The sequence below is a fragment of the Rattus norvegicus genome, chromosome 3 (assembly GCF_036323735.1).
Source record: "Rattus norvegicus strain BN/NHsdMcwi chromosome 3, GRCr8, whole genome shotgun sequence".
Taxonomy (NCBI): Eukaryota; Metazoa; Chordata; class Mammalia; order Rodentia; family Muridae; genus Rattus; species Rattus norvegicus.
The window spans coordinates 181876883-181948694 of NC_086021.1; the positions used below are offsets into that span (position 1 = coordinate 181876883).

Sequence of the window (71812 nt, forward strand, 5' to 3'; positions counted from 1 at the left end):
CCAGGGCTACACAGAGAAATCCTATTCCCAAAACAAAAAAACCAACCTACCAGACAAACAAAAGTAAATCTTTTTTTTTAAAAAGAAGAATGAGTCTGCAGGGTGGGGTGGCATATGCCTCCAAACCCAACACTCGGGGAAGATGTTCACAAGTTCTTGGCTAGCCTAACAGCATAGCAAGACTCTGTCTCCAAGTATGGGCGAGGTCAGAGGAGAGCAGTGGTCACTCGGGATTTCCGCCCCAGTGGATGTTCTCAGAGACGCTGTGCTGTGTACTCTCTAAACCTCAAGTGTAAAACGTAGGCTTGGCTACTTGGGAGTGGGCTGTGTTGCCTATAACAGAGGCAGAATGTTAACGACTGGGACCTGAGGTGGGAGCAAGCTCAGGAGAGAAAGCACTCGTCACAGGACTGTGAGGACCTGAGTTCAGATCCCAAGAACACATGTAAAAAGCCAGGCCTGGTGGTGCACACTTCTAATCTCAGGGCAGGGGAGGCAGAGACAGGAGGATTGCTGTGACTCACTAGCCAGCCAGGTTAGCAGACTCTGTGAGCTCCACATTCAGTGAGACGCACTGTCTCAAAAACTAACATGGAGAGTGATTGAGGAAGACAGCTGGTATCGACCTCTGACCTCTGTGTATCTGTATGTGTGCGTGAGCACTCACACACAGACACACACAGACACACATATACACATGAACACAGACACACACAGACACACATATACACATGCACACAGACACACACAGATACACACAGACACACATATACACATGCACACAGACACACACATATACACACAGACACACATATACACACAGACACACATATACACATGCACACAGACACACACAGAGACATATATACACCTACACACAGACATACACAGAGACATACACATACACTCACATACACATACACAGACACACACAGACACACACAAAGACACACACACAGACATACACATACACATATATACACATACACACAGACGTACACACATAGACACACACAGAGACACACACATACACTCACATACACAGACACACACATACACACAGACATACACACATAGCACACACAGAGACACTCACATACACAGACACACACAAAGACATACACATAACACACACACACACACACACACACACACACACACACACACACACCTTTTCTTTTCATGTCCTAGACCACCCAGGCCTGGATAAAATAGGAAGTAGACTCTGCCCACTTTTCTCCAGAAACTTAAAACTTCTAGAAAAATGAAATTCATTAGTGAAAAAGTCTTGTCCATCCTAAGCTCAAAGCTCTGACCCTGGAACAAACCCCAAACTTCACCTCATCCTTGAGAAAGCTGCTGTGAACCCTGACACTTTGTGTCCCCTTGTTCTGAGGGTTCCTCTCTGTAGGCATCCTCTATGTGTCCTCTAACAGGCCCAGCTCTTTGCCACCACAGGACCTTTGTACACGCTCTACCAGGTGCCTCTTCCCGTCGCTTTCATGGTTTTGCCAAAACAACTCCCTTATAACCACAACATGCGTGGTGTTTAGAAAGAGTATAAATCCTACCACCACCACCTCCTCCCTGCCCCCAGACCACGAGAAGCTCTTCTGTCGGTTTTGTCTTGCAATGCTTTGCTGATCTTCGCCTGCTGTGACTTCCTTGAGAAACCATACCAGGGAGCTTCTCGTGGTTTCCTGGCTGCTTGTTGCTGCTTCCATGGACCTGTGCTGACTCAGCAGAACCTCCCCGTTTCTTTTCTGGATCTAGCCACTGCTACCACTTGTGCTTTGTGCTTGCCGGTTGGGCTGGACTGCCACTACCAGTTCCCCTTTGGTGTTTTGGACTGGATGGCTGATATCCTGACAACAAAGATTGGCATTAGCCCAAAGAACTGCTTCTAAAGAGGTCCACATCCCCCTTGTCCTATTAAAGTAGGTTTTGAAAAATCTAAGCCTACTCCTTTGCGTATGTGAGTGTGCATGTATGTGTGAGTATGTGTGCATGTGTGCATGTGTGTGAGTATGTGCACGTGTGTCTGCGCGTTCCTGTGTGTGCATGTGTGCGCACATGTGCGTGAGTGTTGATGTGTGTACATGTGTGTTCATTTGTATGTGCACATGTGTATGCATGTGTGCATGTGTGTTCATGTGTTTGTGTGCACCCGTGTGTGCATTCCTGTGTGTGTATGTGTGTACATGTGTGAATGAGTGTGCATGTGTGTTCATTTGTGTGCACACATATGTGAGTGTATGTGTATGCCTGTGTGCGTATGCATGTGTGCATGTGCTCACACCTTCCAAGACAGAGGCCAGAGGCCAGGGGAGGACATCAGATATCTTCTACCTTATTTCCTTGTGACAGGATCTCTCATTGGACCTGGAGCTTACAGTGTTTGGGGATCAGTGAGCATCTAGAATCCGCCTGCCTCCACCTCCCCAGTGCTGCAGGTATGGGCACATTTGGCCACTCCCAGCTCTTTTACACGAGGACTGGGGATGTGAACTTGGGTCCTCCTGCATGTGCAGCAAGCGCTCTTACCCACTGAACCATCTCTGCACTCCTCTCCTGGAAGCTTTTGTTTTTTCCTCATTTTTTTTTTTTTTGGTTCTTTTTTTCAGAGCTGGGGACCGAACCCAGGGCCTTGCGCTTCCTAGGTAAGCGCTCTACCACTGAGCTAAATCCCCAGCCCCTTTTTTCCTCATTTTTAAACCAAGGTTCATTGTTGACTTGCTTAATTACTTTGTGTATCAGCACTTGCAGAGGTTTTCGCACAACTCCCATTAATCAATTCTTCCCTGCCGTAGGATCCCAGGATCCCAGTCCGTCAGCTCTGCACACAAGCACCTGACCTCTCGCCACTGAGACACCTCTCTGGCCCCACGGAGCCTCTGCTGCTTCCTGCACACTAGCTCTGGAACTCCGTTACTGTCTCCTTCCCACACTGTCCTGTTGTTGCTCTGTGCTGTCTCGAGTTACCCCCTGCCCCCATTTAAATGTGAACCTCAGGAGGGCAAGAGGTTCTAGCCTGTTCTGTGACACATCCCAGGTCCGGAATTGTGCCTGCCTCCCAGTAGACGCAAACGGGGGACCAACTGTAAAAATAAAAGCCATCAGCCTTTTAGGCTGAAGTGCTAGGGGCTGTGAGCTTTAGCGTAGGCCAGCGAACCAGCTGCCACAGCCCGGGTCTAAATGCTCCCCAGGGCCCACGTGCTGAGCAGAGGCAAGCAAAGCCCACTTGGGAGGTGGTGGGGCCAGCAGGGAGGAAGGAAGTTCACTGGGAGAAGCCCTCTGTAGATATTTCAGGACCTCAGCCTGCTCTGCTCTCCCTGTCTCCTCTCTGCCCCTCTCCCACCTCTCACCCCACTCTCACCCCCACCCCTGTCACCATGAGTCCTCTTCTGTCCTATGCCACACCCCATAGGCCCAGATCAGCGGCCCAGGCTCCCGTGGAGGGACAGCTCTGAACCAGGAGCAAAAACAACCCCTCCCTTTTAGTTTAGACTTTAGTTGCTCTCCAAAGGCCTGTTGTCACAGAGACGACAGCTGAGCGACCAGCCAACCATTGGTGCTTCCAGGACGAAGGCCGGGGTTAGAGGTCAGAGGTCAGAGGTCAGACTTGAAAACTGGCTTGCTGTTTGACCAAGCTTAGACTCTTTTTAGCCAATAAGGGAGGCTCATGGTGGGGCTGACCCAGCAGGCCCTTGGGGGGGGGGGGTTGTGGTGTGGGAGGTTTGGTTTTAAGAGACCAACATCCCAAGTGCTTAGGCAAATAGATGGCCAAGGGCGGTGCCAAGCTCATGCACAACCAGTGGCTGTCAGGCCCCTGAGGGCCACTGGCAACACCCATTAGCGAATCTCAGAGAGGAGAGCCTACCCTCTGGGGCCTCCACCCCTGCCTCAGTCAGGTCGACTGCCATGGGAGGAGAGGGCAGCCAGTTGACAATCCTCACAGCAAGGACCCAGGGGCTACGTTCAAGGCCAGTCTATGGGTATCTGCCTGTCATGGGGATTGAGCAGCCTTCTCCCTGCTTGGACCAGATTTATCAAGCTGCCCAGTGACAGCACACTGGCTATGTTCCCAGCTGGGCTCCTCCCCTGTAGCATCTAAGGCTTTTGGTCTTGCTCATCTCTCAGTCATTAGCCTCTGCTGGCAGGGTCTTTCCATTTGTTTTTGTTTTTTGTTTTGTTTTTTTTTTGAGACAGGATCTCATGTAGCCCAGGCTAGCCTCAGATTCACTATGTAGCTAAGGCTGCCCCAGAATTCTCCTGCCTCAATGTTCACCCTGTGTCTGAGTTACACCAAGAGAGCAGTCGTGGCGGCAGCGTGTGGGAAGATACTAGCAAAATTTAATTATCGATTGAGCAGGAGATTGATCGGTCTAACAAAAGGCTGGATAGTGGCTCCGTTGCCAGAGTCTGCCCTGAGAAAACAGATGGAAGCAATAGAGAAGTCTAATGAGGGCCGAGGGGAATGGGGATGCCAACTTGTTGCTATTTAAATGATGTTTTCAAAGAATTATTATTAGTGTTCTGTTTTTATTGTGGCCTCTCAGAATGCAAAACACAGGATAGAGCGTGAGCCTACTGCCAGCCCTCTGTGTGTGTGTGTGTGTGTGTGAGAGTGTGTGTGTATGTGTGTGCGTGCATGTGTGCATGTGTGTGCATGTGTGTGCATGTGTGTGTAGTATGTGTGTGCATGTATGTGTGCGTGTGTGTAGTGTGTGTGCATGTATGTGTGCGTGTGTGTAGTATGTGTGTATAGTATGTGAGTGCGCATGTGTGTATGCGTGTGCGTGTGTGTGCATGTGTGTGTGCATGTATGTGTGTGTGTGTGTGTGTGTATGTGTTTACATGGTTGGAACCAAGGTGTGCCTCTCTGAGGACGTTTAGGAATGTCCCAGTGTTTTCTCACTGTAAGATCCCAATCCATATCAGCCCCCAGAGTCCCCGGACCAGATGTGTCTGTGTGACATGGCTCTCTGGTGAGATTGCTTGGGACTCCCTCTGCGCTATTTCAGTACTGTACTGGAACACATCAGAGTAGGTGTAGGTGTGTGGGTGTGTGTGTGCGTGCGCGCATGTGTGTGTGTGTGTGTGTGTGTGTGTACATGCATCGATGTGATGCATGCCAGTTTACGCGTGAGTCTGTCTGTATATGTTGTATGTGTGTGCGGGCTCACCTGTGTTTCTGCATGTGTGTGGATGTGTCCATCTGTCTGTGAGTGTGTCTATGTCTCTCTGTGTATATTATAATGAGTATTATAACTTTTGGGCTGATCAGTAGCATTCTTCAGTGTCAGCCATAGAGACCACAGAGAGTTCATATATAGGTACAGGAAGGGCTGCCTAGTGGTCAGCTCTGGCTCAAGATGTTTTAGACACATTGACCTCTGATTCGATGGGTCCTACGCGAAGCTCTGTGGACTTTCTGAAGATTAGCAAACCTCATGCAGAACTTTCATACATAGCAGGTGATCTGGTCAGCATGTCCTTGCTCTAAGACAAGTGACCTCTCTGTCAATGAATGGGGGGGCGTGTTACAGCGACAGTATGAAATAGCAGGCAGGCAAAAGACAAAATGGCCGCAGCTACTCTGAGGGGCGGGGCATATCAGACAGTAACCGAACTGATTGATCTTTGCCAGCTTCCCATGCAACAGACACTGTCATTTCCCCAGCTCGCAGACAAGGGCACTGAGGTCCACAGTGGGGACATCAGCAGCAGTGAACCAGGGGAGTCCGTTATGAGGCAGATCGGCTGGGGATAGGAAGCCTGTCCTTCCGGGGTCTCCAGAGGCACAGCTACTGTGGCCTCTCATAAGTGCTTTTCTCTGCCGTGATAAAACACCCCAACGAAAGCAACGTAAGCGAGAGTGGGCTTTCCTCAGCTTAGAGTTCCGGAGGGCACTGTACCTCAGGACAGGAAACTGAGGCAGCAGCTGGGCAGGCAGGCAAGAGCAGGAGACTTCATTGCTCACATCGGATCCACATTCAGGAAGTAGAGCTGCGGATCCCACGCCCGGCTCTGGCTCTCTTGCCCCGTTGCAGCTTAGGGAATGGAGTCACCCACAGTGGGTGGGTCTTTCCCCTTCATCCCCACAGGCATCTTAGAGTCCCCGCTCCCAGAGGATTCTAGATTCTGTCAAGTGGAGAAATCAACATTGTCACAATATCTAAACTGAACTCAAGAAGTAAGGCTGTGAGATAGCCCAGTGCTTAAGAACACTTGCTACTCTTGCAGAGGACCTGAGTTCAGTTCCCCGCACCCACACTGGGTGGCTCACAACTGTCTGTAACTCCAGCTCCAGGGCACCTCTGCCTCCAGAGCTCCAAGATTAAAGGTGCTCACTGCCACATCCAGCCCTCATTTTAAAGCTGTTTTAAAAAGGTGTCAGCCTTAGGGAGATAGAGAGGGATGGATCTCTGTGAGTTCAAGGCCAACTGAGAGTTCCAGACTACCCAGGGCTACACACTGAGACACCTCGGTGAAGATGTAGGGTGTGGTGAGGTTAGCATCTCTGCAGAACTTGGCAATGTCTTCTGTCCCCATTGGTCTCTATGGGTGTCTCATGAGAACTTCCTTCCCATCCGACCAAGACACTTTTCGGAGAGCGCCTTTTAGACATCCTTAGACACAGCTGCTCACTGCCGCGTGACTTAGCAGCAAGCCGTGTATGGAACCAAACCGATCACACAGACGGGCTTCAGCGAGGTCACGTAAACCAGGGGACATCTGCTCAGCACAAGTCGCAAGGGCCAGGGCATTCTGTGACCTGGTGCAGAGTCTGCTGGGAGATCAGGTGCACGTGATGCCTGCAGGAGGCAGTGTGCGGCACACCGTCCTCCGTGCTCCGAAAATACAGAACGTAAGCACGGGGATGCCAGGATGTGCAGGGTACCTTTAGCCAAGTGTCCCAGAACTCAGCCTGCAGTAGAGGCCATGTCTTTGTGGTAACGCCGAGCTGGGACTGCGGGGTGTGGTATAGGAATGGGGGTTGGGCTTCTGTTTCCTTGTAGGACTTAGGAAAGAAGTGTGAGGGGTCTGTCTGTCTGTCATAGCAGGGGTACTGCAGACCCAGCCAGCTGTGATGACAGAAGCCTGAGTCTGTTTACTCACATCTGGGCGGATGCTGGCGGTTTACACGTGTATATTTTTAAAAAGCCCTCTCTCCCTCCGTTCCTCCTTCTCTCTCCCCTGGCTGGCCTGGAACTTACAGAAATGCTCCTGCCTCTGCCTCCTGAGCTCTAGGATTAGAAGTGGGCACTACCACGCCCAGCCACCTTTCCTGTTTCTTTGTGCTTTTGATGTTGTGATAAAGGAGACAGAGAGACTCCCCCAAGACTTGGGGTAATTGTTTTTGAAGCCAGCATAGGCACTGGGTTTTCAGTGCTCCATTTCCTCGGGGAGATAAACTCCATTCTGTCACTCAGGAGGGTGATTTTCTGAAGTTCCCTCTACAGGCTATGACTCCACAACACACGTACCTAAAGGCAGACACCCCAGGCGAGCTCCTGCCATCCTGAGGACTGGGGAGGGTCAGCTGTCACTTCAGTTAGGGTCCCATCCATGTGAGGCCTCAGCACCTCAGCTACTACAGCCTTCACAGCTGACGGTAGTCCGTCCAGAGGCTTCGCTGAACATGGCGTCTTAGTTGCCACAAAGACTTGCCTGCCCAGGCTGGCTAGAGCTGTCCTTCAGCGGCTGTCCTCCCTCCCTTCTGCACACTGCCCTCCAAGGAGGCACAGGCCCAGATAAATACAGGTGCTCAAGTCCAGTGCCTTTCCTGTGGTCCTTGATAGAACCAAGACCCCACATCATTAGGTCAAGTGGATCTGCCTGCCATCGTGAACACTCAGCCCTGTGTGGTACCTGGGTGAGAAGTAAAGGTGTCTGTCTGTGTCCGAGCTGTCATCCAACTGTCAGGCTCTGCTTGTCATAGCAGGTTGGTCTGCCCTGACCAGGCAATGTAGAAGAGGAAGCCTTCTGAGCTGGACGTGTCAGGGGGACACAGGCTGGCTGTCCTGGCTGGCTTTATGTCAACTTGACTCAAGCTACAGTCATTTTAGGAAGAGGGGAACTTAGTGGAGGAAATTCCTCCAAGAGAATGGCCTGAAGGCATTTTATTGCTTAATAATTAATGTGACTGGGCCCAGCCCACTGTTGTCAGGACCAGTCCCAGTCAGGTGGTCCTGGGTGCTGTAGGAAAGCTGGCTGTGCAATCGTGGGGAGCAAACCTGTGAGAAGCACCCTTCATGCCTCTGTGTCAGCTCCTGCCTCCAGGTTCCTGCCCTGATTCCTGCTCTGACTTCTTCTGATGAACTGTGATGTGGGAACCTAAGCAAAACACCCCTACACACACACACACACACACACACACACACACACACACACACACACACCATACACACACACACACCATACACACACATGTACACACACCCTGCATACACACACATACCCTACACACACACCCTACACACACACACCATACACACACACCCTACATACACACACCCCCTATACACATACACCCCATATAGACAGACACACACCACACCACATACACACATATCACACACATAAACACACCACACATACACACACACACCCATCTACCATGCACACACTATACACATACCACACACTTACTACACAGACAGACACATACACCATACCACATACACACATATCACACACCACACACACACACACACACACTATACACATATCATACACACACACCCCATATAGACAGACACATATCACACACACACACCCATCTACCATGCACATACTATACACATACCACACACACACTACACACAGACAGACACATACACCATACCACATACACACATATCACACACACACACTACACACATACACACACATATCACACACACACACACACACACACACACAGACACAGGCCTGCTGGGAAGAGAAACCCCTCAAGCAGGATCAGGGTACACTTAGAGGGAAGGGCCAATTGCAGAGCGAGGTGCAGCGAGGAGGGGGCCACAGTTCAGAGGAGGATGAGCCAGGGTGAGCCCTTGGTTGACTCTACACCACCATTGGCACCCACTTGCCCCGCAGCCTACAGGGACTCTGCCTCCGTGCTGACCCCAGCAAGACCCTTTCCAGAGGTCAGAGTGACAGTAAGGATGAGTGGCTCTGGAGTTCTGTGGAAAAGGAGCAAAGGAGCATGGGATAGGAGGACCTTAAGAAGGCGATGTGCTCAGTCCTGTTTCCCTCCATCCCAGAAAGCACCAGGGGAACTAGAGGGAGGGTGCAAGGGACAGACTCGTAAGGTTGTCCACGTTTGACACTTTGTGCAGATTTCTGACCTTGGTCTCCTGAGAGTTGCCACACCTAGGAGTTGCAGACAGGGTGAGGCCAGCAGGCCAGCAACCTGCTCCCCCTGCCTCGCATGTGAGCTGCCACACCCCTGCAGGCTGTGAAGTCACCACTCTGACTCAAGGCTGCCCAGCCTACTGCTATGCTGACTGGGCACCCACAGCAATCCTGGGCCACTGCATTGCTCACAGGGTGCCCGGCTCTCCTGGGAGTGGCAGAGACAGGATGTTGCATCTAGGTGAGAAAATTTCAGTGAGGCTCTGCCTCCACCCCCAACCCCCACCCACCCCAAACATCTAAATGCTGACACAGCTTCTGGAGACCTAGGTCAGAGAGTCTCAAACTGGAGTCCAGTGCCTGGGCTCCACTCCCAGACTCAGCCCTTTCCAGGTGTGTGGCCCGGAGCAAACTGATTAACCTCTCTGAGCCTGTGAACAATCCTAGACTTTTTCCCATGAGCTCTCAAAGGGGTTCGCTGAGACAAATGCCCGAGAATATCCTAAGAGTTTTATAATCCAGATTTCCAAAGTTGGTGCTGACCCTGTGTTTAGTTTAACATTGTTTATAGGAGGCATTGCCCTAAGGGATCCCCATTCTGCTAAGGATGCGGGTCTTTGAGGAGCCCTTCCTCCTCCCAGCATTCTCAAGCTGGGACTCCATTGCTGTCTGGGTCCTACGGAGACTCAGCAGTGCATCCCTAGAGTGGGGCAGGCACCCAAAGTGTAGCAAATGGTTTCCCCCCTTTGTCTTACGGTCTTTTATCTTAAATGAAAACAACTGCTTTATGTGTATGAGTGTTTTGCCTGCATGTATGTCTGGGTACCATGTTTGTGCCTGGTGTCTGTGAAGGGCAGAAGAGAGGTGTCAGGTCCCTAGAACTGGAGTTACAGACACTTGTGAGCCACCATGCACTGCATGTTCTGGGAATCCAACTCAGGTCCTGTAGAAGAGCAGCCAGTGCTCTTAAACCCTGAGCCTCTCTCCGGGCCCCTTGTTTTTGGTAACTGTATGGCCAGGAATTATTTATTTTCTTCCATTCGTTCTTTCGAGACAGCCTACTCTCCAGCCCAAGCTGGCCTAGAACTCTTGTCAATCACCCCACTTCAGCCTGCCCAGCACTGGTATCAGAGGCACGAGCTGATGTGCCTTTTCTTTTAATCTTTCTTGGGATGCACTAGTCTTCAGCCATTTTGTTTTAAGAACTGGGTCTACGATCTTTCTGTATCATTTATTAATTAAGCTTTCTGCCCTTATTCTCTTTTCCCTCCTTTTGGAACCAGAATGGTGTGGGTGTTACACACATCACTGTTGGCTTCTGCATTCCTGAGGCCATACCTCAGCTTTAAAAACTCTCTCTTTCTTTCGGAGGTTGGTGGTGGGGTGGGGTGGGGTGGAGGAGGGGTGATTTCTGCAGCATCAGTGACCGTTCCTGCCATTTCAAGTCTTGCTAAACTCTGCCCTTGGATGCTGAAAATTTCAAGCCTTGTTTAGCTTCTGGAATCCCCATTTGCTCCTCTTCTGTGGCATTTCTGTTCTTGTTCATTCATTACAGTCATGTTTTCATTTACAACCTTAAAGCACATGGCTGGCTTCCCTAGAACCTTGTCTTATCATTTCAACTCCAGGCCATCTTGTGCCCCAACCCGACTCACACCCTTCTATTTGAGGCAGAGCCTTTGGTAGTTCTGTTGACCTTGGATTTATGTGATCTTCCTGCCTCCATCTTCCAAGTGCTGGGATGACAGGCACATCACTGGGTTCTCGTGGTGCTGGGTTTCACACTTGCGAGGCAAGCACTCTACCTATCAATCATCTTGGGAGTTTAATCAGTTGCTTTTTAAACACAGGTCATGTTTTCCTCTTTCTTTGAAGACCGAAGTCACTTTTTTTTTCCATTTTGCTGTACTCAGTGGGTGGTCTAAGTAGAGTTCTGGGTTCTGTCATATTCTGCATGTCTTTATTTATTTTTTATTATCCAGAGACTATTAGTTTCTGTAATCAAACCCCACATAGATAAGACCTTACATATTTTACACAATGTGTGACCCTTAAACAAGTGGGGAAAAATTAAGTTATTGTTTCTAGCCCAAGATGTCTGTTAAATTCTATACTATAACAATACAGCCCCAACCAATTGGGATACTTCTCACCCCAAAAGTTGACATAGACTAATGTTTTAAAAATTTTAATATATAGTTAATCATGGTGGTACACTCTTTTAATCCCAGCACTTGGGAGGCAGAAGCAGGGGGATCTCTGTAAGTTCGAGGTCAGTCTGGTCTACGTAGAGAATTCTGGGACAGCCAGAACTACAAATCTCAAAGGTCTAAATCTCCCCTCCCCCACCCCTAATGCATGCGCTCGCCACACACACACACACACACACACACACACACACACACACACACACACACACTTGGATTAAAAGTCCTGTCCCACCACTGTCTGCCATGAGCAGCACTTGGGAAGCAGCCCTGCTTTTCACCTGGGTAACACAGTGGAGCTGACTCTGTTGGTGAAACTCTGGTGAGCCAGTCCCGAGGTGTGAGAGCTGGCTGCCACACTTGGGAGGGTGAGCCATGAGCCGTGGCTGGGCATCAGAATGGAGCAGACTGTGGAGGCCTGGGTTCGGAAGAGCTGGCCCTGAGGGTGAGGGCACGGGAGCAGGAGCTGACCTGGTCTTCTGCTGGCAGCATTGGGTGGCCTGGCAGAGCGGTGCTGGAGAGCTGCCCCCGGGGTGCAGATGAGGAAGAGCTAGCTACCACCCAGGCCCAGATCTAGGACTCTGAGTTGGCCCACCCTAAAATCTATATCATCTGCAAATGACTGGGACACATGAAAGGGTCGGTCCTGCAGATCCGAAGCTGCATGATCTCCATGACACAGGGCAACAGCAGGAAAACCAGGAGTCCCAGTGAGGATTTAATACTGGCAGTGTCACAGAAACCAGACATCTTGAACAAAAAAAGAAGAAGAAGAAATAATATGTCTTTTGAAGTTTTAGGAAAAAAATTTTAGAAGTCCTGTCATGGTATCCTGCCTGACTAGTTCTCCAGGCTTCTTGGGATCTGTGCTGGGCCTGGTTTTATGGGCCAGCTAGAGACAGGACAATATTTTTTTTTTTTTTTAGTACAAACCAGGGTTCCCTGGAACTCAAGCAACTATGATTGTCCCGAACTTTAACCCCTGGCCCTTGGACCCAGTGGAACGAAATGTTCCTTCCTATCTCAGACCACAGACCAGAGGCGGAACAAAATAGGAAGGTCCCTCCCTCTGTGATGTTCTAAACATCGGCCTCCCTTGTTTCTGCGTCCATCCTGTCTTCCCCCCTTGCCTCTGGTCACTGTCCAACGCTCTCAGATAACTGTCACGTAGGTTTCCTCCAGCACCTGCGGCTGTCACCAGAAACCAGACACCCATAGTACCATCTCCATTCCCTACTCTCAATGCTCAGAGAGGGGAAGCCAAGCTCCCAGCACTTCCTGCAAAACGTTTCATCATGTGTCACTGTGTCCTTCAAGACACTGTGTCTCTTGCCCGTGAGTCCTTCCTGCCTGGCTCTGAGCTGGGTCTGGTACCAGAGCAGTGAGCCCTGGTGGCTGCTGTCTCTGCCCTCAGGGTTCTACTGAGCAGAGTCAGGTGAGCCAGGGAAACAGCCCAGCCAGCAGGGTGACTGCTTATACCCCGAGCCCTATAGGGTAACTACAGGTGGTGCTAAGTGCACACGGGTTGTTGACAACTTGGGATGGGCTGCCCTGGCTGCCCTAGTGTGATGCCAGTCAGGGATATGATGAGAAAGTGAAACTAGGATTTTTTGGTTTTTTGGTTTTTTTTTTTTAAGAAAAAAGTTCTCAGATAGAGCAGCCAGGACAGTGGCGTGGAGAGGGGACAGGGTTGGCTTGATTCTCAGAACAAGGAAGAGACCAGTGTGGTCTGAGTCCACAAAGAGGCAGGACCCAGAGCTCGGAGCACAGGCTGCTACCTCCTTCCCTTGAAGATCTGATTGCTTACCTTGAACATGTACCCTCGTCCTTCATAACGCCAAGGATGCCTTAGCAGCCTGAGTGAACACTCAGGGAACTTTTCGAGAATGTAAAGTATGTATGTATGTGCATATATGTATATGCATGTGTATGTATGTGCATGTGTGTGTGCATGTATGTTATGTGTGTGCATGTATGTGCATGTATATGTATATGTGTATGTGCATTTATGTGTATGCATGTGTATGTGGGTGTATATGTATATGTGTGTGCGCTCTTGTGTGTATATATGTGTATACATGTAAATATACTGTGTATGCCTGCACATGCATATGTATATACATGTATATACATGTGAATTGTACATACATGTGAATTGTGTGTATTTGTGTCTGTGTGTGCATGCATGTGTATGTTATGTGTATATATGTGTGCATGCATGTGTACGTATGTGTATATGCATGGGTTGACATGTTTGTGTGTATGCATAAATGTGTGTGTGTGTGTGTGTGTGTGTGTGTGTGTGTGTGTGTGTGTACTTGTGCCAGGCTGTGACTGATGCTCAGAACAGTCATCTTAAATCTCTTAGAAGATCCTGACAGTGGTATCGAATATGTTTAATCCTAGCCCTCTGGAGGCAGAGGCAGGCAGATCTCTGTGAGTTCTAGGCCAGCCTGGTCTACAGAGTGAGTTCAAGAACAGCCAGGGATACACAGAGAAACCCTATCTCAAAACAAAACAAAACAAAGCAAAACAAAGCAAAATAAACCCAAAAACCAAAAGCCAAAGGCCAGGGGAAAAAAACTCCCAGGAGAACAGGGACTGGGAGGGCCTGTTTGCATCAGATCTTACTCCCCTGTGTTTTCTAAGTCTCATGGCTCCCCCCTTCTGCCTCCTGGATTACCACCACCAAACCTGGCATGCTGTTTCCTCAGGCTTGTCACCTATCAAAGGACATTTTATCTTCCGAATCACCAACTGGGCTCGGAACATAAAAGAGAAAGGCACTGAAGCCAGAGAAGATGAGATGGACCAAAGGCTCAGACAGTTAGGCCTCAAGGCATGACCTGTCACAGTTACTCAGGAGGATGAGACAGGAGGATCTCAAGATCAAAGAATGTCTGGGATCCTGAGAGATTCCAAGGCTATCCCGAGGAACTTTGAAAAATCAAAAGAGGGGATGTGGCTCAGCGGTTAGCATGCTCAGGCCCTAGCTCCACCTCCAGAAAGCCTGACTGGCATTCCTGTTACCTGCATTTCCAGCTATGTGACCCCAGATAAGCTGCTCAGCTTCCCTGTGACCCTGGGTAAGTGAGCCAGCTTCTCCAGGGTTGCAGATACAGAGGGTTTTGAGGAGCCTGAGTATCCACACTGCTGGGGTGACCAGACCTGAGTTCTGTGCACTTGGCTGTGGGACAAGGGAGGAAAGCCTGAAGGATTCTGGGTATCAGATGCTGCAGGCTCTGAAATGTTCATCTACTTGCTAGAGTGAATCTGAACACCGCACCCGACACAGATCATGTTTTAACTGCTCGTTCCCCACCAGTGGTGGTGTTTTGAAGGTTGTGGTACCTTTAGGAGGTAGACCCTGGCCAATAGACGTGGGTATGAGGATGAGCCTTTGAACATTACACCAATTTCCAGCGTCTGGCTTCCCCTCCACTTCCTGTCCCATCCTGAATCAGGCTCTTCCCGCTATGCACTGAGCTACCCAGCCATCCCTTCCCCGCCATGGTGGATTGAGACTTTCTGAGACCAAGAACCAAAATAAATCTCTAGACTTCCTCCCGTCAAGTGCTCTGGTCCCGAGATGAACACACAACTGTTCTAGCAGTTAAAGGATGCTAATATCGTGGCCTTTCATAGCTGTCTCCTGTCAGCCTTTCCTGCACCCATCAGGCGGGTCAGCTCCAAGCTCCATCAAAGCAGCTTTTCCTCCTCCAGCTTGGCTGCTCTGAGGATTTCAGCCTCACCCTCTTGCGGCCATATTCCCTTTAGGATCTTCCCCCACACTGCCTAGTTTATTTGGTATCACGGCAAGTTTTTCTGCCTAGAACCATCCACATCTCACTGAAGTTCGAAACTCTCTCCCCTCATTTATAATCATTTAGCAAATTTCATTTAACAAAAGAAAATCCATTTGCTGAAATATTTCTGTTTAAATGCTAGCGCATTAGATCTGCGGAAATGTACCCATCTTGAATATATTTAAGCAAAAATCAATAAAGGTTAATAGCATATTGCAAGGATACCGACGATGACGGAAAGCCAAATAATTCCTTTTGTAATTGAATAGTGTCTTCGGAGCGTGGGGGGACGTCAACGGTGACATTTCCACCGTGTCTTCTCTAATGGTGTGTGAAATTCAACCAGTGGGCTGTGATGGCCACATATGATTCAAATGTAACTAATTAGGGGAATTGTATGTGTTCTATTTTTTAATAGGAAGGGGGATGGATGGCGAGACAATTTGGAGAGGGCCGGACTGAGAGCTGTGGGGGGGGGGCATGCAAGGAGGGCAAAGTCCTTAACAACGATGTAATTTATAAAAAGACATTTAATTGGAAGCTATTAGGAGACAAGCCAGCTGCTTTGAAGGACAAGATTAAAAATATTTCATTAACACCCACAGGACGATGGGAATTTGTCGGTGTCCTGAGTCACATATGACCCAGTCCTTTCTTCTAAGAGCAGATGTCAGGGAGATTCAGTGGGTGCTTGGTTCGGGTCGCTGCGTGGATTCTCCTTGGGGACAGTAGGTGGACACTCGTATGCCCTCCAGTGACTTGGGCATCCTTGAGGAGACCACACTTCTCTGTTGTGGGTCTCAACACTTGCCCCAGCTGGGCCCCCGTTGCTTGTCACCTGTCAGCACATTCAGCCTTGAACGTGCCAGCTGGTCTGGTGAAGGGGTGCACTGCCACACCCCCATCAGAGAAGGCTGAAGACCTGATCTTGGCTCCTTGCTTACCCAGAGGAGAGGCCTCGAGGCAACAAAGACACCTAGAGCCAGAGCTTGCCGAGAGAAGTGCCAGAGGCCAGGACAAACGGTGGACTCCAGGCCAGGCCAGGAAAGGGGTGAGTAGAGCCAGGAGCATCTTGTAAGGCTATGACACAAAAAAGTTTGTGGTGGTTTGAATATACTTAGCTTAGGGAGTGGCACTATTAGGGGATGTGGCCTTGTTGGAGTGGGCGTGGCCTTGTTGGAGTGGGCATGGCCTTGTTGGAGTGGGCGTGGCCTTTGTTGGAGTGGGTGTGGCCTTGGAGTGGGTGTGTCATGGTGGGGGTGAGTTTGGAGATCCTCCTCTTAGCTTCCTGGAGGACAGCCTCCCAGTGGCCATCAGGTTTAGATGCACAACTCTGATCCTTCTCCAACACCACAACTGCCTGCCTGGAGGCTGCCATGCTTCCTGCCATGATGATAATGGACAGAATCTCTGAACCTGTAAGCCAGCCCCAATTAAATATGTCTCTTATAAGAGTAGCCTTGGTCATGGTGTCTCTTTGCAGCAATGGAAACACCAACTAAGACAGAGTTCTAGGTAAGCAGCCAACGCCTATGTGGGGCTGGCACCCAAGCAAAGAGGCTCCAGGTGGTCACAGCTTGGGCATTTTGAGAAGGAAAGTAAAGAGGTTATCTGATGACAGCCAAAACTTTGAAAGGAATGCTCCTGTCCTGACTGAAATCTGTAAGCAACTGAAAAAGCACAAGGGGCAGGATGGGTAATCTTCATGGTCAAGTAGAGCTAAGGTTGAAGCACATCTCTGAGCACGCCTGGGAGGACGTCTGCAGAAAGCGTCACCTAGGGAAGGAGGGCACACCCTGAATACAGGGCTGCTGCCCAACAGGGAGGGACGGAAAAGAGATCTGCCTTCCAGAGCTGGTGTGTCCGTCTGTCTCTGCCACCATCCTTAACTGACACCAGACTCCATGTTCTTCAGCCTCACAGACGAACTGAAGGCAAAATGCTGTCCAGGAACCTTCTAGGCCCTCAGTGTGTCTAGACTGGTACCTCCAAGGCATGCGGCCTCATGGATAGAGCAGTTATGGTGTTTGCAGCCTCCCTAGGAGTGTACGCGCCGATTGTTGGACTATTCAGACTGTTGTGTGAGCCAACCTAATAACTCCCTTTAATACACACACCACACAGGCACACACACACGAACACACACACACACACACACACACACACACACACACACACGTTCCATTAGTTCTTCTCAGTAACAGTCCCAACCAGGTCTCCCCCACACTGCGCAGGCCATGGGAGATAACGTGAGTCTCATAAACTGTTGCCAACAAATGAAGCCTGTAGCTAAGTGTCATGGGATGAGTGTCCTGGGGCGGCATCCCAGCCAGGGAAAGATCACCGAGTAAAAGCTAAATAAACCAGTGTTCGTTCATATGTGGACTTTACTGACTATGAGAATTACCTTCCATCACTAACTTCATACAGCCTAGGATCACCTGGGAAGAGATGAACGGATGACAGCTTGTCTACATTGAGTTGTCCTGTGGGAACATCTGCGGGCATCGTCTTAATTGAGTTCATTAATGTGGGAAGACTGAGCCCACTGTGGGCAGCAGCATTCCCTAGACAAGAGGTCCTGCACTGTATTCGAGGGCAAATCGAGCTAAGCACTAGCAATCAAGCATCTCCCTCTGCTCTTGACTGTGGCTGTGGTATGACTGACGTTCCTGCCTGGACCTCCCCACAGAGGTGGACCATAACTTTGAGAGTAGGAATAAATTTCTCTTTCCACGAGTTGCTTTTTGTCAAAATATTTTATCACAGCAACAGAAATAAAAGCAGGACATTATTATTAATATCCGTAATTATTTTCATCAATTCTGACAAGTATATTATATCCCCCTGAGACATCCGTGGCAGATCATCTGTGTCAGGGTATGTGGAAGCTCCTAGTGTTGTCTTCGATATATTCTCAACTCTAAAAATACATATATATTTTAAGCCAGGCGCAGAGGTCCAAGTCTAGAATCCCAGCACTTAGGCAGCAGAGGCAGGATGAAGGAGGATCAGGAGTTCAAGGCTGCGCTTGGCTACACGTCGAGCCAGCCTAGGCTAAACAAAATCTTGTCTCGAGAACCAACCGAACAAGCACAAACTACTCTAGCTGGAGGTGTACTCAGTTGGCAGCGTGTTTGCCTGGCGTGCACAAAGCCCTGGACGGGTCCCATCCTCCACACAACATGAACCATGCATGATGGCACACACACCCGTAGTTCTCTGGAGGCACAGAGAGGAGGTGAGGGTCCAAAGCCATCCTAGGCTATATAAACACGTTCAAGACCAGCATAGGCCACACGAGAGGCCAGTTATAAGCAAGCTGTTCCAAAGCTCTTACATGAAGAGAATTTTCTGGGGTCTCTGGAACCTGCTGGTGGATCGCTCCTGAGGAATACAGAACTGAAACCCAAGATGTCATTTCCCACCTGTCATCTGGTTACTTGGAAGCAAAACTCACTCCAGAATGAAGAGGAGGCGCACGGGCAAGTAGAACTCGTGATGTCCTGGAACTGTAGCTGTGAGCTTTCGTTTCCAACCTTGTTTTTCTCCATTCTGCATTCTGCTGCTTGAGTCTTACGCTCATGGTTTTCTGGGCATCGATGAGAATCACCCCTCACCTCTGATCTACTCAGTAGCCCCTAGATCATGCTCTCTCATACTCAGAGGTATTTGGAAATAAATGAATCAGAGGGGTTGTTTAAGGAGTCTGCGCTTTGGCCAAATGTCCTGCTGTTTCTGTGGGTCCAGGTCGCAGGAACCTCTGAGCTCAAGGGTTTTTTTTCGTTTCCTTCCAATGAGGCAAGCTGCCCCAGGAGAATGGTGGTTAGGCCAGCCTTGCAGTGGGGCTTGAATTCTTGGCTCCTCTGTTCTCCTTGGTTTGTGGGTATTGTTTTATTTGGGGATGGCAGGGTGAGGCACAGTTGTGGTTTGGAGTTTCCTGTGTGCCTCAGACTTCACTGGGGGGAGCATGGGCTTCGTGTCCCAGCCACCGTCATTGTGGGGCTGCCATCCTCACCTTGAATCCTTGACCTGGCAAAACTTTGTACAGAAAAAATGTACAGATAAAATGTATAAATAAACATTTTTGTTTGTTTGTTTGTTTTTGTTTTTGAGACAAGGTTTCTCTGTGTAGCCCTGGCTGTCCTGGGACTCATTTTGTAGACCAGGCTGGCCTTGACCTCAGAGATCCACCTGCCTCTGCCTCCCCAGAGCTGGGATTTTTTTTTCAGGTGGCCTAGCTTTCTCAGGGAAGACACAGTCCTGTGTGGTCCTTGTTTTCCTGGTGCCTTAGCCCTGGGCTCCACATGTGTGACTAAAAATGGGACTGTCTGGATGCAGATCGGTGTCAGGCGAGCCCAGGATGCTGCCCTCTCTGCCCAGCTCCAGAGCATCACTCACTCCTTGCTGCCTGTAACAAACCCTAGAACAGCGCTTCTCAGCCTGTGGGTTGACCCTTTCACAGGGGCTGCCTAAGACCATGGGGAAACACAGACACTTACATTACAATTCATAACCATATCCAAATTTATAGTTGTGAAGTAGTAACAGGAATAATTCTATGGCTGACAGTCACCAAAACACAAGGAACTGTATTACATGGTCAGAGAGTTAGGAGAGTTGAGAGCCACTGCCCTAGAGGTCAGCAGGACCGGTCCTTTTATGAGTCCCAACTATTTGAAGATGATATAGATTTTAGGGTGGGACAATTCAGAACCCTGGATCTGGATCTGAGCTGGCCAGCTTGCTGCTTCTCCCTTGTCGGTACCACCAGGGTGAGCTCTCCAGCACTGCTCTGGCTAGGCCAGTGCTGCCAAGGGCAGGAGGTCAAATCAGCCTTCCTGCTCACAAGCCCTCTCATGCCCTGGGGCCAGCCTCCTGACTACCGGGAGTTGGGGCAAGAAAGGAGTTGTGTCCAGAAGGAGGGAGAGGAGGGAGAGGAGAAGAGGGAGAGGGAGGGCATGGACCAGCATTTGAGCCACCTCCCAGCATGGGAGTGTTGGCCCCAGCTCCCTCCACTCCCTCAGGGCAGTTCACATGCACCCGCCCCCCACCATGAAGGAGGATCTTTTTCAATTCGAATATTTGTCAGGGTTCCCCTGCCACCTATTCTATTGGTGGACAGACTGAAAGCCCAGAGCAGAGTCCTTGTATCCAGGGCAAGAGCACATGAACTTAGCACAAGGTCGCACGCAGTGGGCACCGCACACACTAGGACAAAGCCTAAATATAACAGAGAGAGCAACAGCCTCTGCTGAAAGCAGCCTTGGGAATCTCCTAAGTCCATGGGCTGCCCAGGGTTTGACCATTCAGCCTCAGCCCACAGTGCGTGTACAGAAAGGCGCAAGTTCTATTTTTCTTTTTGCTGCTGTGACAGAATACTCAAGGCTGAATAATTTACGGGGAAACAGAAATGTCACTCTTGTCATTCTGGAGGGTGGCTGCGACATCTGGTGACAGTGTTCCTGCTGTGACATCCTAGTCAGAAGGCAGAAGGGCAAGCTGGGGCTAAGAGGAGGAAATGGGGTCTAAGCCACTTACCCCAGAGATGATGGCTTTCATCTGCACTGAGGGCAGAGCCCTTGGGACCGACTGCCTGTGACTCCCATCCCAAGGGCAGTGAGCTGCATCCAAAGGATGGGAAGAGACTAGCTTCACCTTCTGCAAATACATCCACAGCACAGCACAGGCCATAAGTGAAAAGCAGGTTATAGTGGCCTCTTTTTGATTGAGATGGTGCTGCACCTGTGACAGCTCCAAGATGCCCTCCCCAAGGTGGCGCTCAGTGCAGCAGCAGCAGCAGCAGCAGCAGCAGCAGCAACAGCAGCAGGACACACAGATGCCACACCCCAGCTTCAGTGTGGTCAATACCTGTAATTCCAGCATTCAGGGGGATGACGCAGGAGGAAGAGCAGGAGCTCAAAGCCAGTGTAGGTTACAAAGTGAGTCTCTCTCTCCCTCTCTCTCTCTCTCTCTCTCTCTCTGTGTGTGTGTCACACACACACTTGCACAAACACACATGCACACTCACATACATGTACACACACATACATGTACGCATATGTGTACACACGCGTGCACACACAAATGATAACTTCCATTCTGACATTTGCTATGAATGACATGCTGTGCATAACCAGAAAGTAGGATTATTCATGATTATGGAGACACCAAATTGAGGGAACTAGAGAGGGGGCAGCCCATCTCCTTCTCTCTGGCCAGCTCCCCAAACCAGATTTGTGACACTGAAGGAACCTCTTCTGGAAGGTGTCTTCCATCAGTAAGTGGACCTGGCTGGCCACTCACTGCATAGCTGAAGATGACCTTGTCCTTCCAGTCATCCCTTCTGCTCCTCCTGGGTGCTAGGACTCAGGTTAGGCCGGCCACGTCCAGTTGTGCGGTGCTGGAGGCTGACCCAGGGCTTTGTGCATGCTAGGCAGGTGCCCTACTGACGGAAGCACAGCCCCAGTCCCCCTGCTGTGCGTTTGAACGGATGACTGTGGCAGGCTTTGGCGCACAGGCTGCTCTCTGTTTCTGACCTAATCGGACTCAACTGGAATTTGCAATAATGGCGTCTTCAGAACGTCATTTTGTAAATGTCCGGAGGAACGATACACCCAAAGGTTTTCGACGGGGCCTGAGAATTAGCCGGCGCCCAGCAAGCGGCCGTGAGGGTTACGTATGGGCAATACCGTCGCTGTGGCAACAGGGAAAACGGGCTAGGTTTTCCGGCGCTCTGCCCGCTCTGCCGGTTGAAACGCTCTGAGGATGGGCAGGGAAGGATACATCCATCAGGTGCTTCTGATTAGCCATCTCGTAGTTGCCACATAACCATAACGGGAACAAACATCTTAGCGAGGAAGACTAAAGGAAACTCTATTTCCTGAAAGTGACAAGTCGGGACGCATGTGATAAGACTCAAACATCCTGGAGTGGCAGGGTCTCCCTGGCTTTGAGTGGCACGGAGCCGTCCTGTGCTTGTCTCCGAGCCCAGCATTGACATATTTTGTCACTAATTGCTTCTTCAAACCTCATCGATGATCTTTTGCACTTTCTGCAAAGAAATGTTGAAAGCTTTTAACGAAGAAATTAATTATGTATAGTCTTGGATGCAAATTAGACTAATTAATTGTAGCATTGATACCCTCTCCTAGCACAAAATATGAGAAGTGGCGTTATCCATATTTATAAGGCGCGGTGAATTTTGACAGATGACTGCAGACCGTGATGAAAAGGTGGTCAAGGTGTCTGCGGGGACGCCTTTCCTGTGACAGATGCATGTGGCTGCCTCTCGTGAGAAGTTTACTTGAGTTGACAGCAATACCGACTTTTGGAATGTTGAGATAGGAAAACTTTCAGTAAAAAAAAAAATGGATTTTTTTTTTTAAAAATTCTTTCTTTCTTTATTTCTTTTGCCAAGATGGAAACTCGCACAGCACTGCAGTGACTTGGCACCGAGCGTGTCCTGGGAAGATGCACCTGGGTCTCCCTGTGCTTTGAGGTGCACACTCCCCTGTCAAACTCGCATATAGGTACTGAAGCCTCGGGCCCCAGTGTGAGCAGTGTTTGGAGGTGGGGCTTTGATGGTTTGTCCTCATCCATGGGTTCATCTGATGGTGGAGCTATGCTCTGAAGGCGTCTGGGATATGGTGAACTTGGAGATAGAGGCACTGAGGCCTGGTGGGTAGGACACCAAGAATCTGCCCCAGGGATCCGGGCAAGCTCCTTCGCCACAGGTTGTGGCCTTGTGTGCCAGGCAGGATTCCTAAAAGGCCCCTCCAGAGCTTCCTGTCTTGATCCTTAGGACTGAGAGACCGAGGCTCAATGACCCTAATAACCTATACTCCAGCTCCATAGTTGATCTGCTTCTGGAAACTACTGCCCTGCTGCTATGTCTTCCTGATGAGCGGGGACCAGAGCCTGCCACTGTCCTAGAGCAGGGGATGCTCTAAAGAGACCCCAGACCCCAGTGCTACCACTCAGGCTGTCAGAGGACAGAATGAGGCAATTAGAGTTGGGGATTCCAAGCCGGAAGGGAACGGCTGAAGCCTGGTGCCACTAACGAGGGAATTTGTCTACTGGAAAGAGATTCCAGTCTGGCACCTTGCTGGAGAGACTGGAGTCCAGATTATGACTAGTCAGTGATGGGTGGGACCTGAGACAGTGATGGGTCAGTGATGGGCGGGACCTGAGACAGTGATGGGTAGGTGATGGGCAGGACCTGAAACAGTGATGGGTCAGTGATGAGTGTGACACACCTTGGCCAGGGTGGCTGGGCTGTGTAGACTTCTTATCCTCTACTAAGATCTAAACTTTATGTCAGAACCTTAAAGAACTTTGGGGCGTGCCTTAGGGTTCCAACTGCTATGAAGAGACACCATGACCAAGGCAACTCTTATAAAGGACAATATTGAATATAACTGCCTAGCTTCTCCCTCCTCAGGAACTACTAGCTGGGTCTGGGGCCCCCACAGAAGACAGACAACCCAGCAGAGGCCCCCCAGCCAGGCAGGCAGACAGACCTGTGACCCAGCTTACAGGTTCAGAAGTTTAGTCCATTATCATCATGGTGGGAAGCATGGCAGTGGCCAGGCAGACATGGTGTTGGAGACTGAGCTGAGCTCTAGGTCTTGATCAGAAGGCAGCAGAAGGAGATTGTGTCTCATTGAGCTTCGCTTGAGCCTAGGAGACCCCCAAGCCCCGCCCCCACAGTGAAACACTTCCTCCAACAAGGCCATACCTCCTAGCAATGGGCCAAGCATTCACACACATAAGTCTATAAGGATCAAACCTGTTCAAACCAGTACAGGCTGTCCCTGGGCCTCTGTCGCTCTTCCCGGTGAATGAATCTCTTCTTTGCACTTTTCATTACGCTTCATCCCTTTAAGTGGCTTGGGTTGGTCAAGCCCAGCTGGTGAGGGTCAGACCTTAACAACTCTGAGAAAAAAACAAAACAAAACAAAAACAAAAACCAGGCCGCTCGAAGCTGCAGGTGAACCTGGGAAAGGGGTCACCAGCAGGCATGGTCCCAGCTGCACCACTTACCCAGGGAAGGGGAGGGACTCGTCCATCCCTTGGCAAATCATGAGCTGAGCTGTTTGGGTTTTCTTGGAGCTTCCTGCTGTCACTGCTCCCAGATCCATTTTCCTTAAACTCCCAAGCGTTCCAGCTGGGCTCCCCTCAGCATCCTCGTCCTCCTTGAAGTGAGGTCAGCTCCTAGCTTCTCCCTCCTCAGGAACTGCTAGCTGGGTCTAGAGCGCCCCGAAAGACAAACATCCCAGCAGAGGCTTCCAACCAGCCAGGCAGACAGACCTATGACCTAAGCGACGTCATACAGTTTTAACACAACCCACAAGACCCTGGTCAGCCTTTATCACAGAGCACTCTCCTCCAGAAATAAATCTAAATTTCTGAGCCCTTCCAAAGCCTCCCTGGACCTCCTGCCAGCCTGAGGATTCTGGCCTATGCTTCTCATTTGAGGTATGTTAAGCGTGTTTTAGGCTGTCAGTATGTCGGGAGGAGGGGGAAAGAGGCATTAGGTCAGCCTATGTAAGAAGCCAGTGAGTGGGAAGAGAGCAAACCCCCTACAACCCAGGCACAGGTTATAGAGCGTGTGGACACCTGTAGAAAACACTTCCTGTGCAAATGCCCTGTTACTCAGCCTTCTGGGTAGAGGGGGACACTGAGTGTCAACCTGAGTGTCAAATTTTCTTTTTTTTTCTTTTCTTTTTTTTTTTTTTCCGGAGCTGGGGACCGAACTCAGGGCCTTGCGCTTGCTAGGCGAGCGCTCTACCACTGAGCTAAATCCCCAACCCCAAGTGTCAACTTTTATTTTGCTCTCACCAACTTCAGTTCTTAGGCATTTCCCTCCTTTTTTCTTTCTTTTGTTCCCCCCAAGATTTTCAAGACAGGATTTCTCTGGGTAACAGTCCCGGCTATCCTGAAACTCCCTTTGTAGACCAGACTGGTCTCGAACTCACAGAGATCTGTCTGCCTCTGCCTCCCTAGTGCCAGGATTAATGGCGTGAGACACCACCACCACCACCACCACTGGCTGGTATTTTTCTATTTAATGAGTCCTCTCTGTTTTACCAATATCCATAGGTCTTTTCTTCGGGAGCCATGAGAACCTGGGAATACAGCTCTCTGACTCCAGTACCTGCCCAGAACGTCACCGCCCTCAGAAATGTGCAACAGGGAAGGGTGATGTATGTGCATGTGTGGCCTTCTACTGTATTTGCACAGCTAGAAGGGGAGTGGTTATTTTAAACAGGAAGCAGCATGCTGGAAGTTGGTTCTTGGTTTTGTTTTTTTGATACAGGGTCTTACGTAGCTCAGGCTGGACCTCAACTCAACGTAAGCTGAGGATGACTTTGAACTCCTGTGCTGGTCATTACAGGTCTGCCCCACACAGTCTTACACATTGCTGGAAACGGAGCCCAGACCACTGTGCTTTTTCTCCCGTTTCTTTCCAGACCCTTTCAGATCACTCAGAACACCTCTCCCCTTCTTTCCTTCTGGGACTTTAAGGGTTCAAACTCTTCAGGCCTAGGGGCAGAGACCTGTCAGTCCTACTACTTGTTAGGCTCAGGCTGGAGGACTAACGCTTCAAGACCTATTGGGGCCTCAGAGCGAGTGGAGAGCTAGCCTGTGAACTTAGCAAGGCTCTGTCTCAAAATCAGCTGTAGAGCCGAGAAGGCTGGTTGCAGAGAACTCAGCCGATGGAGTTCTTCCCCGTCTGCTCGGTGGTGCTCGGATCTTCAACTTCAGCACACACACGAGCTTAAAACCTGGCCCCACACAGTTGCCAACTCTGCCCTGACCCTCATCTGAAGCTGGTCTTTCCAGAAATTCCCCCGGGAAGCTGCACATGCTCACCCCCCCCCCCCAACCATCTTCAGAGCAAAGAGTGAGGCCGTGTGTGGGAAAATGTCAGTCTCTTTGTGGTGGTTGGGCGATGGGTTTATGTTAGAAATACTCTGCTCTAGATAAAACAAACCTTTTCCCTTAGCATTAACCTCCGTATTTATTTTTCACACCGCCCTCGTCCCCTGCTTTACAGGCTCCTGGAAATGGCCAAGTCTGACTCTCCTCATCCACACGCTTGCTGGTTGTCCCTAGACCTCCCTGTGGGGTGCTTTTTGACAAGGTCTGCCTCCTGTTTAGAAGTTTCATGATCTGGGCATTCCAGTTCCCAAAGTCAGTCCTCGATGGGCGCCCCTGTGGCCGAGGCTCAGAGTAAGGTAGCAGCAGCTTGAATGGTGGGTGGCTGCAGAGCCTAGCCACCCAGGATGCAAAGCCCAGGCACAGCAGAGACAACCAAGCCTGTAGGAGCTCCTGGGTCTAGGCTGTACTGGTGGAGGAGAGGACCTCAGGTCGCTACTGAGTCTCACTGATGTTGGAAAGAGCCAGGTCTCCCCTGTCCCTACTGCCTTACACCGTGCTTTGTCTTGGCCACTCACCTCCTGCCTCCCTGTGCACCTTTGATGGCTTCAAAGCAGGGTCCCCAGATTTTTCTGCAAAGGGCCAGATGGTAAAATTTTAGATGTTCTGTTACACTGGTACCTTCCTTGTAAGAACATGAAAGTCCAGTGTCCCAGAAACCTCTGTCTTGTAGGCAAACTGGGATGTTCTCCTACTTCGTCTGTCTCCATGGTAAGCAGAGCCTGTATAAAGGAGTGAGTGTGTCTGGGTACCACAGGGTTTCACCGTGTAGACCTGGCCGTCCTAGAACTTGCTCTGTAGACCAGGCTGGCCTCAAATGCAGAGATCCACCTGCCTCTGTCTCCCGAGTGCTAGGATTAAAGGCGTGTGCCACCACCGCCTGAATGAAGCTTTATTTATAAAGCAAATGTCCAGCCAGATATGGCTCTCAGCCCTCACCTCCATCACCTCTGCAAAGGCCTCACTGAGGAGCCAGCTTCTGCAGGAGAGTTTTGTCTACTAAGACTCTTCTGGCATCTTCTCTAGGGAACCATGTTTACCAAAGAGTAACATCACCTCTGTAAGTTTAGGGTATGAACATACACAAAGATACACACACACACACACACACACACACACACAGAGAGAGAGAGAGAGATAGATAGATAGAGAGAGAGAGAGAGAGAGAGAGAGAGAGAAACATTCACATATGCACACAGACACAGATACAGACATATGCAGACACACATGGAGATACATACACACAAAGAGACACTCATATATGCCCACAGAGACACACATATACACAAACACACAGAGATCTAGACACACACACACACACACACACACACACATATACACACACACACCAGGGTTACTCAGCTCTGGGGTGACTTTTCTCTGACAGCGTCTGAGGGATGAGGTGGGCTAATATCCTAGACTATGACCAACTCCCCTATCGTTCTCTTCTCCACCCGTCAATCTCCCAGGTCCCTCCTCAGGGTCTGCTTCCCTAGGATCTCAATCCTGTCTCTCTCTCCACCCACCCGCATCCTTGTCTGCTGTCCACAGTGCTCTTGGCTACCCAGCCCTGAGCAATTGTCTGTTCGCTCTAGTGCACGAATCTCTAAGCTAGAGCAGTCTGTCTGTCTGCCTGTCTGCTGAACTGGATCTAATCACGGGGTAGTGTGGTTGCAGGGATCGACCCGCTTTACATGTGGAAGCATGAGATGAGGTTCAGGGGGCTCAGTTTGTGGCTTCGAATATGGAGGAAGAGGCCACAAGCCAAGAACTGAGCACAGCACCCAAAAGTCAGGAGAGGGCAGGGCAGAGACCCCCTAGACTCTCCAGAGGAGCCACGGCCCGGTCTACCCCCCCCCCCCGTTACGCCCTGAGGCTGATGTTCTACTTCTGATGTCTACAAGTCGAGATAATAAATTCCAATGCTTTTAAAAAAAATGGCTGTACTTGTGAGCCCTGACGTATATCATCTATTATAGCGACAACAGGAATCTCATGCCATGGAATAGAATCAGACTTACCGGGGACCATCTCTGAAGAAACTTTATTGTAAGTAGCCATCGAGTCAAAGGAAACCCTTTCTAGCTGTGATCCGCAAGTCTGCTCCCACGAAACCAGAAACTCCATCAGTCTGAGTCCCAAAGGCGTGCTTAAGGCGGGGCACCCACATCTTTTTCCACAGCTCACAGAATGGGAGTAGAGGTCTGAGCAACTCAGAAGACACAGGAAGAGCCCAGGCAGCGTCTCCACAACCCGCTTCACCTGGCCGCCCACTCCTACCCCCACAGAGAGGCAGGTAGCAAGTGTGATGGTTAGCGTTGAGGAGTCTGCAGTCACCAGGAGACAAGCCTAGGTTGTATTATATGATACAGGAAGGCAGCCAGCTCTCTGTGGGCAAACCATTTCTGCCCTATGATCCTGGATTGCACAAATGGAGAAAGGGAACTGATCGGGGGTGAGTATGCAAGGCTCTCGCAACAGACCGCTGCTTCAAGCTCCTGTCACTTTGACTTACCACAACCTTGCACTGTGAGCCAAAGAAGCTTCCTTTGCCCCCTGAACCTGCTCTTGCCACAGAATTTTGCCATAAGAACGGGAGAAAGAAACTAAGATAATACGTTAACAAACTATGGAAACAGAGTCAGCGCTAATGAAGAGCTTTGCATTGTGGGCTCATTTTACTCCCTGAAGAAAAGCGAGCAAACACAGGAAACATTGCACAGCAGAAGGAACTGTGGAGGAGCTGGGCTGAGCCTCAGCAGGAGGCTGACTGTGTCTACTGTCTACGCAACCCTCATCTGTAGGCTGGGCTTTGCTGAGCCCTGCTTGTGACAAAATGTCGCATTGTAAAATATTCAGCCAGTGCACAGGGGGACCCTCACCCACCTGATAATCCCTCTTACAGGACAAAACCATGTTTCTTCCTTCCTCTGTATCAACTGAGATGACTCCTGGATTATTCCCGAAGGTTCTAAGCATAAAGAAGCCTCAGTAGCCCTCTCTCATCTCCTTCCTACTTATCACAGACTATAGTATGGCACTGACAACTTTGTGACTTAGTCCTGACACAAAGTCTCTGGTGTCTTAGTTACTTTTCTCATCCTGTGACCAAATAAATATCTGGCGAGGACAACTTAAGGTTGGTTCTGGCTAACAGTTTGAAGACAATTGGAGTGGAGCCGGAGGCAACTGGTTACATTTTATCTGCTGTGGAACCAGAGAGAGGTGAATGCTGGAGTTTGCCTTGCACTGCTGTTGACTCAGTCTGGCAAGCGAGCTCCTAGGATAGTGCTACAAATAGTCTATGTAGAGTTTCCTACTTCCGGCTAAATTCTGGAAACATCCTCCCAGACAACCCGCCCCCCCAATGTGTCTCCTAGTTACTTCTAAATCCAGTCAAGTTGAGGGAAGATTGGCAAGGGGTCAACACATGCCCTCTGTCATCTCATCATTGTCCTCCCCTGCTCTCGCCAGTCTCCTGGAGGGGCGTCGAGGTGGGGCAGGAAGAGTCCTGGGATCCAGTGTTCGATCAACAGTTTCGGAGAGCTGCCTCGGTGCTCCTAGGCCCCAGGCCTGGCCTCTCCTCTCACTAGCTATGAAATCTGCACCGAGTTGATCAACTCTTCTGTTCACAGTTTCTGCATCTGTGATGCAGGAAACGGCCCCCAAAATTGGGAGAGCGAGGTACGTGGCCAGTGCGGTGTGGTAGTGTGGTGGGTTGGAAATTCACTACCTGCTATGGGTTCAAGAAAGAACAGGGCTGGGATATGCTTAGAGGAAGTGAGTGCACTTGCCCAGTGTGGAAAGACCTGGGTTCTGTCCTTCCTGGTGAAAGGTCAGGTCTAGACCTGAGGCCCAATGTGGCTGCTTACTGTGTGGTCTTAGGTGAGCGACTTAACGTCTCTAAAGCTTGGGACTTTCGTCTAAAAAGGGTGATAATTTTAGCTATTAGGGTGTTGTGATAACTCTGTATGAAGTTGCCAAACAAAACACAGGACACCAATTAATTTTGAATTTCAGAAAAAACAACGAACACCTTTTTTGTATTCATAAGTCTCAAACACGGAATGTTTATTCCCTAAGCCTGCCAGGCCCCTTTCAATAGATAACACAGGGGTGGAGGCTGGCCAGTGCTGATCTGATGGCATCTGGCCAGTGCTGGTCTGATGGCATCTCACTGGAGGTGAATGGTAGTAGTGTGTGTTGGCAACTCACCTGCCATGTGGTTAGGCTAGACAAGGTAGGAGTCTGTCAACACCGAAGCCACACGGACGAGCTCCCCACCCTTCCCCATTCTTACTCTGAGTAACTTCTGCTTTGCCCAACCAGCCTCTGAGTCCCATTGTCCCAAAACTGAGTCAGGTTCCCCTTTCTATGGAAAGTTGTCCCCTGCTCCTAGGTGGGACAGTGGCTCCAGAATGACTTCAGGGTGGGCAGGAGGCCCTGCTTCCTAACTCTTATTGGAAGGGGGCTGGCTTCCTGAAAATCCTGGTGCCCTGAAGATAGTTCTAGAAGTTCTCCTCCCATAGACTAAGTCCTCCCTCTGATTACCTCTTCCCATGATTCTCCTTTTCTTGAAACATTTTTTGCCAGAATCCTCCTCTTCTTAGTACTTTTTTTCCCCCAAGATCTTCTTCCCTTCTCAAACCCAGCAAGCTAGTTGTAGTGGCCCACACCTCTAGGATACATTGAAGAAAGAGAAACAGTGATCGCCAGTTTGAGGCCAGCCTGTGCTATGCATTAAGGTCAACCATGGGAACCCGTACCTTTAGCCTCAGCACTTGGAAAGCAGAGACAGACAGATCTACGTGATTCTGAGGTCAGCCTGGTCTACGTATGTAGTTCCAGGAAAGCCATGGCTACACAGTGAGACCTTCATCTCAAAACAAACAAACAAACAAACAAACAAACAAACAAACCCAGCAAAACAGCGGGCTTCACGTAGGTTTTTTTCGATCTTGCGCATTGTCCCATTTTATTTTGCTTCTGTTTTTCTCCCGGTGCATATATCTTTTTTTTTTTTCTTTTTTTTTTTTTTCGGAGCTGGGGACCGAACCCAGGGCCTTGCGCTTGCTAGGCAAGCGCTCTACCGCTGAGCTAAATCCCCAACCCCGCATATATCTTTTAAATGGAGGATGCCGGCACATGGTTTTAAATTTGCAGCACCGGCAGAATCTGACGCTGATTCCCAGTCTGTGGTACACAGCAGTCTTATAGCACTAATCTCTTTGAGCCAAGTGTCTGTCCAAGGTATCTGTGCGGCTCTCCAAAGACTGGCCGCTTCTGAAGTCACCCACTAGTGCCCAATCCTTGCTGGGGTAGTTGGTTTGGATAAGTACAGCCGCCATTCTATTTGAATGCTTGCCCCATAGGGAGGGGCACTATTAGGAGGTATGGCCTTGTTGGAGGGCACATGATCTGGGAGGAAGTGTATCACTGTTGGGGGCGGGCTTTTAAGGTCTGTGTCTAGTAACACAGTCTCCTACTGCTTGTGGGTCAAGCGTAGAGCTCTCAGCTCCTCCAGCACCATGTCTGTCGCCCACGTGTCATGCTTCCTGCCATGATGATAATGGGTTACACCTCTGAAACTGTAAGCCAGCCCCAACGAAATGTTTCCCTCTGTAAGAGCTGCTGTGGTCAGGGTGTCTCTTCATAGCAATGGAAACCCTAAGACCCTAGAGCTTTGGACCCAGGGGTGCCATAGTTCTGTGCGGCGGCAGAGGCTGGCCCAGTGGGAACCTGCAACACAGACCTAGACAGCCATAGATATCAACATTGGACACTGTTTCTCGTGTGGACATCAATGGTAGACATTGCTTCTAGGGCACACTCTTCACACGCAGTCCGAGAGCTCTGACTAGACTAGCAAGAGCAGGAACCTCCAACCATCATGTCTCTGTGGTGTCCCAAGATCATTCTCCACCCTGCCCACGGGCACCATAGAGCAGACACCATAAAGTGTGGTTTTTATAGACCCCACAATAAATTCAGGAATGGCATAATTATGTAGCCTCATAACCGGGTGCTGGGATTGCTTTGCTACACTAGGGAAGAAAAAGGCTTTCTTCCTGTCCCGGTTTGTGGACAGGCCTACGAGTTACCTGACAAAGAGAGATTAACACGGAAAGAACACGCAACTCCTATGTCATTGGCTGATGTCGACTTGTCGTGATCTAGAATCATCTAGGAGATGAGCTGTGGCCGTGTCCGTAAGGGGTTGTCTACTCTAGGTAATTGAGGTAATCTTAACTGTGGGCATCATGGGTCCATGGGAAGGGGTCCTAGACGGAATGAGTGAACTGAACACCAGCATTCAGCTCTCTCTACTTGCTGATTCTGGGCATAACAGGATGACTAAGCCAAGCTCCTCCCACCACAGCTTCCCCATCATGCTCTTCCTTATGTTGCTGTCATTGGGACCTTGATCGCAGTGATGTGGGAAGATGGCAGTGCTTATGTGCATACAGGGAGGCCTTCGTACAGGAAAGGACTGCCCCGGGAAGCAGATAGGACTGAGAAATCTATATACCATCTGAACAAAGAGCAGGAAGTTGAAAGAGGGTTAAGACAAGGGGCATTGAACCATGAGGACCTGAGGAGGGAATATTTAGGAGACGCTAACTAAGGCTGAGGGATCTTTCAGAGTGCTTCTTCAGACAGTTTCACCAAAATGCTGACACCCGGTTCCCAACAAGAAGCGTCGGTTCTTGCTCCTGTAACACACAAGTGCCTTCCTCCGAGGACAGTTGCTCATTGTCTGCCCGAAGCACACAGCCAAGGATCCTTCTCCAGTACAAGCTACTCCAGTCCCCCTCTGCAGTTTCTGTTAAAGCCAGTGACAGAGCTTCTCAGAGGGATGAGCAAACATGGTGACCAGAATCAACCTAGAGGAAGCAAGGGTTGATTTCAGCTTACACTTCCCTGTCACAGCCCATAGAAGGAGGTGAGGGCCGGAGCTGAACCAGGAACGGAAGCAAAAGAGGGCCGTGGAAGAACATTGCCTGCTGTCTTGTGCCCAGCCAGCAAGCTTTCTTCTTTTTCGTCCTTGTTTTGTTTTTGTTTTTGGTTGGTGTGTGTTTTTTTTTGTTTTGTTTTGTTTTGTTTTTTTGTTTTGTTTTGTTTTGTTTTTGGCACAGGATTTCTAGGTGTATCCCTGGCTGTCCTGGAATTCGCTCTGTAAATCAGACTGGCCTCAAACTCAGAGATCTGCCTTCTCTGCCTTCCCAGTGCTAAGATTAAAGGTTTGTGCACACCGCCACACCCAGCATCAGCTAGCTTTCTTATGTAGCTCCGACCCACCTGCCTAGGGACGGTGCCGCCCACTGTGGGCTGGGCTCTCCCACATCAATCACCAATAGAGACAATCTCTCGAAGGCATACCCACCGATCAATCGGATACTGGCAATTCTTCCGTTGAGGTTCCCTCTACCCAGGTGACTCTAAGCTGTGTCAAGTTGACCATAAGAACTGGCCAGCCCAGTCACACAGATGGGTTGTAGAGTTTGGACCTTAAGCGCCTACAGCAGTAGCTCTCAGAGATGTGTTTTCCTCAGGGTGGATCCTCAGTGTGGCCTATAGAAGGGATACGAGGACACAGGCCCCAGGCCAGCTTGTTCAGTTGGATGCTTTAAAGGCTCCGGGACACCTTTCTCCAGCAGCCGCAGGCACTTGACAGAGAGAATCAAGGAACACACTTCCATGACTCCTGCTGGAAGGCTCACGCCAAGAGACCAAGATGGCTACCGGCACAGAGGCTCCTTAGCCCTGCAGATAGTGTAGGTCTCTGGTCCACTGATGGTGAGTGGTTTCAATTTTCTGAGGATCCTTGTTCTCATCTGTGCAATGGGAGCATTCGGGGAGCCGCATCAGACGGCGTCTGTGAGGATCCTAAGCCAGGGAGAACACACATGGCACCCACGGTTCATGCACGATGAAGCTATGGTGAATTCACACCTCAGTCAGTCAGCACCTCTGACCCGATCATTTCGACCTCTGACCTGGCCACTCCTTTCTTTACACCTTGTCTCCATTCTGCCCAGCAACCCTCCGTCAGCATGGGGCTCTTCTTGGCTCTACCTTCCAGGGTGCTGTCCTTTGCCATGGGATTCTTGCACAGGCCTCCTCCCTGTCCCTTCCCACTTCTCTCCAGCCTTACTGAGGCAGGGGAGTCCACCAAGGCAGCCAGTAGTTCCCATGGTTCTTCCTTGTGGCTGGTCCCAAGTAAGCTACAGCAGTCACATAAAACAGACATCAGACTGCAATACTCTGTCCCCCCACCACAAGAATGAGAACACCTCTTTATTCCACTTGTGTATTGGCAAGACAGTTGAATGTAAGTATCGGGGGCATGTTGGTTTACACAAAATTAACTATTCAAATAATTTTCTCGTGAGTCTTGGTTTTTAAGTATGACTGACAAATCTTAAAATTCCGAATGTGTCTATACAGTGTCCCAAGTCCCACTTTCCACTGGGGAGTGAGGTGACCGTGGGGCTGTGCTCTGCTGCACGAGTCCAGCAAATCTGCCCTACAGACCTGCCCAGGGCCTCAGTTCCGAGGCTGTGTTTCCCGGCCTTCCAATGTGCACGCCGGCGATCTCCTGTGATGCGATCTTCTATAACGGTCTCCTTTAATGGTTCCGGAGCAGGGGGCTTAATTTCCATGGCCTCTAAGCTTCAGACCCCATCACAGAAGTGTGGCTTCTCTGGTGAGTGCCAAGCTGAGCCCCCCTGGGAAACTGTCACTGGACCTGACAGGAGTGGCTATGCTGCAACTGCCTTGTTTGGAAGTCATAATAGAATTTTTGAGCATGTGGGTCAAGGGGTGTCGTTTTGTTTTCTTTTCTTATTTGTTTGCTTTTTAAAGACAGGGTCTCATTCTGCAGACCAGACTGTAGCCCGAATCCTGGGTTGACAGACCTGTGCTGCCAGGATGACTAGGAAGCACGCTTTGTGGGGGTCACACACGATTGCTCTCCCCACCTGGCTGTGGAATGAAAAATTGGGGATTATTTGAGGATTATTATTACCGAGGCTGCATTTGGTGAAGGCTGTGGTGGTGAAGGCCAAACTGGTCTGTGTGTATCTCTGAAAATTTCTCTGTGCATGAGTGACTCTCTCGGGGGTGGAGGGTGGGGAACAGAGGTGGTCTGTATGCCTTAAACCAGCAGCTAGCCCTCTTTCTCTCTCTCTCTCCCTCTCTCTGTCTCTCTCTCTCTTCTCTCTCTGTGTCTCTCTCTGTGTCTCTCTCTCTGTGTCTCTCTCTCTGTGTCTCTCTCTGTGTCTCCCTCTGTGTCTCTCTGTGTGTCTCTCTCTCTGTCTCTCTCTGTGTCTCTCTCTTTCTGTCTCTCTCTGTGTCTCTCTCTGTGTCTCTTTGTGTGTCTCTCTCTCTGTCTCTCTCTGTTTCTGTGTGTCTCTCTCTGTCTCTCCCTGTCTCTCTCTCTGTGTCTCTCTCCCTGTCTCTCTCTGTCTCTCTATCTCTCTATGTGTGTGTGTGCACATGCCTCTCTCTCTGTCTCTCCCTGTCTCTGTCTCTCTCTCTCCCTGTCTCTCTCTGTCTGTCTCTCTGTCTCTCTGTCTCTCTGTCTCTCTGTCTCTCTCTCTCTCTCTCTCTCTCTCTCTGTTTTTGAGGCAGGGTCTCTTTGTGTAGCCCTGGCTATCTTAGAACTTGATTTGTAGTCCAGTCCTTGAACTCACAGAGATCTGCCTGCCTCTGCCTCCCAAATGGTGCTGAGATCAAAGGTGTGCCTTGCTGTCACCACCCAGCTAACGCAACAGTTCTCAAGATTCGGGGTTTGACCCTCTAGGGGGTCACCTGTCAGATCTCCTACCTGTCAGGTGTTCGTTCTGATTCGTGGCAGCAGAAAAATTACAGTCATGACGTAGTAGCCACCGTTTCAGAGAGTAGCTGGCTATTGCCTTCCACATCACAAGGTTTGAGAGAGCCACCTCTCGCTGTGAGCACTGGCACATCCCTGGGAAGTGAGGGGAAGCTCAGTCACCGGGAGAAAACCCCAGCAGCATTCCAGAACACTTCAGGAGGGAGGGAGAAGCAACAGGTGTTTGAGCGGTGCTGAAGAACTGAAAGGTTATCTCAGAAAATCCACAGGGCTTCAAACAAACCCCTGGCGCCCGCCCGTGGTTCCTACTGACACACCCCTGCCTGGCTGCCCGAACTTGGTTTTGTAAGGAAAAGCCCTCTTTATCGTTTCCTTCCTGTTCCTGCCATAGCCAGGGGGTTTCTGATCGCTCTTTATCTATATCTCCATATAGAAGGCTTCTCTATCCTGCCCTGGTTTGCTTGCATATCGGGGTTTCAGGGCCAAAATGTTTTGACCCAAGGGGAGCCCTGGAGGAGTAGAAGTCCTACCTCACATCGTGACTGATGTTTTGAAACCACGGAGAACTAAGTCGCCTTTGGGGAGGGGGGGAGTCATTTTTGGTTCCGTTGTTCTGCTGGCGATGAGATGAAGCCGTTTAAAGTCCTGGCCCCTTGGCGAATGCTTATTTTAACTGACACTCAGGTCAAAGGCGTGTTTGTCATGTCCTTTCATTTCGTTTTTATGGCAAATTAAATTATGCTTGCGGTTAAACAAAATTACATCGAGAGCCATATGTGCCAGGGGAGTTTTGCAGAGGGTATCGGGTTTGTACCTTAAAGAGCCCCCCGGATTCTCTGTTTAAAGTGGATTTTTCGTAAACTCCCCGAGTCACCAAGCAAAATAATGCCTTTCATGGAATCAAACAGCTCGGAGAGAAACAGATGCGCAGGGATGCTTGCGCACACTCGAGCGCGGGGACACACACACACACACACACACACACACACACACACACACAAAGGAAGCAGAGCAGAGATTTATTCTGTCAGAGCTTGGACATGAAGGGATTTGTGCAAATTGCTGTCTTTTGCAGAAGGAAGCAAGCCTCGCTTTCCTCTCTCTGAAGTTGTTATGACATAAGAAAACAGAATCTCTTTAAACCTGGAATTTAATTAATTCTTTAAAAAATAATTTAGCAGAGTATGTTAGAAGGGAAAGAGGTGGGGGGATTTCCGATTAGATCCAAATAAGCGGCCCTTAATCACCCTGATGAAGGCATAATTTGCAAAACACTGTAAGACAGTAACATCTTCCTCATTTCGGGGTGGGAGGGGGGATTTTTTTTTTAAAGCGCATTGACGAAAAAAAAATAAGTAGAACGTTTTAATTAAAACTCATAAAGTTGTGGCCATCTGCTGGAGATTGTTCGGCGGGGCGGTGATTAGCGGATGCCTGCACCGGGATAATGAAGCCAGCGGCGGTTATTGGCATCCTCGCTGGGCCCTGTGTGAGAACGCGGCGGCCTGGCCCTGCAGAGGGGCCGACGTCTATTACATTCCAATAAGTGTCGCCCGGGAGGGAGGAGGGCGGGGCGGGGAGCGGAGTTAAACACAGGAAACAAGCGCCAAGTGTGTGCAATAAAAGTGATCACAGCCCTGGGCTGCTGATGTCAGATCCCGGGGTCGGGGGTCAGGGGGGTGAGCGCTCTGAAAGCGAGCGGCGGGCGCGGGGGGCGGCGTGCGCACAAAGGGGCCCCCGAGCGCCTCGTTAGGGGCGCGTTTGATGGGCTCGGTGCCCCACGGGGGCCCCGGGCCGTGTCGATGGGATAATTACGATGATCTAACGGCCGGGCTCTTTTGCATGCAGCCTTGCTGAATGGGACGCCTGGAGGCTGCATTGAGGCCGGCCGGTGTAAACTGTGGGGTGCCTCGCCGACTCGGAGCCGCGGAGGCTGGCGGCGGGTCAGCTCCGACCCCTGCGCATTCAGCCTTTGAATGGGCCGCCGCCTTTGAGCCGCGAGTGACAGATTGGAGGTCAGCGGCTGGCAGATGGACCCGCCCCCGGTGCACGAGCGACAGCCGGGAGGAGGGGGCTTCTCCACTGTCAAAAACCAGCCTCTTTTTAAAAATAGCATTTATTTATGTATTTATCTGTTTGTCCACTTAGTTACTGTGTGCACACGCTCATACCCTGCAGTAGCGCGTGGAGGAAGGTCGGAGGACAACTCGTGGGAATCGCTTCTCGCCTGCCAGCCAGTGGGTCCCAGGAACCGAACTCACACAGATCAGGCTTGGCAGCAAGAGGTTTTTAACCTGACTCCCCCGCGCCCCCTCCACCTCCCGCCCAAAGCCTTCACTCTTTATAAGCAGAGTCACGCTGCCCTTGTGGTTCAGGAGAAGCTCCCTGGCAGCTGACCTGGCCGCTGCCAAGGGCACCAGACCCCAGCCCGGTTCTCTTGGAGGGGAATTGGGGGACGGGGGCGATACTCGATGTGTCAAAAGGACGAGAAATAAGTTAAATCGAACCTCATCAATCCGTAGAGATGCAGTCCCTGTGGGCTCATTGTCTACAGTTCAAACTAATGGTGGGCTCTCAGCCAAACTTGTGTAAAGGCCTCATTGTAAATTAGTCTGTAAAAATAGGAGCTGTGAGCTACCACAGCAGCTCGGTGGGGCTCGGCCAGGCAGGCGAGCTTGCTGCTAAGACTGATGACCTGGGTTCGATCCCCCAGACTCACAGGAGAGAGAACCAATTCTGGAAAATTGTCCCCTGACTCAGGCGCACACAAAATAAACAAATGAGACTTTTTAAAAAAGTGACCGCTCTGACCGTTTAGCACCTAGTTGTCAGACACTGAGCCTAGGTCTTTTTTTTTTTTTCTTTTTTCTTTTTTTCGGAGCTGGGGACCGAACAGGGCCTTGCGCTTGCTAGGCAAGCGCTCTACCACTGAGCTAAATCTCCAACCCCGAGCCTAGATCTTTCTAACGGAACTGGATGCCAAGTGGCTATTGGAGTGAATATGAGGACAGTGCAGAAAGCCACTGTCTCCTTCTTTCTGGGGAAGGTCAGCCATTGCTTTCTCTGACAGTTTCCACTGAGAAACTTAAGTCCTACTAAAAAGAGTGCAAGGTGCCCCCCTTCATGCCAGACCCATGATTCTCCAGTCGTCACATCTGCAGAGGCCCAGAGCACATGACCCTTTGGAGTCTGCTGTGGCTCTCTGCTGACACCATTTTGCATCAGTGAACCTGGGATCCCCCCCGCAGGAATGCTGCCGGTCACAAGACTAAAATGCGCTTTTCTTAGGCGAGCAATCCCCACCTGATGGAGAGCTGGATCATTCCCAGGTTTCTTCTTGATGGCATTATCGATATAAATGTATCTTCTGTGTGACGTCGTCCGTTAATTATCATGAAGATCTTAGAGATGAAGTGATATTTCAAGGGTGAGATTCCAGTTCTCACACATTTTACATATGGACTCAGAATTAATAAGAGATGAGAGTCTAGTCGTCGTAGACAACGCACATCTAGACGTGCGTGGTCTTCTTCCAGCAGCACACACTTATCTTTTGTGACCTAGTGACCTTCTTCTTACGGATAGTAATTGGTGGGAATCATATGTGTGTCTGTGTATGTATGTGCACATGCATGCATGCACATGTGCATGTGTATGTGGTGTAGCATGTATGCATATGTGTATATGTGTCTGTGGTGTGTACAGTGTGTGTTGTGTGTGTATATATATGTATATGTATGTGTGTATGAGGTATGTAGTATGTGTATATGTGTGTATATGTGTATATGTGTGGTGTATGTGTGTGGTGTGTATGGTATGTGTGGTGTGTATGTGTGTGTGATGTGTATAATGTTTGTATGTATGTATGTATGGTGTGTATATATGTGTATGCATGTGTGTGTGGTATGTGTATATGTGTGTGTTGTGTGTGTATTTGTATGCATATGTATATGTGTGTGTGGTGTGTGGGGTGTACGGTATATGTGTGGTGTCTATAGTGTGGTGTATGTGTATGTATGTGTGTGGTGTGTGTATATGTATGTGTGTATGTATATGTATATGGGGGTGTGTGTGATATGTGCTGTGTGTATACATGTGTGTATGGATATGTATGTGTGGTGTGTGGTGTGAATATGTGTATATGTGTGTGGTGTCTGTATTTGTATGCATATGTATGTTATGTGTATGTGGTGTGTGTATGATGTGGTGTGTGTATGATGTGGTGTGTGTGTGTGTGGTCCTTCCAGGGAAAGATGGAGCCCCTGTTATCAGCTCCTCATTTAGTGAGGTCCTGTTTTTATAGCCCCCTGTTTGAGAATAACCTCCTCAGTATTGATTCCTCGGAAGTCATGCCTCTTCACAGCTGAGCCAAGGACCAGGTGACCCTGAGGTCCCTGAAGCACATTTGGCAACAATACTCCTCCCCGCACAGGGCATCCTGTAACTGACAAAATGAAGTTGTCAAGCGTAACAAGATACAACCCTGCCCTGGATGGATCTGCCTCCTGCCTGCAAGGGGGCTGGGCTTTATCTTAACAGTGAGAGACACTGGCCTTCCTGAAGAAATAGAAAGTGGGTTCCTGTGGTGTCTCAACCTTGAAGGGTTCTGTTTGATTTTAATACAACAGGGTATGCCCATAAAAGTCTTTTCTTTCCCCCAAACAAAAATACTGAGTTCTTCCTGCGTCACAGACCCCACCTTCTGCTTCCAACCCTGGCTCCTGAGGCCCCTTCTATTCCTCGCTTCTCCTCTCAGTAAGTCTCCTTAGGCACAGAACAGGTATCAGCTCTCCCTTTGCACAGTGGATTTCCCTGCTGTGTGCTTTGCTTTGCCTCCCCCTTCCCCATCAGCATGGCTGAATCAATGCTCCCTGCAGTGAGCAGGCTGAGGTCTAACTAGGCAGTGAACCTTTCTGTTCACCTCAGTCTCCTCATTATAAATGACGTTCTTGGAGCCAGCGGGATGGCTCAGTGTGTTCCTAGCCCCTCAAGCCTGAGGACCCCAGTCGAATCCCCAGGAGGAGAGAACTGACTCCAAACTTCACCTTCACATTCCCGAAGCGTACCTGTGCATATCCACACACGGAAGAGGATAAATGAAATATAACATTAAAAACTGGCTTTCTTCTCAACTACTAGATGGGACCTGGTATCTATTACTCAATCCTTGCAGTGGGCGCACTGAGCTCTGAGGTAGGGTGGGTGTAGGGTTGGAGTCTCCACAGCCATTGCCACTATCCCGCTTATTTTAACACCCCTACCTCCCTCACTCCCCCCCCCCAACAAGGTTTGCCGCTCCCTGACAACCCGGTGGGTACCGGGCTTCCTCAAGTTCATTATCAATCAGATAGATATTAAAAATGTTTGCAGGTGCTTCTCACTCCTAAACAGCTCGGGTGAATACAGAATGGAATCTATCCTTTGGGCCAGAGAGTCCCCCACTGAGCCTGAATTTAGAAACCCCTCGTACTGGGGGACCCCTGGATTTCTTTGTCCCTAAGTGGGACGGATGCTCTGAGCTGTGTTTGCGCCTTAGCAGTGAGAGAGAACGCTCCTTGTGGAACTAAGCTCCCTTCAGCAGTCACGTGCCTTCGCCGGGGAACTGGGACCCCCTGGGGATCACGCTCAGTCCCCCCCCCCCCCGGGTTATTTAACGTTTGAATTTGGCTGGATTCCTTTTTCCAGACTTCACTCAAAGGCCCTTAGTCATCCCTACCTTGTCTTGGTCATGGGCAGCCTGGATTGTATTGGAAGTGAACAAGATCTCAGAGCCCTTCAAATAAGTAAAGATTAAGTAAAGACCGGAGCAGGCGCAGGTGAGCCAGGGCTCTTGGTTCCTTGCCTTCCTACACAGAGGTTTGTCAACTCCTGGCAAGTAATAGAGGTGGGATTTCTTTTAGCTGTAACTTTGGACAGGACTGAGAGCTTCAGAGCGTTCCAGACTGAACTCCTAGCAGCCCCCCGCAGTTTGCTTTCTTTAAACTTTGTATCCTTGGGCTCTGAACATTGTTATTTCCCAGATGCCCCAGCTACACACTTCTTTCGCTCTGTGAGCTTACCAGCAAGCTATCGGTCTTCTGGAGCAGCGCTAATCTCCACCGAATAGATAATGCTCCTAGCTGTGGTTTGGGTATGGAGGCAAAACTGGACCATGAATCTGTGCTTGGGATTTTGTAGACTTTAATGTTTAAAAAGATAATTTTAAGGTATCTAACATTTGCTACAATCTCGATCCAGCTTTACTTTGTGGCTTCAGCGAAATACAGTTTGTGTTTGGCTTAAGGAAGCGTGTGCTTGCTATTCCCACATCATCCATCCATAAATCTTTTAAAGGAGCCAGAAATAAACTAAGGGGTGGGGTGCGCACCCGGCTTGTTGGTGCGTGCTAGTAACACCTGCACTTAAGAGCCTAGGGCAAGAGGATAAGGGGTTTCAAGCTAGCCTCAGCCAGAGTGAGTTCTAGACCAGCCTGGGCTACAAAAATGTGCTCCTCAAACACAACAAAAGGAAAGGAAATGATTTGCTAACACCCAATCAGAGGCTGGGGTTCTCTGCCGCTCCCCCTCCCCCTCTCCCCTCTCCTTCCCCCCCATCTCTCTCCCTCTCCTCCCTCTCTCCCCCCCCCCACCTCTCTCTCACCATTTCTTTGTTATTTGCTTGGGTGTTTGACAGGCAGCATCGCCCAAGTGCTCAAATAGCCCAGAGCCTTGGCCATCTAAGGGTTAATAGTAAACAGCTCCCCTGGACAACAGTCCCGCCGCAGCTGTGGATGGAATTTGGAGTCCCTGTCCTACAGCCTCCTCGAATTTTTTTTTTGGTTGATTGTCTTTAATTATTTTTGAGGTCTGAGGGAGGTTGCTCTTGCCTGCAGGCGCTCCTGACTGACAAGGAATGTTTTTTAATGTCACTTAAAAGTGACATTGATTAAGCATCAAACAGAACAAAAATGACAAGAATAGCTGGCGATCGTATCCTTCCACTCTTCCTTTAAGTAGTAAGATGCTGAAAACACAGGGGAAAGAAATCCCGTGGGGGGAGGGGTATGTTTGTGTTGAGGGCCATTATTCCCTGAGGCATTTAGGCTCAGCCTCTTGGGGTGCTTGCCAAGGCAATATTGTCTCAGGTTGGAAAAGGGAGGGGACAAGGAGGACAGATGAAGGCCTGGCAAAGAGGTCCCAAACTTCTCATAAACCAAATTAAAGGCCATTTTAGACTCGGTACAGTGTCCATGCCTGTGATTCCAGTACTAGGGCTAGCCTGAGCTACATATCAAGATCCTATATCAAGAAGGAAGAAAAGGCTGGGTGGTGGTGTTGAATGCCTTTAATTTCAACCTTCAAGGGAGGCAGAGGTAGGTGGATCTGTGAGTTCAAGGTCAGCCTTATCTACAGAGCTGAGTTTCAGGACAACCAGGGCTACACAGGAAAATGCTGTCTCGAACAAACAAACAAACAAACAAATGGAAGAAAAGAAGGAAGCTAGGAAAGAAAGAGGGAAAATGAGAGGAAGGGAAGTTGATTAAGGCATAATGGCTCCAATATGTAATCCCAGCACTTGAGACACTGAGACAGGGGAATTGCCATTAGTTCAAAGCTAGCCAAATGAGGAATTGAGACTCAATTTTATTTTCCTCAAACCACTAAAGCTACTTTATTATCTAAGGGGACAAAAGCTGTCGATATTCCGTTTTTTAGACTTTTCTTTTTGAGGATAGTTTAATTCAGATTTGAGGCTCAACCACCTCAGGGAAAACAAGCAAAACAAACAGGACCTTCGTTGTGAGTATCAAGGATTTTTCCTGAGCACAACTCTACTACGGATGGCAGTTGAGACACTTATACATCAAAAAAAGTAAATTAAGCATTGCTTATTTGAAATTCAGGTTCAAGTAGGTGTTCCGTGTTAAACTGGACGCTGCTGAAGCAGAAACACAAAGACTGGCTCCTTGTAATCCCATCTCGGTGTCTGGATCTGAGGGAGAATGAATGCCACGGTGAGCAGAGATGTCAGGGGGAATGCGCATGCGTGGTAGAGTTCCGTTACCCTCAATGTCTCTGACCGTGACCATAGCTCCGAGGTTACCAGAATAAGGACCTTGACCACACAGGCTGAACTTGGAGACTCAGGATTGCTGTTGGCTGCTGTCTCACCGCAGACTGCCACAGCGGGGCGGGAGGAAGCGGGCTCATCTCTCAGTGAAACGTTGCAGTGTCTGTCACTGAGGTGAGTCTCTCCCCACCCCCTGAGATTTATCAGGCATCATGGTTACTCTCTGAATGCAAACAAGTAAGGGGTGACCGCTCTCTGGGAGTCTCTGACAGCCTGCCTGGGTTAGTCCTACTGCCAGCCTGGGTTGTCGCACTGTGATGTTGAGGCAAAAGAATCTATCGTTTGAAGCCTGGTTTCCCATTTCCTGAAGACCCCTCCATCTTTGGAGCATCTGTGGATCTCTGTGATCAGACCCCTGACAGGCTCAGAGGTCTAGGGTACGTCCATCATGGGGGATTCGTGGTGGTCGGTTGCCTCCACGGTCAAGACACACAGAGAGAGATGGCATATGTGGTTGGTGACCTCAGCCCAGGGGACACCGTGCTACCCACTTTCAGGGCAGGTCTTTAACCTTAGTTAACCCAGTCCAAGAAGTCCATCACAGACAAGTCCAGAGGTGTGTCTCCTGGATGATCTTACATCTGGTCTGGGTGGTAATTGGGACAAGCCATCACAGACACTAAGGAGGAAAAAGGATGGCACATCTGCCCTAAGCCTAGTCTACAGCGAGAGAAACTGAGCAGGGAGGGTGTTCCCCAAGTGCCTCCCCTCCTAACAATGTAACTTATTCCTTGGCTTGTTTTAAAGAGTTCTCGAGAAAAGCCCAGACTTGTTGGAGAAGCCGGTTCCCCCAAACCCTTGCCAAAACAGACAGGATCAAAGTGACAGATGAGACTGACATTTGCCCATAACCAGAGTCAGTTTCCAACTGAGGATTATTCAAACCGTTTTTCTTCTCATCCTGGGGCCCAGCAGCTGGCCAGTGCCCCTGGAAGGAGATGTGCAGTGGGCGGCTTTCGCTCTGTCATACAATGAACGTTTGGTGGACGTGTTCTGGCTGGCAGGATGCGCCTAACTCCAAGGGTGCAAGAGAGAAGGGCAGATGCCTTCTGGCTTTGCTCCCAAAGTGTATCCAGGACAATACATCCAACCCAGGTGTCTAGAATTATTTAAAGGTGTTCTTGGACATTCCACCATTGCTTTTAAGGAGTCTACAGATAAGCAAGTGGCTTGCTGTGCTCCGGTCACCGTGGGTAGGGGTCGCCTGGCATTTCTTCTTCCAATACAATAACTCAAACTTCCCTTCAGCTGTCATCAAATCGACATGAGTGGTGTTCCTCTGAAAAACTCTCTCTCTCTCTCTCTCTCTCTCTCTCTCTCTCTCTCTGTGTGTGTGTGTGTGTGTGTGTGAGAGAGAGAGAGAGAGAGACAGAGACAGAGACAGAGAGACAGAGACAGACAGAGAGACACACACACACACAGAGAGAGAGAGAGAGAGAGAGAGAGAGAGAGAGAGAGAGGCTCACTGTGTAGGCCTGGCTGTCCTGGAACTTCGTCCGTAGACCAGGCTGGCCTCAAACTCAGAGCTCAGCCTGCCTCTGCCTCCCCAGTGCTGTTGTTAAAGGCGTGCACAACCACAGTGCAGTGTCTGAATGTCAGTTGTGCCATCAGGAACCAGCATCTGCCCTGACTGAAGCTCCCTTTGCCAACACGCAGCACCGGAACTGGGTTGGACAGAACACACTCAGAGCTGTGGTTTAATAACAAGAACAAAGCAAAGCCCTCACAGGAAGGTTCAGAGCACCGTTCATCACTGGAGCACCACCAGGATTGACCCAGGAGCCCCACACACTTCAGAACCCACATCTTCAAGGCAGCTGCTTTAAACTGCAGAAGGCATGTCTCCTGATATCTTCCTGGGGAGCTGGGGTTCCCTGTAGCCACAGGGAGGCTCTGTAGAGAGATCATCAGCTCTGCAGGCCTGGCTGTGTGGCCTCCATTTGGTGACTAAGCCTCTCTGTGCTTTCATGTCTTTATTCAGGAGTGGTAACTGTCTAGAGTGTCAAGATCATGATGCAGCGCTTCAGCAATCTGTTTTTTGTTGGCTTATTTATCTTCGTTTACACACACACACACACACACACTCTTGAGCGCCCACGCCCTCATTTCCCTGATCGTCTCAGCAGGTTACATGAATTGTGTAATACTGACCTTCTAGAACGTTCTACAGATACTGAGCTACTGTATTAAGGTTAAGTACTAATATCTAACCCTGCTCTTACTTGTACCTCGCAAGTGAGAGCTCCCTCCTTGCTGCCTTACAATCCACACATAGTTCCAGCTGCTACCGGAACTGCATAGCCGAGAACGCGAGGCATCCTGGGTAACTCAGGAGTGAATTCGAACCTGCCACCTTGGCTCCAGATTCTGATCTTTTTAACTCAGGACTGACTGGTGCCCCTTATTCCTACAAGGAAGTGTTAAATGACCAATGCGAAATGAACCGGGCGCCACCCACCTCACTAACTGGCTGCTGCCTTCATTTTCTTCCCAGCCATAACTCCGCCCCCACACTTAGGGAATGCTCCCACCCTCCCTCCCACTAGAATGTGAGCTTCCTACAAGGAGGCCTTTGATGTCCCTCGTAAGCAAGAGCAGTGTGGATCCTGCATAAGTACTTGTTTAATGAATGAACCAATGACCCTATTTAACCCTGACCCTGGAGGTCTGCAGCTTCAGCCCTGACTGGAGGTAGTGCTAAGGAGTCCTATAACCCGGGACTGAGCCCCGGGAAGGTCCCCTGGACAGTGGAAGTCCTGAGGTCCAGCCTGAGGATGCGGCCTGCCCCACACCCCTTCTCCCTCCGGATACCAGTCAAGCACTAGTCTTGGGTGAGCACGAGCAGATAGCGGAACTGACCTGGGACCTGACTTTCTCTCTGTGACCGAGTGGGAAGCGTGTTGAGGTGTAAATTAAAACAGTACGAGGTCTTTTCAAATGACATCTCCAAACCGGTGAATGTTCGGATTAGCATCCAGCTCTGGATGTCAGAAGACCCGCGGCGGTCAGCGGAGTTCTGGGGCCCGAGGCAGCGCAGCCCCACCCCCACCCCACCGGCAGCGCCGCCCTGAATCCCCGAGAGCCGGAGTGTCCTAGGGTGTCCCAGCATTCCTTCCTAAGTGAGCCTCTACCGAGGACTCAGGACATACCCCAGAGTACTGCCCCAAACCCCAGGTTGGCCACAGCTGCAGCCAATTTCCTTCTGATTAACCCAACCGTTCCTCTCTGAGGAAGTTGTTAGCGGGAGGGGACTGCGGTCACAATATTGTTTGTGACTGTTTATCTTCAGTCCAAGCAGGGCCGATTACAAATATTTATGCGCATTAAAAAAAAGTCTCCGCTAATGTTTGGAATCTAATTTTTTAAACTGTAATGAAATTCTATTTCACGTGGATCCAGAATGGCGATTGGAAAGGATTGCAAAGTCATTACCAAGTTTCCCTCCTGGCTGGGACTCACCAATCTGGCTAGGAAGTGAAGGATCTTCATATGGGCCAGTACTGGTTTGTTTGGGCTCCGGAGCGTGGGGCTCCGGTGTTCATGATTCTGTCTACAAATCTAAGCTCTGGGACACGGTCTGTTGCAGAAGGGACTCTAGCTGAGAAAACTTGGCGTTTCTGTTATAAACGCTGCCTACCTCTTGCCTGCCTGCCTGCCTGCAGCTCAGTTAGTAGAAGGTTTGCCCAACTAGCTTGTGGAGAGCCTTGGGTTCTGTTCCAAGTACTGCCACTCCCTTCCTGAACTCCCTCCACCCCACAGGGGTGAGGTTCTTTCCCTTCTACCTTAATGCCAAGGTAAGGGACTCACGTTGGCTCTGGTCCAGGGTCACATGGATTGGGGGATGGATTCAGTTCTTCCCAGGTTTATTGTAGTCACCCGCCCAAACTCTGTGAAGTGGGAAAATGCTATGCCAGATGTTGCTGGTTGCAAGCGGGCTCCGGGGAAACAGAGAGAGATGTTGACTGGAGAAGAGAGCTGCAGGTTCAGCAGGACCCAGAGCTTCACATCAGGCAAGCTCCTCTTCCCCCTTCCTCAGTTCTGCCTCTGCCTTGATTTCTCAGTGAGCCCTGCCCAGCTTCCTGCAGTGCAGGAGACAAGCTTCCTCCACGGGGACCACATTACGATGAGACCCTTAGATGATGACCTTTGAGTACCTTGATACTCAGTACAAAGGCATCTTCTCTAAAGACAGGGCCAGGAGGAGCTACTCTGGTCAGCTGCTCTCTTCACAGAGCCAGCTTGACCTTGGCTAGGGTCACGGAATGTCACGGCTAGTCAGACCCAGGCCCCAGAGCTTGTTACCCTGCAACCCACTCCACGGGGCTGGAGTGGGGAATGTGTGGAAGCCTGGGGTTCCCTCCCTGACCACCCATGCTGACCAAACACCTCCGGCTCCAAATGCTCTGTGGTACCAGGATGGATGCGTCAGAGAAGGTCCCTGCGGCCTTCATAGTTGACTGGGGAGAAAGTCAATGGAAACAGTGACTTCAGATTTCACAGAGACAGCATAGGGGACACACAGGAGTTGGCTGAGGCAGAGACCACGTCAGTTAGGAACATGATGTACATGCAGTAAGGTGTCCTGGGTAGCAGACCGTGGCAGAGAGCCAGAATCATACTCCCTGGCACAGAGAAGGGCCTTGCTAAAGAGGGATATTGCTACAGCCGCTATCTCGTGATATGTGGTTAAAACATCTCTGTAGGAGAGCAAGGAAAATAAAACCATGGAAAAAAATCTTCTGAGTGGTGACATGTCCCTAAACATGGACTTGGTCAACATATCTTAGGATCCGGCTTCTGGGTGGAGGGACACCACCATCCTAGGATGGGTAGACTGGAAAATATAAGAACCTCCAGGACCTCGGGAGAGCCCCAGTCTGCTTGCTTTCTGCCCAGGGAAGAAGCTACACTTGAGCTTCTAGCTTCCAGAGCTGCATGGTAGTAACTATTGATTTTAGTTTGAGCTAGGGTCCCATTACTTAATTAGGGTTAACTAATTAGTGCTGTGAGCGGACACCATGACCAAGGCGAGTCTTATAAGGACAACATTTAATTGGGGCTGGCTTACAGGTTCAGAGCTTCAGTCCATTATCATCAAGGGGGGAGTGTGGCAGCATCCAGACAGGCATGGTGCAGGAGGAGCTGAGAGTTCTACTTCTTAGTCTGAAGGCTGCTAGGAGAAGACTGGCTTCCAGGCAGCTAGGATGGGGGTCTTATAGCCCACGCCCACAGTGACACACCCACTCCAACAGGACCGCATCTTCTAATCGTGCCATTCCCTGGGTGGAGCATATACAAACCATCACACCTTGGCTGACCTGAAAACCCACTATGTAGACTAGGCTGGCCTCGAATGCACAGATGTCTTCGTGCCTCTGCCTCTAGAGTCTCCGATTAAAGACATGCGCTTCCATACCTGGCTGGCGCTGTTTCAAGAACGCCAGAATTGCTGGGAAGTGGTGATGCATACCTTTAAACCCAGTACTTGAAAGGCAGAGGTAGGCAGATCTCTGGGTTCCAGGCTAGCCTGGACTACAGAGTGAGTTTCAGGACATCCAGGGCTACACAGAGAAACACTATCTTGAAAAACCACCAAACAAAAAAAGAACCCCCCAATTTCTATCGGTGTGTCAAATCAGCCCCGGAAGGTGACCTGTGTGGCCTCAGATGCACTGGACAAACTCCGCTGTTTTCTTTAAGGGTCTCACGCAGTGTTTAGGCCCTGGCTGCTTGTTAGCCCACGTGCCCTTTGACTTCAGTGTTGAACAAACAGCTTTCTCTCCAAACAGGACATTGGTCCAAGCAAAAGAGAGAGCTCTTGGAACATGGCTCAAGCCTTGTGTAGTACCCCGCAATACTCCTCGAATCCCCTTTACTCTGCAAGACAAGGTTACAGCCAACCAGACAGTCCTGGTTTCATCTAGGATATGAGCTCAGACAGCGCTTTTCAAATATCAATTATGCCCTGACATCATATGCAAGTACTTATTTACAGCCACGCATGAGCCTGAGATGAGAATCTAGCCCCGAGCCCAGGACAGAAGGTCATATTCACATTGGAGAGGAGGAAAGAGGATGTTCTGGAAGCTCTGAGGAAAATCCACAGCTGCCATTGGCTTCCCGAAAATTTCACAGTGGCAAGGTGCCCCATCCCCAGCCACACACATCACAACCAGTGGACCTTGGTTTCCTCCTCTACCCCTCCTTGGCCCTGCTGTTGGGTTGCCAGTGTCCCGGGACTGAATGAAAACAGGGAGCCTCCCTAACTGAATACCTGTCAAGGATACAGTGTTCATCAAGAACAGTCTTGTGATGGCTTAAATACACTCTGTGTGGATGTGTCACACTCCAGGCATAAATTAATCTGCGGCAGAGCGCTGCGCTGACAGCACGCGATGACAGGCGTTGTGAACAAGCCAGCGCAGGGGCCACTGCCCTGCGTAGCAACTGTCAGTCAGGGCCACTCCCAGCTCCTCTCCTTGCAAGGGGCATCCAGGGAAGCAGCATTCCCCTCATGGGTGGAAATCTGCCTCTCTGCTGATGGCATCGCATGCCTGAGCTGTAGTCTGTTCTCCATGGCTAAGCCGCAGTGCCTCCCAGTGTAAACCCCACCCCAGAGCCCATCTGCTAAAGTGTTTAGCACTCTTGGGGTCCCCTGCATTACAGCACTCAGCTGGGGACACGGAGGCAGTTGCACATCGGGGACTGTAGACCTGGTGAGACAGCGTTGGGGACACAGCTCAGACTCAGTCGTGCAGGGCTTGCCCTGTATAGGTGAGGATCAAAGTTTGGAATCCAAGAAACCTACATAAGCGGTGGATGGCATGACAGCCTGCCTGAAATGCCAGCCACAGAAGGCAGAGACAGAGAAAGTGAGACAGAGACAGAGACAGAGAGAGAGACAGAGACAGAGAGAGAGACAGAGACAGAGAGAGACAGAGAGACAGACAGAGACAGAGACAAAGAGACAAAGACAGAGACAGAGAGACAGAGACAGAGAGACAGGAGTGCTGTATCCGTGAGTTCCAGGTTGATTGAGAGATCCTGCTTCAAATGAGCATAAGATTGATGGAGGATAATTCTTGACATCAATCTCAGGCCTCCAGATGTGAGTGCATGCACCCCCCCACACACACACATAGAAAAAGATTCCACACATGCATATACATGAGAAAATGGAACTAGGCAAAGCAAATAAATAAAAGGAAGTGATAGGACATTGGAAAAAAAACCCAGTTAAGAGGGAGGCACTCGTGGGCAGGATGAGGACTTGGGTTCACACTTTCCCTTCGAGGTAAATGTTGTTGGGAAGCTCTGCAATTGTACACAGCAGAGGTCCCATTTGTCAACCCTGTAATATCTCCTGGGTCCTACTAATGCCATGCCTCTGTCCCGCTGCTGCTGACCCCAACCTTCAGTCCAATTCAAATCTACCACTTCTATGACCTTGGAGAGACTGGCCATGTGACACCGCGTAGCTCGTTTCCTTGTTTGTGATGCTCTAAAATGGTCTCCGTCGTACTGTTCTGATCACTATCCCCCATGAGGGGGCTGGCGTGAACCCCTAGAGGACACTCAGGGATGGATGCTTGCCCCAGGTTGGTCCCAACCCGCACATAGTGGGAGCTCCGTGACGAACCTGGGAGCAGCATGGACTGATGAAACCAAGTGTGCTGTGTGCCCACAGCGTCTCCCTTCCCCAGCCCCACTGGCCCATCTTCCACTCTGAGCCATCACAGTGGACTGATTGGAGAAGGGCTGACAGATGTCACAGCGTGTTATGGTCACCATGGACCAGGGTCACTTTCGCTATGCAGAATCCAGCAGTACCAGACCTACAAACATGAGTTCCGCCTGGGGGGCCCTCCAACCAACAAAGGATGTAAAGGTCTGGCTGGGGTTCACTGGACACCGGGAGAGGGGTCATCTCTGGCTTTCACTCTCCTGCCCTCCAAGGGCTAGGCAAGACCTTGGGCAGAAGTGTCAGGGGTGGGTGTTGGTATTCTGTCTAAGCTCCGCCCCACGGTTACCTGGCAACAGCCAGCTGTGCCTGACACTATATAAGGGGCCTGCTTGCCCCCTCCTCTCTCTCCTCTCTTCTCTGCTCTCTTACCTTTTCCCCCTTTATCCCTTCTCTCCCCAACCCATCCCTTCCCTCCGAGTGCTCATGGCCGGCCTTTACTTCTCCCCGCTTCTACTCTTCTTCTATCATTAAACCTCTCCACGTAGAACCATGTCCGTTTGGTGTGGTTTGTCGGGACGCGAGCCGAGATTTATAACCCAACAGTGGGGGCCGGTGGGCTCAAGGTTCGGACAGCTCTAGATAACGGCTCTGCCTCCTGCAGCTCTGCCTGGAAGGTTCTGAGGACAGGCGCTCTAACATCTCGTCTGAGAGCTGCGCTGGAGTGCAGGCCATGGCTGGTCAAAAGAGAGGCTCACACTTCAGAGGTAAAGAGGGAAGGAGAGGGCAGGCGGGCAGAGAGAAGAGCTCCACAGGCCAGACCCTGAAGGCAGAGTCTGTTTGGTCAACTCTGAGAATAGGTGACTAGCTAAGCAGATCACTTCCAGGAGCAGAACTGAGTACTCCCAGGGTCTCTCTCTCTCTCTCAGTCCTCAGTTGTGGTCCACAGGATTTCCTTGGGGCTTGCCTTTCAGGGCCCAGAGAAGACTCAGTGGTTGAGCGCACTGGCTACTCTCTTAGAGGACCTGACTATGTCAGGCAGCTCAGAGCTATCTGCACCTGCAGTTCCAGAGGTCCGATCACCTCTTCTGTCTCCAGTGGCATCTGCAGTGGTACACACACAGTCACACAGGCACACATACACATGTTAAAGACTAAAAAAATAAAAAAATAAAAAAGCCAATCTTAACGTGAGGGACCTGAGAGGAGGAACCAGTGACAATGAATTTCCATGCAGTCACATCCAGCCCAAGGCCCAGTGGCCAAGTGCCCAAGATTAAGACCCAAGGCATTTGGCAAAAATGGTGTCATGCCACAATGGCACACAAGGCTAGACACCCTTGCTATGTAGACTAAAGGAGACCATGACTCTTGAGTGGAGTCTAGCTTGGTGCTGTCTGATAGAAGTAAAATTTGAGTAACAGATGCACGTTTTCATCTTCCAATCCCTATACGTTCAGAAGTACAAGGAAACCAGCCCGGGCTCAGCAGGAGAAGCTGCTGTTGCCGGGTGTGGCCACCTGAGTTTGATCTCTGGGACCTGAATGGTGGAGGGAGGAAGCCAACTCCTTCCCTCACAGGACAAATCAGTAAGATCCATAGGGGTTGGCGAGACGGCTCAGGAGAAGTCTTGTCATACGAACCGGAGGACTCATGTTCAACCCTTGAAACCCAGATATGGTGGCATTCATCTGTAATCTCAGTGCTCTTATTGTGAGATGGGAGGAAGAGGCTCAAGAAATTTCCCTGATGTGCTTGGGCCAGCTATCCTGGGGCACAGAGCATATGAACAACAGAAAAAAGACCCTTCCCTGATAAGTGAGACTGACCCATACAGCTGTTCTCTGACCTCTACTTTTAAAGTGCATTGTATATTCACACACACACACACACACACACACACACACACACACCACATAACACACCACATAACACACCACATAACACACCACACACACAAACATATACACCACATAACACACCACACACACAAACATATACACCACACACATATCACACATACACATACATACCATGCACATATCACATGCACCACACATACACATATAACACATCACATCACACTTACCATACATAAAAACTACAACATACCGTATTCACACACCACATGTACATACCACACGTACCACATATACCACACACACCACACACATAACACACACCACACACATATAACACACACCACATACATATCACACACACACCAATACATACCATGCACATACACTACAACATACCATATTACACACCACACGCATTATAGACACACAAAAAACACACATATAAACACATACCACACGCATACACCACAACATACCATATCACACACCGCACATACCACACATATACACACCACATACATCACACACATACCACACACATACATACAAACACATACCATACACATATATGCAACATACCATATCACACACCACACATACATATCACACATACCACACAACCACACACACATCACACACACACACACACCACACACACATCACACACACACCACACACACCAGACACACCACACACACATACCACATACACACATCACACACACATATACAAACACACATATACCACACATACACTGCATATACACCACACACACAGAATACATCACACACACATACACACAAAGAGACTAAAGTAAAAACTATGTAATGTCAAATTTGCCAACTTGGACACTTCTTAAGGTTTATTATTTTGTGTGTAACCATATGTGCATCCAGAGAACATGGGATTTCCTGGAACTAGAATTGCAGGTGGTTGTGGGCCACCCAGCGTGGGTGCTCGGATCTGATCTTCTGTAAGAAGAGCAAGGGGTCTCAACAACTGGGCCTGCTCTTGCCCCATTTCTGCCATCAGTAAGCATGGGACTCTATGCTGCTGTGTGTCACAAAGCCAGGTGTGGCTGGCTTTAACGGGGGTGGGGAGTGAGGGTGGGGAGTAGGGGGTGGGGGGGGATTGCCAGCCCTCTGTACCAGTCCTGAGTGTTAGCATTGAGACGGGCTAATAGAGATAACATTATCTCTGGCGTGTTTGGTGTTTTATTCTAAGTAAACCTTTGCAATCTGGGCGCATGTTTACTCTCAGCACAGCCAGCCAATTTTCTGTAGAGCTATTTGATCTTTGAGTTTCATAAAATTCACAGTCAAAAAAAAAAATTCTCAGAGTCTTCCAAGTATTGTCAACAGCTTCTGGCTCACGGATCCGCCTTTTCTTAAATTTAAACCAATCACTGTTGAAAGTTTTGGCAGTTCAGCTACTGACTTGGTGACACAAGCCCTGAGCTCTGGACTCAGAAGCCCAGTGGCTGGTGGCTACTGTTGGACTAGCGCAGCTCACGAACTTCTAGAAGGTGCTTTGCAAGAGGAGAGTATTCTCCTTCTGCTGACTAGCAAGGTGACAGGAGCTGGAAAGCCACAAGGTCTCACCTTTGATGGGGGACCACCCATCCAGGGCATCTTCATCCCAAGACCCCTTTGTGTCGAGTCACCACATCCTGGAGAAAGGGGAACCCTCAGGATGGATTTCTGTCCCGGAAGGGCACGCCCAGAGGAGGCTGTGCCTGAAGTAGCTGACCCCAGTTAATCATGAGATTGGCCTGGGAAGAAAAAGACTTCAGAGACGGGCAGCGGAGGCTCACCTGGATCATTTTATCGCGGCAGATCGCAGGGACCACTTCCTCCAGGAAATTGCAGGGGGAAGTTATTACTCTACAGCAGGGGTGGGGGTGGGGCAGATGCGGCTCTCACCCCCAGCAGGAGTGGGGGCGGGGTTCCCATGTTTTAGAGTTTCTTTTTCCATGCTTATTTGCTGACCCTAATTGTTTCCATGCCGGTCAGATACGGGCCCGAAGTTCCTCGCGCAGCCCTGGCACCGGGGCTGCTGGGCAGGCTGCCCTAATTGCCTGCGTTCCTGCCTCTTTCCTCCAGTCTCCAGGGCAGGGCCATTCCCACATATGCTTCCAGAACCATCTTAATAGAGGGGCGGCAGCGCCCAGCTGACGACATATGTCAGCCGCTTGCTGAGGTCGGCCAAGCGTGCAATATCACTTTACATAAAGGGAGAAGGTCAGGCCCGAACAAGCGGCTTTTACAAACGCTGGCTTAGGGATGGCTGCTAAATGGGGTACTGCGCAGGGGGCGGAGGGGGAGCCGCTCCTCAGCCAGCCCTAGCCTCTGTCTCTCTCTTACATTGATTAGCAAGTTTGCAATCTCCCAGGACAACTTGGCTTGGAGAAAAACTGTCTTCGGTGCCCTGGGAGTTCTTGGACCAGGTGGGAACTTGGGCTTTTAGGGGAGGAAAGAGGAGCTAGATTTAGGGTTCGGGTCCCCCAGTGTCTGGGATCTGGGCCAGGCTGTGGCCAGGAAAGAGCCATGGGCTCCCCGCTCACTCACAAAAACCTTTATGCTCCATTAACCCCGTGTGAGCCTGAGGGGCAGATGGCCACAAGGCAGGAAAGGGAGACGAACACTCTCTGGAACTCTGGGGCTTGGGGCTCAAACGCTGGAAAAAAGATGCAGCCTGCCTCAGCGCCATTCACCTGCTAGGGCACACACCCCCTCTCCCTCTTTAGTTTCCTTCAGGCACCTGCCAACACCATTCCAGAAACAGCCCAGGGTTTCCCAGAGGCCTGTGTCCAACCCGATCACCCAGACAAGGCAGGCCAGAGAATACTCCATGTACAAGTAAAAAATTGCATTCTGAGCTCCTCACGAAAGTGTTCGCTGACATCCACCGGGTCTGACTGCTATTCTGCCTTTTGCAAGGCTGAGAGGTTTTAAAGATCTCCCTCCCCCCCCCTTCCCTTGTCTCCCCTCTCCTCCTTGCTCCTTCCAAAAAGAAAAAGAAAAAGCTAATGATACAGAAAAAGGACAAATCATCCAAGTGCCCCGTATGTGACGTCTTCCTCCCTGTGGGGCTTCTGCGGGCCGGGCTCTATGTTCTACTCGCATGGCTGCAGCGCCTGGACTCACTCGGGATGAACCGATGACTCAGTGTAAAACCCAAAAGATGAATCTTTGAACCAAAGCAGTCCAGGAGCCACCTGGTAGTGTGATGCATGGCCTCCTTGAGCCTTGATCTCTGTCTCCACAGGATGAGCTCTTTTGATGGTCAACTAGAACGTGTTTGCACGTGTAAGAATCTTCTCCTTGGAGCTGGAAGTGTGTCTCAGTAGGTAGAGTCCTCGCCCAGCACCACATAAACCAGGAGGATGTTGGCAGTGGGATCCAGAGTTCAAAGTTTAACCTAAGTTACATCACGGGTTCAAGGCCAGCCTGGGCTCTGTGAGACCCTGTCCTTTGATCTTCCCCTACACTAACTCTTCCAGCAATTTTAACTCTGTGGAGGTTGGGTCCCTGGAGCTTCTAGGCCAGGCATTCTAGCCAAGGGGATTTTTTCCAGGTTTTGTGAGGGGCAGGTGATCAAAGGGTATGTGTAGGAGCCTTGAGGAGCCCAGCAGGGGGCTGACCACAGCCTGTAAACAGTGGCAGATTATCAAGCCCACAACCCTGCAGACACCCCTCCAGCTCTCTGCCTCCCTCCACGGACATCTACAGGTTATTCTTGCTACGCATGATGTCTACCAGTTGGATCCCTAGGCTCAAGGCTTGTCAGTGGCTTCCCCGTCCATCTTGGTGTCTGTCCCTGGAACTTCAGGCTGCTCTGTCCTTCAGTTGTACGGAGCTGAATCCCAGAGCAGCCCCAGCCCAACCAGATCCACCCCTGCTCTGAGGCCCTGGCTACACAGCATCCTTCGCAGCCCTTGTCCCTTGTCCCTGGTACCATGAGCACAGCAGTGGGGTAGCCAGGAGCTGAGGCAGGATGGAAAACACCAGGAAAGACTGAGCCTGGCAGTGCACTACTGGGAGCCTGATGGAGCACTGCTCAGAGTCTGATGGAGCACTGCTCAGAGCCTGATGGAGCACTGCTCAGAGCCTGGCAGAGCACCCTGAGCAGCCCAAGGCAAAGTCTACTGGGCCCTCTTCCCTCCCACCTTCCTGTCCCTACTCCCCAAGCCTTATTTTTTTTCCAGAGGTGGGGACCGAACCCAGGGCCTTGCGCTTGCTAGGCAAGCGCTCTACCACTGAGCTAAATCCCCAACCCCCCTCCCCAAGCCTTATATTCTCATATTCTCCCCCCCTCTTTCTCTCTCTCTCTCTTCTCAGAGTCCTTTAATCCTCTGTAAACACTGCAGTTTTTGTGCCGTGGGCCAACCAGCTCACCCCACACCCCAAGCCCCGCCTGGGCTATACATGGCATTGGGACTGAAGCCTGGACTCAGTGCTTCTGTGTCACCTCCCCTGGAGCAGCCTCAGTGACCATGGGAGGAATAGCATCTGTGCCAGCAGCTAAGCCAGCATAAGCTCAGGCTCTTGGGGGATCAGATCATGTTACACAGACACAGACACACAGACACAGGCACACAGACACAGACACGCACGCACTCAGAACACTTACGGAAGCTTTATCGTCTGTTAATGGCGAAACCGAGAGTCCAGAATTGTGAACAATTCACCAGAGACCTGTGTCCGCCGGCCACCAGGGTTGGTTGGTGCTTTCTTAAATAAATTCTACATAAATAAATGTTAACGTTGAAACCACACACCCCGCGGCACTGCTTTAAAAATAAAACAACGGTGTTTTTATTTTCTGATTACTGAGTAAATTCTTTCATTATAGGAAATTAGAGACGGATCATACAGGGAGGAAATAAAAGTCACCCACGTTTCCAGTCAGTCAGTCTGTCTTGGTCTCCGCATTTTCCAGGGAATTACATTTAATACATGATTTTTAATGGCTTGCAGGTGTCCAGGGTTCCATGTCTGGATATTTAACTTGTATCCGTTTCCTGATACTATAAGATCTGGTGAATAGCCTTAAATACATATCTTTGTTCATCCCCCCAAATCACTTTTTTTCTTTTGAGATCGGTTCTCTCTGTAGCCCGGGCTGTCCAGGAACTCACTGTGTAGACCAGGCTGGCCTCCAACTCACAGAGATCTGTCTGCCTCTGCCTCCCAAGTGTTGCCATTCATTTTTTTCATTTTTGTTTCTGTCTTATTTCTTTTTATTTTGAGGGAGGCTCACATAGGCCTCAGCATGTGCGTGAAGGTCAGAGGACAATTTGTGGGAGCTGCCTCTCTCCTTCCATCACGAGCATTGTGGAGAATTGAACTTGGAGTCTCCGGCTTGGCAGCAAGTCCCTTTAGCAGTTGAGCCACCTCACTGGCCCCTGTAGCATACATTTTCTATATCCTCTCTCCAGCCAACTTGCTGTATCGTTGTTTCCCTACCTTGTCCGTCTCCACCTTGATCTCTTCTTGTTTATTGAAAGAAGCAGGGTTGGGCTGGGCGGTGGTTAGCTCAGTAGTAGAACCTAGCACTCGCAGTAGTAGCCTAGGAAACCTCACAAAGCCCAGGGTTCAAACCCAGCTCCACTGATCAAGTGAAGCAGCGCTGGTTATGAACTCCTCCTTGCTGTCAGGACTGGACGGACACACGGATGTCAGGGTGACACAATGAATGCTGAATGAGGGTCCACCCTCAAGGCCAGGTGTTGCTGGGCCTCTCCTTAGAAAGACCCGGGGAGGTCAGACTGAGGGGGAGATGAGGCCATCCTGATGTCTCCAGGAGGGCCTCGTGTGAAGTGGTTCGGCATTTCTGAAACCCCACAGCCCATCCCCCGCCCTCCGGAGGGCAAAGCATGGTTGAAGGAACTCGCATGAAAGCAGAATTTTCTGCTCAGCACTTAACAGGTCAGGCAGTCCAACCAGCTCATAAATATTCCTCGGGAGCACTTAGCAAAGCTCTCACCTGACGCTGCCTGCCGCCTGCCGGCTTAGGGGTGAGAGGAAGAAGGGCGAGAGGCTCCGGTCCCAGACCTTGGTTGTAGTTCACCCTGAGGGCTCAGAGCCACCACGAAGAACAGAGGGATGCCTGGTGTCCACAGATAACTCCTCACTGCTCAAGAGAGCCTGCTGCAGGCTGGGCTCAGCTTCAAGGGGATAGAAGAGAAAGGAAAAAAGAAACAGTGTTTCCGTCCTCCGCAGACTGCTTTCCCGATGCTTCCGTCCCAAGGGGATAGGTATATGTTTCTAGGAGGTTTGGTCACTTGCCACACCATCCTGCTGGGATTGGAATAAGATCCTCGATCCCCGAGGCCTTCCATCTTCTGAGTTTATAGTTCTCCACTGGAACGAACTGGCTGGCACACTGCATCCTGGCCACTGGCTGGCACACTGCATCCTGGCCTCAGCTCCCGCCGCAGCTCAGTACCTAGCTGTGGGTTCTGGAGGCACAAGGCTCACTGCTACATCTAAAGGGCCAGTAGGGGCTTCTGATTCCTAAACCTTTAACCCTTCACTACCCCTCACATCACTGCCCAGCGGCTTGCCTTCCCCCTAGAAACAGGCAAATAGAAATGGCTGACTTTTTATCATCAGCGACATCGCCTTCCTTCCAAGATCTAAAAGGCAGAGAAGGCGGCCCTGGTTTGAACAGAAATGAGCTCTTCTGTCACTACTGAGGGAATAAAGCCATGGGAACATGGTCCCTAGAAATCTGGGGCTGTCCTCATGCCCGGGCTCTGTGGGCCACACAGACAGCACCCCCTGGAGCCAGCCTGGCCCTCCCCAGTTCCCATCGGCTGAGGATAAAACAGGGATAAGACTACTAATGACGGCAAATACTTGAGACATCGGGTTTCTTTTCAGAGCACTCCCACGGGCTCAGCGGGCTGAGAAAGCCAACTCTTTCAAGGCTGGAGACGAGGCTTTGAGCGTGCCAAGGGCTCTGTGCCTGTGTGCTGGGCAAAGCTGAGGGCAAGACTGAGGGATGGCTGTGTTGGGGGGATGGTGCTTAGAGTGAGCTCCAAGGCAGCTCCTCTGGCTTTCAGGGTTTGCAGAAATGCCAGCTTCGAGGAGCAGCTCCGACTTTAGGAAGTCCCCACACAGGTCCAGGGGAGGGCTAGTCTCTGGGCAGCTGTGACCGGGACTGGCAGAAATAGAACGACGCCTTGGCTGCTGTTCCAGCAGAAACTTTCTCTAGGCCCCTCACTGAGATACCAACCCCAGGGAAATGGAGTACCTCAGGACCTCCATCCACACGCTGAGGGAGAGCATGCCAGAGACACCTACCTGTCACCTGTCTCTTCCGTGTATGTAACCGTGGGCAACCTCCTTATTCCCTTGTAACGGACTCTTCCTTATGGGGTCCTTGGAAAAGCCTGTGTCTTTGGACACTAGAACCAGAGGCAGGGGTGGGGCTGCAGTGTTCCTGTGTGTTAACGATCAGGATTCAAGAAGAAGAAGAGTCTGCTTGAGAAGGTGACCCCCCACACACACTCGTAGGGTGACCACCGCTCAGGCATGGGAGTGGGGCCAGAGACCCCTGAGGGGTTAGGGTGGGGAGCTTTGAAATCTGCAGTCCCAAGAGGACAGGTGACCCAGGGAACTTTGGCTCCGCCCCCGCCTGGGGCAGAAACTCAGCAGTTCCCAAATGTGATCGGATCTGGATTCCCAGAGGTGGATGGGGAAGTCTCTCCAGCCTCTCTTTCTGTCTTCCTTAGAGCGGTGCCATCCATAGACTTCCTGGGTCATCGCTTCTCTAACCAGAAGGCAGGCGGCTGACAGACTGAATGGAGCCCCAGGGACCCATCTGTAAGCTGTATGGATGACTATGTATCGATTAGTCAATTAATGACAGAAAAAGGCTGTCCTGAGAAACCGCTTCCTTCAGTGGTGACGTGGTCATTGCGCACAAACCATTATCAGCACTTTCCCAACCCCAGGGCGACAAGCAGTGGGCCCAGGCGCTGATGGGAAACAAGCTCCGTGCTTCTGGTTTGAAGGACAAACTGGATGGATGACATTATCTGGGATGTTGCCACACCGCTCTGGGGTGTTCTGGGGGGCTGAGTCTAATGGCACGCTGGAAAACAAGTGTTCCATGCTGGGGACTTAACCCACCAGGCCGACCTGTGACCTGAGCCTTCTGTATCTGCCAGACTCCAGAGCTACTGTTTTGCTGTGTCCCCATTTTGCAGATGAGGAAATGGAGGCTCCAAGAAACTGCCCCGCTCAGCCGCTGCCCTGGCTTGAGCTCCCTCTCAATGCCAGTTGCATCTGAGAGCCAGCTGTCCAAAACTATCCCCACGAACCCAGAGCTGCTTCTTGAAGGAGTGAAATCCTACCGGAAGTTCTGAGTTTCTGACAGAGGCTGCCTGGCCTTCCTCAGGTTCACTCTGTTGACTTACTGTCTGCTGTTCTTGATACAGAGTCTCCCACTGAATGCAAATTCCCAGAAGGGTAGATTGGCCCTCGAGCAAGTCCCTGAGACCTGAGATGTTCTTGTCTTTACAGCACACCCCTGAGTTGAGATTAGAGGCGTACGCCTCCCTGCTCTGTTTCCATGTAGAAGCCAGGGAGCCAGACTCAGGTCCTCATGCTTGGGAGCAAGGATTTTCCCTGCCTCGTGGCTGCCCAGCCCCAGTTTTCTTTGCACATTTGTTGAATGACCAAAGGACACACGTGAAAACTCCATTTTTGCCTTTATTTTCGAAGGCTGTCAGCCTCCAGTGGGAGACCTGTGTCCTCTCCCGCTTGTGCAAGAGACCCAGCCAAGCCATCCTGTTCCAAGAAGTGAACGGATTTCGGAGTCGCTCCCCACCCCCACCACTCCCAAGCACAGCCGGTCAGTGCCTCTCCCTGGGCAGGGGAACGCTGCCCTCTTCTGGTCCAAGTGGACAGGCACGGCTGAGGCTAGCCTCCAGCACTACAGGAAATGTCTGCAGTAGGTGGAGAGATTGTATAATGCCTTCTTCCCTCAAATGGATTCACACGGTCCCCTGCGGGCAGAAAGTTCATCCGACCATTACACAACCAGGGTGCTGCAGGGTAACCGTTGTGTGTGGCAGAGAGTTCCTAAGTACAGTTTGGGTTCGGAGGAGACTAAACTGAGCTGGCCTCCGGAGCTGGCCCAAGATGTCTGGGGTGGAGGTAGGAGGACTGCCACCCCAGCAGGACCCTTGGGTTAGAACATGAGGTAGGGCACTTCCTTGGTGCTCCCTGCCCAATTTTAGAAGCTCTCCTCTGTGCCCAGGAACTCGGCAGGAAGAGCAGGCACCCGTAGGATTTCACAAGGAGCACCGAGCTATCTGGGCCAGGCCTCTGCTTTGTGAAGGTAAGTGAGGCAAGGCATCATGGCCCAGCCTGCTCCTGCTCCTCCCCACTGCAGGATACAATGGCTTCTCTGACTGGCTTCCAGGTAGCTTGTCTGGAGTGCAGCTGTGAGGAGTGGAGGGAGAGAAAGTGACTTGGGGCTTCCCTGTGACTTGTGACCCTGATTTCCTTCTCAAAGCTTGAGCTAAAGCCAGAAAGTGCTTGCAAGAGACATCCCAGGTCCTACCTCCCAAAGATCAGATAGTGACTAGTGTGGGTTGGCGCACCAAAAGTCCCATGGAAGTGGGGTAAGAACATGGGAGCTGGCGGGCAGAACCGCATGGTGGGGGGAGGGCACGGGGCACAGACACAGGGATCTGGAGGGAGAGGGCCATAGGGTCTGCTTGCGTCTGTAATCCCAACTCCGATGTGACCACATAGCCACTGTCCTCAACCCAGGGGCATAATCTGTCCATCCACTCTCCCTGCCTGTGTCTGTGCCAGCAGACTGTGAGCCCCATGCACTGGGAACCTGGCCCCGGGAGGCCATCCTAGTGCCCAGCCAGGCCCAGCACAGCAGTGCCCAGCCCACCTTCGTGGGCGATCATGGGAATATGACCAGGAGCCAGGAGCGGGGTGGCCTGCCAGTTTAGGCTCTCCCTCCAGCTGGGCCTGATGTCCAGTCAAGAGACAAATAATAGGCTTGTTGGTCTAACCTGAGGACATTGTACCCAATGACGATCCCTGTCATTTCCCTCCCTGGGGAGATGGAGTGACGTACTGGCTCCCAGAGGAGAGGAGCCAAAGGGCTTCAGGATATAACCCAACTGGGCCCCTGGTTTGCCATCAAAACATTCCACATACGGTCATCCCAGGGAGACTAAGGATTATCGCCAGATGATCGTGGCATAACCAAGCTTTGGTCATGGATCACAGGTTTCAAGAAGTCACGAAGTCCCTGTTTCCATGGGACACAGGAAGACAAAGTCCTCAGGGGACACAGGAAGCCAATTCCTTGTGTAAGTAGTCAGTCAGAAGTACCAGAGCCAAACGAACCCTGGGCCCAAGGGCTTCTGGAAACTGAGATGTGACTCTAAAGCCAGGAATGGGGAAAGGATGAGCAGCCTCTGTGATGTGTGTGCAAACGTATGTGCAAAGGTCCTGAGGCTGACTCTGGGGGAATATTTACTTTTCTGAGGGAGGCAGCTGGCAGTACCGGTCCTCCCTTCTGCCCTAGGCTGGTGCTGAGATGTCACCTTCCAATCCCTCCAGGAAACTCCGGGCACCGGTCCTACCCAACTGACAAAATGGTCCCTACAGCCATCTCCTCCCAGGTCCCCGGCCTGTGGAAAATAGGCTTTTATATGGCAGTGTGACGCGCTTGTATCCAAACCAGTGTGAGAAGGCCGAAGTCAACTGGCCAGGGATGAGATCAGGACCTCGTCTCTGTAGGTTTAAGGGTAACTGAGAACTCCAGCTCAGAGATAGAAAGCTACTACCCCCGCCCCTGTTATACCACAGGGGGTCAGAGTAAACACAGGAGGGAGCACCTCTATCCAGACCCCATCCCTGCCCTCGGCCTCCCTCCTAAACCCCCAGAGAGACCCAAGCAGGGTTATGCCGAGGTAGCTAACAGGGACCAAGTTCTCTCTGGCTTTGCACCTCCTGCCTCATCTGCTGTGCGCTCAGTGGTCAACCTCCTGGGGTCAGGTGCTTGTGTCCCAGTGACTCATCAGAAACAAGGTTTAGCCTCCTGACTCCCAGGTAGAAAGCACTAACACGAAGCAGACCCAAGCTGAGAGTCTCTCAGCAGGGCCCTGTCTGCCCTAATTACCCTGGGACAGTCCCTCCCAAGCAGAGAAACTTCTATAATTTGGGTAATAAAATACCTCTTTGAATTTCCTCTAAGCCCACAGTGATTATGACAATAAAACATGCAGTCCCTCGGTGGAGACTTTCACCACAGCGGCTCCAGGCCTCAGGTTAATAAATGGTAATTACGTACCTCGACAGCACCCCTTTACGCAGCTCCCAACGTGGAAACTGAGGCAAAATGAGGTCAAGGACCTGGCCTGAGGTTATAGCTTCTCAGAATGCATCCCTAACTCCAGCCCCGCTGGGACGTTCTAGGCAGTCAACTCTGCCACCCAATGCCCCAACGCCCATCATCTTGCATAGGGTCCTTGGATGACGATGAGGTCAGACTCCAGCTAGACAGGGGTAACACTTTGTGGTAAGACTATATGGGCATGATACAGAGTCTGGGACAGTGGTATGTGCCCATAACCTCAGCACTTGGGAGCCTGAGGCAGGAGGATGACGAGTTTGAGGTCTGCTTAGGCTACATAGCTGGACCTGATCTCAAAGTAGTGAAGTGTCCTTTGCGCCTGTCACTGACCTGACGCCCTGCAGGGTCCTACCTCCTCTGCCTCTCCTCAACACTCCAGTCTGTGTTCCAGCGCGCAGTCCTGTGTCCCCTTTGGAAATGCTTCGATGTGGAAGAAACATTTGTTAGGGATCTGGGGGGCACACTCCCCTTGCCATGACCCCCATTGGCGCTTCTCTGTATGTGTCCAGAGATAGAACAGGGGTCCTGGACGTTCAGCTCCCAGCCCCCTGGCCCTGCAGCACTGATGAAGGTGAGGCTGCCCATCCTGATGCTTGCAGTGTGCTGGATGGGTGCAGCCTCCCTCAGGCTCCTTGGTCCTCACACATTTCTCCCAACTTAGCAGAAGGAGCGACCCTCGGGGAGGTGAGTGACTTGTCCTTAAGTCCACAGAAATGAGACAAAAGGTTTGAGTGCGACTGGGCCAGACGGGCGCTGGTGCCTGGGGACACTGGATTGCTGGCAATGGTGCTGTTTTCATTATTACCAACTGACCAAAAGGCCCAGGACCTTGATGGCTGTTTGGGAAGCTTATTTCCGGGCAGCAACCACTATGTCCCATTCATTGACTTCTGGATGAAATTGCAGAGGGCGTGACCCGAGGCTGCACGTGTGGACTGCACACAGGCATCTGGAGTTAGGTCGGGGAGACAGATGCTGGTGGGCTACCCGGCTTTGCAGATACCTTAGCAGGCAACTGCTAGCCCAACCTGGTGATAGTCCTTGCTTCCTGAGAGCTAATTACTTTTGACCTTGAAGACCTCAGGAGCGTCGAGCCTCAGGGGCCATTTGGAAGCTAGTCCTGACACCCCCAGTGCCCTGCCAGGAGGAGCAGAGGCCATAGCTCTCCCAACTGCATCCTCCCTGTGACTTGGCTGCTGTCAGAATCCAGATTTTGGGGGGCCACCAATGAACACAGAAAGGGCCAGTGGCTCTTCAGCAATCCTCAGACCTTCAACACCAGACTGGACTCTGAGGTACCCGGCCTCATGAACTGGATAGCTTCTAGGTTCTCATTTTACCCAGCATGCAGACAGCCAGACTGCCAGGACTGAATCATAGAAGCCAATCTAGAGACTCCCCAGTTGTAGCATGCATTCAGACTTCTGAAGAACCTTGACCAATATGCAATATCCTGAGTGGGGCTGACACACAGTGGAAGGACGAGGCGACAAGAATGCCGCTGGATAGTTGGTGGAATAACAGACAGATGCAGAAACTAATGAGAAGGTAGCATATACAGTGGGGATACGCTGGGAGGGTAGGAAGACTCAGGTGTGAGTCTTGGTTGTCAGCTTGGCTTGTTGTGAAATCAACTATGAGACAGGCCATGGGAGGGGCAGCAGATGAGCTCAGAGTAGGTACCACCTGACCCGGCTGGGATGGACCCACTGTCTATACAACAGGTCCTCCTGCTCAGATGAGGACCTGTGAAGACCCTAGAAAAGCCTCCCAACAGAGACTGGAAATATACTCAGGGGTAGGACCTCTTTGGGTTCACTGCCAACTCTAGGATTCATGCCACACCATGATCTTATTTCTTAAGAAAGAATTGAAATTACAGAGGAGGATGGGGCGGGGTGGGGTGCATGCCTCTAATTCTAGCACTTGGGAGACAGAGACAGGTGGATCTCTGTAAGTTTCTAGGCCTGTCTGGTCTACAGAGTGAGTTCCAGGACAGCCAGGGTTACATAGTGAGACCTTGTCTCAAAACAAAACAAAACACAACACAACAGTACAGAGGAGGGAAATGGAGATTCCCACCCCACCCCACCCCACACCTCTGCTATACAGTTGTACTGATATCTCCCACATTCACATCAGTAATTTTAAATAATTATTATGAGAATTGGAACATCTTTCTTACTGAATGTTTATTGACATTAAGTTGTGAAACAAAGTCTCTAAAAGAGATTTATTTGTTGTTGATGGAGTGGGCAATCCTGTGCAGAGGCCGGCAGAGGCCGGCAGAGGCCCGCAGGGGCCTGGAGGTCAGGTTACCTGGAGCTGGAGCTCCAGGCATTTGTGGGTCCAGGAGCTTCTGCTTGTCCTCTGTAAGAGCAGCAAGTGCTCCCCCCCCCACGCCACTGAGCCTCTTTCCACCCCCAAGGTAAGGCTCCTTGGTGTAATATCTCATATCACCTCAAAACGACCCTGGAAAGGAAGTTAACACTGATGGGCCTCTTCTGGGGAAGGTTCTGGGTCAGACCCAAGGGTAAGATGTAAAAGTACAGCCATTCCTACCTCCATGGGCTCCTGCCTTCCAGGGAAAAGAAGAAGGTGAGATACAAGATCTCCCTCTTTGCCTTTCTCTATCTCTGTCTCTCTGTCTCTCTGCCCCTCCCCCCTGTTTAAGGTGGGCATATAGCTGTGCAAAGGCCCTGGGGCAGGAGAGAACTGGATTTCATGGAGAACACATAAGTAATATGCCTTAGGTAGGAAGTGGTTGCATAGGACCTCAAGGCTGCAATCACACTTTGCTCATGGATTCTAAGACAACAATGTTACACTCTGGGTGCGACATATACCCCCTCCCCTTCAGGCTTGTGTGCTGAAGGCTTGGCCTCCAGCTGGTGGCACTATTGAGGTGACTGGAAGAAGGGGGTGCTGTCTGCATCAGTGATTAATGCTCTCATACTGGACTAGAGAAAGAGGGAGGGACCTGTTGTGTGAAGTAGGTCCCTAGGACCCTGTACCTTGTCTCTGGCTGTCCTCCAGGTGCCTATCTCTGGTCCTCCGTGAGGCAAGCAGTGCCTGAGACAAGCGGTTCCCCTGGCTGTGGCCTGTCAGGTGAGTCCCGTGCAGCTCTGTTGTGGCTGTGAAGCAGCCAGGACACACAGACAGACTGACAGACGACAGACATGCAAATAATCGGTGCAGCCAGCCTGAAGATGACGAACTGTAACTCACTCAGTCAGCTGACAGCTCTTCTTGACTTTACAGCAGGAAGAGAAAGCTGGGGAGTCCAGCCTTTGTGATGCTAACGCTCTCTGGGTGACTTGGGGGGAGGGGGAGATGAGCCATGAACCTGTAACAACCGGAAGAAGCAAAAGGAGAGATACAAAGTTGCAGGCTCCGTGGGAGCTGGTTGCACAGGAGTTAGGCGCAGAACTTCGCAGGCAGATGAAGTCTGTGCACACAGTGGGTGTGGAGGGAATGCTGGTTAGACCTGAAGTCTCACGGAAGCAGGGGCAGCTCCCCCAGTCGAGATGCACAGGAAGTGTTGATCCCACTTCCTGTTGAGAGAGAGACCACCAACTCAAATCGTCATGGCCAAATTGATTGAGGCAATTAATTAACGTGTTTTTTTTCTTTTAAATTTGTGTACACAGCTGTCATCCCCCTAACGGTGGGGTTAAGGTGGGGTTCAAGAGACATTGGACATGGGTAAGATAAGGGTTTTTATAGTTCAGGAGAAGGGATCTCCAAATGAGGGGTTTGGTGGTGAATAGGCGGGGTTACAGAAGCAGAACCTAAACATTGCAAGTGGGTCATAACAACCTTTTGAACCAAAGACATGGCCGCCATTTCCTGGAATAGATGTACAGAGCCATTTGTAGTTAAGAAACAACCATCGAGAGGAATGAGCCCAGTTTGTCTTACTATAAGGTGGCTTTCAAGCCCAAGACAGTGACGGGCTTGTACCTCAGGAGAATAAATCTGACTTGTGGGGATTCATGATTCAAATGCTTGTACATTCTACAATGCCGTCCTGTCCTAGGCTTCCAAAAGGCCAAGGTAAGGGAGATGGGGCTCAGCAGTAGACTCAGGGGTCACAGGCTGAGCTTGTGTGTGTGTGCGTCTCAGCCAGGACCAGCCACACACAGCGTCTGTCCTTCAGGCCAACAACAAAGCCAGTGGTTATGTAAACTAGGGTCCTCCAGGATCTTAGTCAGAAGATCATCAAACCATAGGATGTCATCAGAACAAGGCATGCAGGTTTCTCCCTCTCCCTTTCTCCCTTCCTTCCCTAAAATACAAGTGGGCTGGGGAAGATTATTGTTCCCCCAGCCAAGACAACCCCAGATAGGTATGGACCGAGCCCAGGAAGCTAAGCTGGTTACACTCTGGGATGGCTTGGGAGGTGGATAAAGGGATGTGAGGCACCGCTGGGATCTGATTCTTGGGCCCAAGCTTTCATTGTCTGTCTTGATTGACAACATGCAAATGGTTGTCCATAGACATGCAAATGAGCTTTGTGCTGGGACACGGACCATTCTAGGACAGCTTTGGGACCATTGTCCGACTTTGCATTTATTTGTAAATTCGTGTCAGCATTGTTGGTGCTTTTGTGTGTGCTCACAGGTATGAGTGCACCTATGCACACGCGCACGATGCATGCGTGTATGGACATGTGCGTGTGTGTGCACCCGCATGTGTGTGCATGCATACACTCACTTTAGTTGAAAATCCTCCCCCTTTGAGCCCTCTGTCACCTTCCCGTGTTGATGAAGCCTTTATTTTCAATTATTATCAGAGACACGCTTTGAACTTTATTTGGAACCTTAGGATGAGGCTGGGTTTCTCAGACCCATTTTACAAATAAGAAAGGTGAGCCTCAGGGAGTCTGAGTCTATGCAAGGCCATTCGTGAACCTTACTGAAGCCAAAGCGTCGTGCCCAGGTCCTGGAGAGCAGTCAGGACTTTCCCACAGAGCTGTGTCACAGATCCCATGGCTCCTTGCTGTGCATCCAGTGGCCACAGTTGTGCAGCAGGTCAGGGTCCCCTCTACTATGCTGTTGGGCTTCAGGCTGGAGTCCTGGACACTGGCTGTGGTTTTGCAGTGCTTGATAGCTTTGTAGGTGCCTTGTACAACCACAGCTCCCAAAGCAGGCCTCCCTCTCTTCTCTCTGCCTTCTCCGATCCTTCCTCTGAGCTCTCTGCAGCTCTGGGAACTTAGGGAGGGACTCAGCTTCAGCTCTAGCTGGTAGTCATCCTCACCTCCCCACCCCCATCACACGCAGGCTCTGTGTCTTTATTTCCTTTCAATGGTGTCAAGGTAAGGAAACAGTCGTGATTATTATCCCAAGAATGTCTCTAAGGGATAGCCAACAACCCTCGAGTCTGAAAACCTCCTGGGTAGGTTTTTGAACACCCAGGAACTAGCTTAAGCCAGAAGTGAATCGCGTGATTCTTCAAAATTACCGAACCACAAATATTATCTGGAGGAGACCAGCGAGCCAGTTTCTCACTTGACTGCGGTGCCTGGGCGCACATCAAGTGACAGGCAGGGGACAGAGCCTCTCTGTCAGCACCATACAATAGGAATGAGGCACACGCAGTGGCTCTGTACCACAGTGCAGCCTCCCAGGGCCTCTGAGCTGAGGGCTGAGAGCCAGCACAACCCCTCTTTACAGACAGGAACTGAGGCCAGGGAGGCAGCAGCCACGGCCAGAGCAACAAAGCCACTGAGGCCGGAGGCACAAGGGAGCCCTCCCCACTCATACACAGCCTACACTTGATCTAAAAGGATAGAAGAAATCTCAGCTAGGAGGGGCTCGAGAAATGAGGCTCTTTCCGGAGAGCTTCTAGCTACCATCCCTCTGCCTTTGGAGGACGTACTATTTCTGAAGTTACTTTCCTTCCCTAGTTTCCCTGTGGCCCCCAGAGGCCAGCCCATCGCCCTCTCCAGGCCAGTGAGGAGGATACCCAGGTAAAAGTGAGTTTAGTTCCTGGGCCTCATGGAGGAAGAAGAAAATAGACTCCTGAAAGTTGTCCTCTGCCCCCCTCCCCCCGCGCGCGCACACAAACACACACACACACACACACACACACACACACACACACACACACACACACGTCATCTGCTGCCTTGGCACACACGTGTCCCTACTCACTCACACACACTGCACACGTGCACACACACACACACCAGTGCAAATGATAATCAGTAACATAAAATTTAAAGCAGGCTGGCCTCTCGGGGTTTGAACAATCTCAACCCGTGCAGGTATTGCGGTTTGGATGTGAGATATGTCCCCCTAAGCTTATGGGTTTGGACAGTTGGTCCCCAGTTGGTGGCGTGGATTTGGAAGGCGGGCAGAACCTTCAGGAAGTGGCACTTTAGGGGTGGGCTTTATGGTCACTCCAGATGTCACCTGACAGACACTTACTTCTCAACCTTCATGGCTTCCCCCCAGGATGGACCGGGCGCCAACATAACCCCCCCCCCCTTAACTTCAATCTCATTTTTATTTTTGAAACAGGGTTTCACTCGGTAGTCCTGGCTAGGCTGGAGTTTGCTATGTAGACTCGGTGGTATGATGATGTGACCTGTAACCAGGGGA

The 71812-nt window shown here is 50.6% G+C and overlaps 2 long non-coding RNA genes across 4 annotated transcripts; one reads left to right on the forward strand and one right to left on the reverse strand.

Annotated features, from left to right (window-relative positions):
- Nucleotides 1-15919: 15919 nt before the first annotated feature.
- LOC120101815 (uncharacterized) lies at nt 15920-28720 on the reverse strand. 3 transcript variants are annotated; one of them, XR_005502807.2, is made up of 3 exons: nt 28339-28720; nt 24419-24624; nt 15920-24310 (listed from the first exon to the last, which is right to left on the reverse strand). It is a non-coding gene; the product is annotated as an uncharacterized LOC120101815 (long non-coding RNA). The 3 variants fall into 3 exon arrangements; XR_005502805.2 differs by having other exon boundaries at nt 24419-24692; XR_005502806.2 differs by lacking the exon at nt 28339-28720 and having other exon boundaries at nt 15920-22427; nt 24165-24310; nt 24419-28332.
- Nucleotides 28721-44174: 15454 nt separating this feature from the next.
- Nucleotides 44175-46294, forward strand: LOC102550368 (uncharacterized). Its single transcript, XR_591898.4, has 2 exons — nt 44175-44378; nt 45876-46294. It is a non-coding gene; the product is annotated as an uncharacterized LOC102550368 (long non-coding RNA).
- The last annotated feature ends 25518 nt before the right edge of the window (nt 46295-71812 follow it).